General features: G+C 45.9%; 1 protein-coding gene across 3 annotated transcripts; it reads left to right on the plus strand.

Annotated features, from left to right (window-relative positions):
• The first annotated feature begins 5,549 nt into the window (after window positions 1-5,549).
• KIF3C (kinesin family member 3C) lies at window positions 5,550-39,766 on the plus strand. 3 transcript variants are annotated; one of them, XR_009497083.1, is made up of 9 exons: window positions 5,550-7,922; window positions 24,353-24,454; window positions 25,106-25,228; window positions 26,385-26,503; window positions 26,976-27,092; window positions 36,584-36,692; window positions 36,871-37,043; window positions 37,283-38,301; window positions 38,821-39,766. XR_009497083.1 is itself a non-coding variant. In XM_059893445.1 (9 exons), exons 2-9 carry the CDS (start codon window positions 6,390-6,392, stop codon window positions 37,374-37,376), a joined length of 2,370 nt encoding a protein of 789 aa, XP_059749428.1. In that variant the 5' UTR covers window positions 5,550-5,907; window positions 6,179-6,389; the 3' UTR covers window positions 37,377-39,766. The 3 variants fall into 3 exon arrangements, 2 of the variants coding, with proteins under 2 accessions (XP_059749428.1, XP_059749429.1); XM_059893445.1 differs by having other exon boundaries at window positions 5,550-5,907; window positions 6,179-7,922; window positions 37,283-39,766; XM_059893446.1 differs by having other exon boundaries at window positions 36,587-36,692; window positions 37,283-39,766.
• Window positions 39,767-67,185: the final 27,419 nt, after the last annotated feature.

The raw sequence follows: 67,185 nt of genomic DNA on the forward strand, positions 1-67,185 counted from the left end.
AGGCAAGAGATGAAGGTGGCATGGACTAGAATGGCCATTTTGGAGACAGAATCAATAGATTTTGCAGATAGAACCCAGATAGGATTTTTTTGATGGATGGCATATAGGGGAAGAGGAAGAGGAGTCAATAATAAGTATAATATTTTTCTTAAAAATAGGATGTGCAATTCTATATTTGATCAAAACTCTGCAAAACATGTTCTTAAATTACTTATGTGATGAGAAACTTAAATACAGGAGAGCCTAAGAAATGCAGTTGGGGAGACGGGATATTTTCATAGATGGATGGATAACACCATAAAAAAAGCAGAAGCTAATTGCCACAGGAGGTAAGGAAAGGAAGAGACCTCAGAGGCCTGGACGAGGCAGGAAAGTCTTTACTGAGGAGGCTGGAGTTGAAATGGGTGTTGAAAGAAGAAGGTGGAGTTAGTCCAGGTGAGGAGCAGATTGAGAGCTGAGCCTGGGGGCTCAGTACAGGGTGGTAGAAAGGGCAGGAGCTTTGGAGTTAGAGAAATTAGGCTCAAGTTCAAGTATTGCCACTTACCACTTGGGTTAGAGTGAAGGTTAGATAAAACAACTGTAACTCACCTATTAGGTGCTCAATACAGGGTAGCTTCTAAGGAAAGCTCTTTTTTAATATTCAGATTTAAAAATTTTTCAGATTTTTCTATTTTTTATTTTGGGGGTTGGGAGTGAGGAGTTAACTCCCCATTCACCAGAAATTACAGCAGAGACAGGAGAAAATAATCTACTGGGAAAAGAGGAGCTATTAGTAATCTAGACTTGGACATAGCTGGGAACCCTTGAGTGAGATAATCTCACACTGATTGAGAGCCCAGAAACTTCCTTTTCATCTAGGAATGGTGTCACATAGTCATGTCTCCCTCTGCTGGTAGAATTTGGTGTTGCAAGGTAAACCCAAATCTTGAATTACTTGCATCTGGAAATTTGCAAGCCCCTGGGAATATTGAAGCGCTAACTCTGCGTTCTTGGTGTGGTCTCACCCAGACTGTTACTGAGACCATACTGGAAGAAGATGCTGGTATGGGAATCCCCCGGGAAAAAAGAACTTTCATTGTCAAAGGAAATGAAGCAAAGGGAGCTTCTTCCTCCTACCAAGCCAACGATGGGTCTGGACTCTTAGGAAACTGTCGTTCAAACCAGGACTGAGCAGCAACTGTTCTGCCATCTTCACGGTAAGCTGTCCCCATGGCATAGGGGAAAGACCCCCAGGGTTTCAGTTTTGGAGTCTGAAGACTGACTATGCCACTTGGTGACTGGGTTTCCTTCCTTAGTCACTTAATTGGCCTAAAGCTTAGAGTCCTCACAATACGGGGATATTAATATTTTCCCCTTTCCTGGGGTTGATGTGAGGATAAAGTAATATAGATGATCCTACTCTATTAACTGTAAATCACTCTACAAATATAAGAGTTTATTACTGTCACTTCTTTGTCTTGCCTCTCCATTTTCTTGCCCTGAAGATCGTGGAGCATTCATTCATTTGCTTAGCAACTGATATTGATTACATAAAGTATACAGAGTTCTGTGCTAGATATGGGGAAAGGAGACACAAAGACAAAAATCACAGCTCCTGTCTTCAGGGGGGCACACATATGGTGAGGGAGACAGATTCAGTTAACCACATTACTAGTCAGACTATGAGTACTATAAGACTAAACAATGAGCTATAGAATCATGAGGAAAGGAAAGATTAATTAGAAAGTAGAATCAGGGGAGTCAAAGAAGGTTTCCCAGAAGAGGTGATATTCATATGAAGCACAAATTCATATTCATTCATTCATATTTATTTTGTTTATTTATAAAAATATTTATTGAGCATACCTATGTGCCAGGAATTAGGCTACAGATGGTCCCCAACTTACGATGGCTCAAATAATGACTTTTTGACTTTACAATGGGGAGAAAGCGATACGTATTCAATAGAAACAATGCTTCAAATTTTGAAGTTTGATCTTTTCCTGGGCTAGTGACATGCGGTATGATATTCTCTCCTGGCTGGGCAGTGGCAGTGGCAGTGAGCCACAGTTCCCAGTCAGCCATGCGATCATGATGGTAAACAACTGATACACTTATGACCATTCTGTACCCACACAACCTTTCTGTTTTGCACTTTCAGTACAGTATTCAATAAATTCCATGAGATATGCAACACCTTATTATAAAATAGTCTTTGTGTTAGATGATTTTGCCCAACTGTAGGCTAATGTAAGTGTGCCGAGCATGTTTAAGGTAGGCTAAGCCATGGTGTCCGGTAGGTTAGGTGTATTAACTGCATTTTTGACTTAAGATATTTTCAATTTACGGTGGGTTTATCGGGATGTAACCCCATCATAAGTCAAGGAAGATCTGTAGTAATTGTGGATACAAAAATGAATGAAACAGACATGTATTGTCTTCACAGAACAACAGAGGAGGTAGATGAATAATTATTTAATGACAATTATGCTAAGTTCTATAAAAGAAATACAGGGAACAATGAGAACATTGTTCTCAAAGGGCCATAACAGCTCTGTAAACAGCTGTTATGTAATACAAAGGGACATAACCTAGGTGGGGAAGTCAAGAAAGGTACCCTAAGGAAGTGACATTCAAGCTGAGAGCTGAAGGATGAAGATCAGGTATCTAGGCAAAGACGGTGAGGATAAATGTTCTATGTAGCAGAAACAGAATGTGTAAAGGCCCTGTGGTAGGAGCTGGAAAGGAGGTGAAGAAGGCCATTGGAACTAGAATACAGGCAGCAAGGAGGAAAGTGGCCTGAGATGAGACAGGAGATATTGGGTAGGTACCAGGTCATGTAGGGCCTTGGGGGCTGCATTACTGATTTGGACTTTAAGAGCAACGAGAAACATTGAAAGTTTTAAAGCAAAGGGTGACCTGATCAGACATGTGTTTGTTTTTAAAAGAATACTTTGTAGAGAATGGATGGGTGGAGGTAAGAGTAGACCTAGGGAGACCAGATTGGAGGCTATAGTGGGAGGCCAGGCTAGAGAAGATGATGGCTTGGATTATGATATTGGCTGTGGAAATGGAGAAGTTGATAGATCTGAGAAATATTTACAAAGTTGAATTGATAGGATTTGGCATTTGAATAGATATGTTGAGGGTGGCGGAAGAGCTGTTTACAGAGCTAGGGACCATTCTTGGAGCAGCAAGTTTGGAGGGGAGGACGATGAGTTTGGTGTTAACAAGTAGAATTTCAGGTACTTGGGAGCTATCCAAGTGGCTGTATCAATTAGAGAATTGAATATATAGAACCGGAGCACAGAGAAGTCTGGACTGGAAACACAAATTTAGGAATCATTTAGACACTTAGTGAAGCCATAAGCTATAGTGATCACTAGAGGGTGGCATTGGAAGAAAAAGAAGACTTAGGACCATTCAATGGTTAGAGTTGAAAGAGGTCAGTTGGTTAAGGATTGCTGAAAAGGGAGACACAGGATGTGAACAACCTTAAATGCAAAGGACAAAAGGAAGGAAAACTACTATTTCTTGAATGTCTTTTATGTTCTGGGAATTTTCACATTCATTATCTTATTTAATCCTCATGTAAACGCTGTGAGCCAGGTAAGCATTCCTATCCTTACTTTTTCCACTGAGGAAATAGCTGGTCAGAGAAGTTGAATAATTTACTTACTGTCACACATTGTAAGCAATGGGATTCCAATGGGATTCCCTCCCGTGCTGGAGGATCTGGGCAAGTGCCTTGCCAGGTAGTGACATTGGGTGGGGAGAACAGGGCCAGAATCCCTTTTACCCAGCGCTATAGTGCCAAGCAGGTAAGCCAAAGCAGAGGAAGGGTAGTCCAAAAAGCAAAGCCAAGTGCAACAGGAAAACAGTTCAAGAGCCAAATGGTCCATTCAGAAGTCAGGTTGCCAGAGCCAAGAGAGGTTAGTCTACAGAGCCAAAACCTCACCCAGTAATTGGTCCAAAAATCAAGTTAATCACAAGCAGTAGAACTTGATCAAAGAGAAGGCTAAGGAAGGCCAGGAAACTTCAGAACTGGGGAAGCCACCAGCTAAGCCTCAAGCTTCCAGTTGAGCTGGCATTTGGGTCCTGGGTATTCGAAGATGGGGAAGAGGTGAGGAGACAGGTTTTGTAGAGTTGAAGAACTAAACAAATAGGCCCTCGAGAGAATAACATGACTGGAAATGTTTTGTGGAAAGATTCTTCTGGTGCCTCTGTAAAGAAGGGCCTCAAGGTGGGAGAATATGGACAACTCGGATGCAATGCATAGATTCAACTCCCCTCTGCAGAGTGGAACATGGGTAGGACATTGGCTTGGTCCCTGGGCTTGAGGAATCATACTTGATTTGTATCCTAGAGGAAAAAATATGAAGACCCCAAAGTGGAACACCAAACACAGGCCTGGTCTGTCAAGGATTCTCAAGGAAGCAGGAGCTGTCAGGCAAGCCAAGCCAGGACACATGCATGTATTAAGGGCTTGCTTAAAAATGAGTCTTCTCATTGGTACAGAACTTCAGGAGGATCAACTTCAGAACTTCAGGAGGATCAGAACTTCAGGAGCCTCAAAACCACTTTAAAACTAATTGTTTTAAATAGATGAGGAAACTAAGGCTAGAGCAAGATAAGTGACTGCCCAAAGTCACACACTTGGATGGAGATTAGAACTGCAACTTGAGTCCAAGTTTTGTTTTATGCAAAGTCTGTGTCTCTCCCTGTTAAGGAAAAGAGATTGGTCAGGGAAGGCTTCACAGAGGAGGAGGTGCTTGAACTGCCCACGCAGCAGGGCACCAAGTACAGAAGAGTAACAGGGTGCTCCTGGCAAAGGCACAAAGATGCAACACAGCACAGCCAGAAGGAAACGAAAAATGGTTCCTAAAATTGTGAGCTCCTTGAGGACAGGAAGGTCCAGCTCCTAGAATGAGGCCTGAGGTTTAGCAGGCGCTGGGTGACTGTTTGAAGGAATGACTGTGTGGAACACAGAGTCTCTCTAGGAGAGTAGCTGGAAGTGAGGCTGGGAAGTGGCAGGAGTCAGAAGACGGAGAGGCTTTTATACAATATGGAAGGCTGGTGTTGGAGGAGGGGAGGGGACGAGGGTGCATGTGCAGAGAGGATGTGTGGAGAGAATCAGCTGGAAGCTGGTTCCAGGAGAGAGAAAAGGAAGGCCAGAAGTAAACCAGGGTAGGGAGAGGAAAGGACAGAGTCAAGAAACATTTAGGAGTTAGAATGCCTGGCAACACCCTTACGGGGAGGGGTGACATGTACGAGTCTGCCGGCAGAAAGGCAGGAGCAGAAGAGAGACAGAGGATGCTGGTTGTGGAGGAAACAGGTGTGGGTAGCGGTTACCCCGCATCCCACCCCCCACCCCCCACCCCCCACCCTCACCCCCACCCCCACCCCCACCCCCAGCTAGGCTGCAACCTCAACAGTCACTCCGGGGGCAGAACGCCAGAGAGGGAGGGGCCTTCCGGACTGGAGAAGTCATTAGCAACCTGCCAGAACCGGGTTAACAAAGACAGGACTACAACTCCCAGCATGCTCCGGCCCAGTGGGGTGACGGCGGGCGGTGGCTGCGCTGCACCCGTCTGGTGCGCACAGGACCTGGGTCTGCACCGGAGCCTGTCATTCCGGAGGGGTCTGTGGGGGTGCGAGCGGGCATGCACCCGGGTCCCCAGCGCACTGGCGGCGCAGGGCTCGCGATTCCCGCCCCACGGCCCCGCCCCTTGCCCCACCCCAGCCGGGCGGCTTAGCCGGGGCCGCAGCGCGGCGGCAACATCACTCTCGCTGCCGCTGCTCCGCCCCATCGCCTTCTGTTTTTCTCTCTCATTCTCCGGTGGCGACGGCGGGGAAGGAGGCGGCACAGGCAGCAGCAGCCGCGCTGGCTGCAATGAATGATCCCCCAGCTGGGGGAGAGGACTCCAGGTGAGCCTCTGCCCTCGGGAGGGCCGGGACCCCCGGTCGCCCAGGACCTGCAGCCCCCCGCCATGGATCCCTAGAGGAGGAGGAGGACAAGGAGAAGACAGCTCTGCCGCCCACCCCCATCCCATTTTCCTCTTCCTTTATCTCATTGTTGCCGTAGCTGTTTACGGCAGCGCTCCCGCTGCCCCAGCATGGGGCGGGCTCCGGGTACTGCCATTCGGTGGGCGCTGCTCCCGCGGCTGCCCGGCGATTCTGCCTAATTCTCCCTCCGCAGCCGGTGCAGCGAGGACTGGAGAGCGGTGGAGGCCCGGACTGCAGCAGCGACGGGGCCACCTCCCAGCATCCCCACCCTAGGAGGCTACAGGCGGATTGAAGAACGGCGCCTGGGGGCTGGGCCGGCCCCGCCGATCCGGACCTAGGGAGGACAGCAGGACCGCCTAGGCTGCGGAGAGGGGTGCGGGGGTCAGGAAGGACAGAGCAGCAAGATGGCCAGTAAAACCAAGGCCAGTGAGGCCCTGAAGGTGGTGGCCCGGTGCCGCCCCCTCAGCCGGAAGGAGGAGGCTTCTGGTCACGAGCAGATCCTGACCATGGACGTGAAACTGGGCCAGGTGACACTGCGGAACCCCCGCGCTGCCCTAGGGGAGCTGCCCAAGACCTTCACCTTTGATGCCGTGTATGATGCCAGCTCCAAGCAGGCAGACTTGTATGATGAAACCGTGAGGCCCCTGGTAGACTCGGTGCTTCAAGGTTTCAATGGCACCGTGTTTGCCTATGGACAGACCGGCACGGGCAAGACCTACACCATGCAGGGGACCTGGGTGGAGCCCGAGCAGCGCGGGGTCATCCCCAATGCCTTTGAGCATATCTTCACCCACATCTCGCGCTCCCAGAACCAGCAGTACTTGATCCGGGCCTCCTACCTGGAGATCTACCAGGAGGAGATTCGGGACCTGCTCTCCAAGGAGCCTGGCAAGAGGCTAGAGCTGAAGGAGAACCCTGAGACAGGCGTCTACATCAAGGACCTGTCCTCCTTCGTCACCAAGAATGTCAAGGAGATCGAGCACGTGATGAACCTGGGGAACCAGACCCGGGCGGTGGGTAGTACACACATGAATGAGGTCAGCTCCCGCTCCCATGCCATCTTTGTCATCACCGTGGAGTGCAGTGAGCGTGGCTTGGATGGCCAGGACCACATCCGTGTGGGCAAGCTCAACCTCGTGGACCTGGCTGGAAGTGAGAGGCAGAACAAGGCAGGCCCCAACGCAGCTGGAGGGACGGCCACGCAGCCCACGGGTGGTGGCGGTGGTGGAGGTGGTGGTGGTAGTGGAGAGAGGCCTAAGGAAGCTTCCAAAATCAACCTCTCGCTGTCAGCCCTGGGCAACGTGATCGCTGCTCTGGCGGGCAACAGGAGCACCCATATCCCCTACCGGGACTCCAAGCTGACCCGGCTGCTCCAGGACTCTCTGGGGGGGAATGCCAAGACCATCATGGTGGCCACCCTGGGGCCAGCCTCTCACAGCTACGATGAGAGCCTCTCCACCCTGCGCTTTGCCAACCGGGCCAAGAACATCAAGAACAAGCCCCGGGTGAACGAGGACCCCAAGGACACGCTGCTGCGGGAATTCCAGGAGGAGATCGCCCGCCTGAAGGCCCAGCTGGAGAAGAAGGGGATGCTGGGAAAGCGGCTCCGGAGGAAGAGCAGCCGCAGGAAGAAGGCCGTGTCAGCCCCGGCTGGGTACCCTGAGGGGCCCGTGATGGAGGCCTGGGTGGCCGAAGAGGAAGATGACAACAACAACTACCGCCTGCCCCAGGCCACCCTGGAGTCAGCCTTGGACAAGAACATGGAGAATTACCTGCAGCAGCAGAAGGAGCAGCTGGAGGAGGAGAAGGCGGCCATCCAGGATGACCGCAGCCTGGTGAGCGAGGAGAAGCAGAAGCTGCTGGAGGAGAAGGAGAAGATGCTGGAAGACCTGCGGCGGGAGCAGCAGGCCACAGAGCTGCTCGCAGTCAAGTACAAGGTAAGAGCCCCCGAGGGAGCAGGGGCTCTCCAGAGGTCCCCAGAGGGATCTGGGTTGGCAGACTTTTCTTTGAGGGTCTGTGACCTGGCTGGAAGCAAAGCGTCCTGCCCTCCTGCCAAGAGCTCCCCTGGAGAAGGCAGGCAGATTTCTGCGACTCTGGACTGCCAGGCAGAGCCTCCCTGGAGCACCTAGGAGGACGGACACACACACACACACACACACACACACACACACACACACAGAGCAAAGCAGCAGGCAGTCCCTCAAGCCAGTGAGCTTGGGCTGGTCTGGCCTGCTGCCTGTCCGTCTCTGCCGGTGGCCCCCAGTACGGTCAGGTCCAGGGACAGCCAGGCAGGCACTCAGCCTCGTTTGGGTGTGGGTTCTCGCTCTTGCCTGGCCGCCTCCCTTGGGACGTCCTCCCTTTGCAGCACCATCAAACCTCACACCATTTTACTATCTGACGTTTGAACACTTCACAGTTTACAAAATGCCCCACATACATGATCTCATTTGATTCTTATGGTAGCTATCCGGGGTCCTGGTTCTTAAACCCCCGTTTTACAGGTGAGGGACCAAGGCTCAGAAAAGTGACATGACTGAGGTTCCATCCTACAAAGTGGCAGAGCTGAACTGGAACCAGTGGCCCTTGGGCGCTTTCAGTTCTTGGATGGAGAGGCAGGATTATACACGGGCCCTGCTCCCTGTGAAAGTGGTCCAGTGGTCCCCTGGGCCCATTGCGTAGAATCTTAGGAAGGAAATCACGCAGAAGGTTGGAAAGAGCACGGAGTTCTACACTGGAGACCTGGCGTCTTGGCCTAGCTCTGCTACAGCTCATTGAGTGACCTTGTGTACGTTGCTTCTTCCCTTCCTCAAGCCTCAGTTTCCCTTTTCGTAAAATAGAAGGTTGGCCTGGGTGATCTCTGAGGTTCTTCTGATCTGAGAAACAAACCAACTGGCCCCCACACCCAGGCGTCATCCTAGTAAGATCCAATTCCCCATTGCCCTGAGAGATAGCAGGGCCTCAGCGTCCTTCCTGAGCTGCTCCCTTCCCTGGGGAAGCCTCCAGGCCCCGTTGGAACTAAGCTGCAGAGGCCCCCTGCCTGGTCAACCACAGACCTGTTAAGTTTCAATGCTGCAGATGCCATGACTCAATGTTCTAGGCATTTCCAGGTCCCTGGAATCCTTAACACTGAGGGTTGGAGGAAGAACGCAAGGAACCGTGAGCTGATGACTTGCTGGGGAGAGCAAAACATTACCAGTTCTTACTCCCTCTCAGGAGTGTGGGCTGGGGTGCAGGGAAGCCCTGCCTGGGAGGGAGAGTGGCAACGGCTGGAAGAGGGACAGATGAGCTACAGGCCATTGTCTGTGTTATGGGAATGTGCTGCTACACCAGCGGCTCTGGCCTTGCTTATTTAGTATTTAATTCACCTCCAGGAGCTCAGCAAGGGTTATGCTGAGCCGCTTCCTCAAAGGGATTGGTACATTTGGGGTCCTCCTGGGAGAAGCAGGATGTTAAAAGCAGGACAGTTAGACTCAGCTCTCCCAGGAGGAAGGGAGTCCAGGCAGTCCAGTGCTTCCCACCAGGAAATCTTACATGGGCAATCTGTCATCAGTTTCATTACCAAGAGCCCCACCACTACCCCTTACTCTCTTTCCCCACCCACCCTTAAAGCTGGGGGGCAACGGAGGCTAAGAGAGTGCACTTCAGCCCTGAGGAAATGGGTAGAAGGGATGAAGCGAAGGATCCAATGGGATTTCCCATTGTTGGCCACTCCCTGGCCCCCTCAGTAAGGTTCTTGGATCTAAGGCAATGTGGGGCACGGATAATGGGGCTGTCAAGAGATCAGGGCGGCCAGCGCCAGAATTCTTGTATCAGAGGCATAGCCCACAGAATCCCCCATCTTACAGCTGCCAGGGGCCTTCGAAAACCGAGGCTCAGACTTGCCCAGAGCCACACAGGTGAGTTAAGGAGAGCCAGACTCTTTATACTTGGTCCGGCTTCTTTCCATGACACCAGAGTCCTGATGTTGTTAACCTGTGCTACTTGATAATCAGAGTAATTCATTTTTACGTAACTCTTTTATGTTTTAATCTCATGGAATCCTCCCAGCAACCTCAAGAGATGAGTATTACTATCTCCATTTGACAGTGATGAAAACCAAGGCTGGCGACTGTCTCCGTGACCTGGGCTAATAGGCAGGTGGAGCCAGGACTGGAACCCAGGTCTTCTGATGGCCCCAGACCTGTGCTCTTTCCAGGTCTCCACGGATTCCTCCACATTTGCTCTCTGTGTGACTCGGGGCAGAGGCCTTTGCCCCTCTAGGCCTCAGGTTTCCATTGGCCTGATGAGGGGAAGTCTGACACAGCTCCCTGAGGACTGGCTGAAATGGTCATTATGTGCCAGGCTTTCAGATATAAGTGAAGGGGGAGGGGTGCCTGGGAAATTCCAGGAGGGGAATGAATGATTCCACATCCTGTGACTTCTTGTCACACCCAGCCCTGGACAAACAGCAGCCAGCAAGCCCTGAATGGAGCCTAGATAGAGGACCCCGACCTCCCTGTAGTCCTTAAGGCACTGGTGGTTCAGTGTCAGATGTTTCTAGGATAGAGGAAACAATTTGAGGGCTCTTGAGGGATCCACTGGGTAATGAGGGGAGGAGCATGTGAGAGATAATCCCAGGCCTGCCCATTTCACAGGGTTATGCTGAAGATTAAATGAGATCATTAGTGTGAGGGCATTTGAAATATGTTGAAAGCACTACATCAGTGGAGGGCGTTAGCAGCCACTGGGTGGCTTCTGTCCGCCAAGCAGGGGTCCAGTGATCTCTAGGACTGACATCTTCGTCGTTGGCTTAACGCTTTCCTTCCCCTGCCATCCCGGCTGCTTTGCCATAACCCTGCAGCCTTGGGAACAGCCAGGCGAGGAAGATCCGGGAGCCCTCTGAAGGCGGGAGCTCCGGTCCCTCCTGGAAATTAGCTGAGCTTCTGCTCCCCATCTGCAACACACTCCGGCTCCCACTTTCTGAGTTTCGACAACTCCCCTTGTCGGCCTCCCTCGTTCCCTTCGCCAAGTTCGCACCACCCCTGGGGGCAGCTGAGCGGTAGCTGATGCGACCCAGTGCCCTCATTCACTCTCTCTGACTCATCTTACAGTCTGTCTCGCCTGTTTTCCCTGCCCGCCACCTGTAGGCTCCCCGTTCCCTTTGTTCTCCCCTCACTGTGTACAAACACCATGCCTGTCTCCTTGGAGCCTCCTTTCATATTTACCTCGGGCCTCAGGGGATGGGAGGGTGTGCAAATGTCTGAGGGTTTGTGATTGTCATCAATGCCCTGTTTATCAGTAGTCATTAGCCATCCATACTTACCTCGTGTCTCCGGGAGGTGGGGCTTGATAGCATACTAGACCTGAGAGGTAGGGAGACTTGGTAAATTCACAGGCAGACCCACAGCTGAGGTTATGCCTCTGCACAATGGCAACTCCAGTGTTTGTGCACAATGCACGTATTGCAGTGAGGACTGGGGTGCCTGTAGCTTGATCGGGTGAAGGCCCACTTTAACTGTGCAAGGAACATTTTTAATGACTGTTTTAATTTTGAGCTTAATTTTTTGAGGGCTCGGGCTAGATGATTTCTAAAGCTTTGATTCTAGATCTTTAGAGGGAAAGAAGAGTATGTAGGGGAGGCAAGGGCTGCAGATGAGACAATATGCAGGCTGGAACTGACAGGAAGAGGTAGAAACAACAGCACTGCTTGTTGATCCCCAAGTAAGTAGGTCTGGAGGGAGGGGGCGGGCTGCTGCTTGGCTAGAGCCCAACTCTCTCTGTGGTGGGTATGGGAAAGAGACCCTGCAGAAGCCGCCCCCAAAGCCAGAGGGATGAGGTCACTACAGAGAGTACAGACTGCATTGAATTTTTACTGTCTATTTGTGGGTCCCTCTTCTTCCTCCCATTTCTCAGCATTGGCATTAACCATAAATAGTTATGCAAGAGGAGTTTCAAGCCCGAGAAACAACAATAATAGCAAGAATAATGCCATTTACTTAACACTTGCCACGAGCCAAGCCCTACACCATATATTGTATACAAATTATCTCATGTAATCCCTACAAGCACCTTCCATGAAAGGTGCTATTCCTGTTCCCATTTTATACATGAGAAAACTGAGGTTTTATGACTTGCCCAAGGCCTTATGGTTTGTATATGGCAAATCTAGTTGAGCCCAGGTTGATTTGACACAAACGTGGATCCTCTTTTATGCTTAAAGAATCAGGAATATTGGGCTGGGAACTGGTTGCTGGGGAGGTGGTGAAAAATGACAGGAGCTGGTGTAAACGTGTTGAATTTAAGGTGACAAGAGTCCCGTAGGCAGCAGGAGGTGGAGCAGGGGAGTTTAGAAGCAAGCACAGGACTGGAGGAGTTTGGGGGCTCATCTGTAGAAGAGGGCTCAAATGAGACACCTGGCCATCTGTTCTGGACCCTCTCGCCCTTTATGTAAGTGACTCCCAAATCAAGGTCTCCTGTCCAGGTCTTTGCTGACCTTTTTTTGTAGAGTGCTGTTTTCAGAGCATGGATATCAGAGTCAGGCAGGCCTGGGTTTAGTGATTTACTAGTTCTGAGACCTCAGTTTCCTCATCTATAAAATGGGATAGTAACAGTACCTATGTCATAGTTCTATTGAGACGATGATAATTGACATTAAAGCACTTTGCACAGTTCCTGGCATGTAAGTGTTTGTAAATAATAACTTTAATACTGTTATCTTCGACTGCTTAATGGATGTTTTCACTTGACTACCTTCCTGATATGTTAAACACATCACATTTTAGTCTGGCATTCAAGGCCTGCCAGAGTCTGGCTGTAATATATGTCATCAATCTCGCCTGCCTAAGCAAGAGATAGGAGAACCTAACAGCCAACTCGTCTACCCCATACTTTGAACTCAAGATGTACCTCACTGCCCTCTGCTGATTGCACTGTTTTTGTATCCTCGATTGTCCTGGTAACCAGGGAGTGGAAGTTATGGGAGCAGGTTAAGCTTAATGTAAAGAACTTCTTAATAGTTAGAATTGATCTACTTCTAGAGATAATGGGCTCCAATCCCTGGAAGTGTCCGAGGAGAAACTGAATGTCACAGTTGCTCTAAAGGGATTCATGTACCGGAAAAGCCATTGAACTAGGTGATCTTTAAAGTCCCCTCCTCTTCAAAGTCCTTAATTGTTAAAAGTAGTATTTTTAAAGCAAAATATAAAATGTTCGGTTCATCTTTTTGAAAATTAAGGTGACAGGATTTAAATGTTAATGTAGGAATTCAACCAATAATAGAGATATTTCCAGCTCTCTATCATGGCCAATTAGAGAAAGACAATGAGAAGAAGAAAATAGAAGAAAATGGGAGGAAAGACAGGAAAGAGTAGAGGGGGACAGTGAAGAGGGGAAAGAGAAATGGAGTCACAGAGTCGGGAAGAAAGAAGGAGAGAGAGTGCGTAAGGGGTGGACAGCAGGGTTTCTGGGGAGAAGAAACCCCAACTGGGAGAGAAAATGCTCTGGAGGAGAGAGTGAAATAGTATCGTTCCACTCTCCTGATCTTGAGGTTAGTCTCCAAATAGGGCTGTGTCCAGTCTCTAGAGACTCCCCGATAATCTGGGGAGCGTCTACGATCCCAAAACTGACCTGGTTCCTTCCACATGTCCTCAAGGACACCAGCCCCATGCCAGACACTCTGAGACGTACAGGGCCGGGTCGTCAGGGAACTGTGTGCACCCGCACCTCCATTCCAGCTGAGTCCTCCATGATCCTTAAGAAGCCTCACCGTAGCGAGTGACCAGAGCTCCAGGCTGCGTCTGGTATCTAGGTCAGAGTCCATGGCCTCTTGGCACCGTTGGGAGCAGTAACTTTCATTCCTTCGTCTCCCTGGTGCGTGTGGTCAGTTAACAGAATTTCCATGAGCTGGGGGCATTTGGTAATATAAAGATTGGACCTGCAGGAAGCGTTTTAAGACTAATAAATTTGCATCAGAGGTTCTGGGATTCAAGTTATGTTGGGGCTCAGCAGGCCTTTTGGTCCAGTGTTGGGTGTCTCTTGCTGTGTGTTGGCTGGCGGAGTGTATTATCATATTGCCCTTAGTCATCTCCAGCCCCCGGATAGCGCAAGACTGGATGAAGTGGCTGTGATAATGTTCTCATTGTGCTCTGAGGACTAGGAGGAAGGGCCTGGAATTCAGCGGGAGAAGGGTACCCCCTCCCGTCTGTGCCCTGCCAGCCTGCTGTCCCTGGCCAGTCTAGGGCACTTCTGGGGCCAGCTGGGCCTGAGAGCTGCTGAATCAGGTAGCCTGAGTAGATAAGAAAATGGTCTCGCTTCCCACCAATCCAGCCCTTCAGACATGGGAGCTGCACAAGGCAGACTCCTGTGCTCAGAGCTTATAGGGCACCTGTACTGGTGCTTTGGTGTACATCTAGAATTTTTAATACCCCGAGGAATTCCTGGGCATTAAATCCTGGTCAGACTAAAGACTTTCTAGTTGTCTCCTTTTCCTCTCAGATGTACTTAACTGAGGGGTGCCAGGCCCTGGGTTGAACTGTTTCTGCGGTGATAGGTAATGGACCTGCAGGCTTTCTCCTTTCTTCAAGTGAGCCAGCAGAATAATAATAACAACAACAATTGGAATAATAACGATAGCTACCATTTCTTTAGTGCATGTTTAATGCCAAGTACTCGCTGTATTCTCGCATTGTTTTATTCAGTCTTCACAATAGCACCATGAAGTAGTAGTGTTTTAATCTCCATGTGACAAATGAGGATACTAAGGCACAGTAACAACGAGAGGACAATCCAAGGTCACATGCCTGTGAAGTGTTAGCACCAGCATATGAGCCTATGTCTGCTTGACTCCAAAGCCCACCATCTTCCCCTCCACACTGTTTCACCAACTCAGAAAGGAAGGCTTCATGCCAGATCCCTGGCTGATAGGCCCCAGTGGGAGCTTTTGTCTGCTGAGATGCTTAACTCAGCTCTGTCCTTCCACATGATGCAAACCCCCCGCCTCTGACCTCAGCCTAGAGCCGTTCGTTCATATAATCGGCAAGTCTTTTTTAACACTATGACCAAGAATACAAATCAGTAGATAGGGTTAACTTTGTCTTTAAATTGTTTAAGTGTCTGGAATGAATCACAAGAACTCACTAATGGTTATCTCTAGGGATTTTAATAGGAAGGGGGCTTTTATTTTTCACTTTATAGGTTTTTTACAACAAGCATATATTACTTTGTTAATTAAACAAAAACATATCTAAAATTTTTAAAGGGGAAAAATATATAAAAGAAATGTGTTAATACATGGTTAGAAGATTGGCTTAAATGAATAATTGAGGGAAATCCAGAGTTGATAATAATTTTTAATGATACCCAATTATTGGTAATCCTGTGACTTTGGACAAGTCACTTCCCCTCCCAGGGACTGTAGGAAATGATCGGTAGATGATTCCTTGCTTTCTGCACCATTTGCCTATTCATCTTGGAAGCAGCGGGTCAGGAGCCCAGGGTGAGAGAGCAGGCTGGATGAGGGGCAGTGAGGGCTGGAGAGGAATGACCAAGCATTACCTGGAAGCTGGAGGCTGAATGACCCAGGATCTGTAAAATACTGAGTCTGCACTTTATGGACCCTTAGGTCTCATCCATTGCTGGCTTTGTTGCGTTCTGTTGTCTGGCTGGGTTTGCATCCCTGGTGCTGGAGAGAAACCCTTTAGCACAACACAAATAAGTGAGGGAAGTAGGGGAGAAAGACAAGGTAAGGATCAGATCTGAAGTGCTCATGGTTTTCTTACTCAAGTAGATGGGCTGATTTTTTTCTTCCTGCTTGTCTCCAAGGTGGACTGAAGCATTACTGGGCATCCGTACCCTGTCCAGTGCAAGGCTGGAAGTAGAGTCCAGCTTACCTCACTCCCCAGCCAGTATGTTTCCTGATCCCTAATTGTTCCTTCTTCTTGATGAGAGAATTACTAGCATTTGAAAGACCATTTATGTAGTTTTTTGAACCATCCAAGGAGATGCAAGGCAGGAAACTCAGACTCGGTTTCCTGATTTATGTTCCCCAAGGCAGAGAACCACTGAAAATAGCACTATTCTTCCCCTCACCATTGTCTCTTTCATTTCTTCTTTCCTTACTGCTGGTTCCTTGAGATCTATAACCAGTGGCCACAAAAGGAGAAACAGGTCTGTGATGGTAGGCATGGCCGTATTTCCTAAGAGGTGGGAGCCAGGATTGTTGCAGTAGTTGTTTTGTTTTGCTCTTTGTGATGAGTGGTGGGTAAATGTCAATGAGGTACTGAAACAGCAAGTAACCGCTGACATTTGATTGTACATTATCATTTACCAGGTAGTTCCACATCTGTTATCCAACTCACCATTCTTACCCAAAGCCTGCAAGGTTAGTGGGTATTTGCCCCATTTTACAGATGAGAAAACTGAAGTCCAGGAGCTGATGCCCTAGATTTCTTAGCAAATAGGATGGTAGGGTGTGTACCAGGATTCAAGTTCTCTGACTGACATGCCCAGTGCCCTTTATATCTTTCCACCACGGAACTTGTGAGGTAGCCCTTCCCATGAGCATTAGGGTTTCAACCTCTCTGGGGACCCTAGTGTTACTGACGACCTCCTCCCACACACACAGTTAAGAGCTCTATCCTGCTCATCTCAGAGGCCCCTATAAGAACTTCACACAGGCAGAAGCATCTTCAGCAGAACCCTGCCTGTTTCATCTGGAAGAGAAAGAAATGGTGCCCTGAGCTTTCCTGATGGTTCCTGAGGTGGCAAAGGTGCTAAGACCAAATGTTGCTTTTCTCCAAGGCACCTTTCTGCCTGAACCCAGGAGAAAGCTGTGGAACAAGAAAAAGGGCACTGGACTTGGAATTAGGAGGCTGGTGTTTAAATACTACTTCTGCCACTTACTGGCTCCATAACCTCAAGCAAGTCACTTCACCTGTCTGAGCCTTAGTTTCCTTTTATGTCAAATGGGGATCATACTCGTTATCTCATAAGGTTCTTGTGATGATGATATAGGATGATTAATGCAAAAAGAACGTAGCCCAGCCACAGGCACATGTCAAGTTGCATCTGAGACTGCAGTCTCCTGCAGAATGTCATAGATTAGCTGGTAGTGGCAGCGCAGAGCCTGTTTGGTTTCTCTGTAAAATCATCCTTGATGATATCTCCTCAGAAGGGTGGCTGTCTGGGCCTGGCTGTCTCCATTCTGGCTTTCCAGATCAGCACTTAATGAGTGCTGGGGTCTCCTTTCTCCTCCTGATTTTGCACTTCAATTGCTCCTGGAATGGGAAGAGGTGAGCCTCTGAATATCCCAAGCTGTATCTGCAAGCTGACATGGTCCCTGTGGTGATCTTGGCTGTTAATTGTCACAGCAGCTGACCTGCCTCTCATACCTGGAATCAAGGACCCTAATCGAATTGGGAAATTATTTGGAGAGTGCATAGTCAATATAGGAGCAGACACACATACCGATTCCTTAATTATGAGACTCCAGGCTTAGAATTCTCCATCTTCGGGCCTCAGTTTTGTCATCTGTAAAGCAAAGGGGGTTGGGGTGATTCCCTGAGGTCACCTTAGTTATCCGGTGATTCGTTTCCCTCTTGCAAGAGTCAGACCGTGTCCTTGGAGCTCCCAGCCCTGTCTTTTCCACCCCACAGCCTCTGCTGGCCTTTTAGTTACAACGGACATATTTAGAACCAGTAGAACCAAACCCAGTCCTGTCCACAGGCCCCACCCACCTGGACTCTTTTGCCCTGAGACATCACAAGGGCAGCATTAACTGGGGCAGCTGAGAGCTCTAGGGAACTTTTCCTGGAGACTAGAAACCCCATATTCTGCTTAGTACCCTCCCAGCCTGAAGTGGGCCCAGGGATTTGAGGCGTCCCTGTGCCTCCCTGCCCTCCTTAGGTGATTAAAGTTAAAGACAGAGATCTCTGAGGAAAAGGAGGAGACGGCCACTGGTATCCTCCGAGAAATGGGGGAAAGCAAAAGCAAAAAAAAAAAAAGCTGTTTCTAAGCAAAGAACTGCAGCCCTGCATGACATATTTCAGAGGGTGGGGGGGTGAAACAGGCAGCAATGAACTGAGACTGGGGAGAAGGGGGCACTGAGGCCCTGCACCTGGATTGGGGCCCACCCCCATATTTCGTGCCAGGACCAGCCCCGTCTTCTAGCACAAGGAAGGTTCTGTCAGGCAGGCTTGGCTGACAGTGTGGGCTGGGCCGGTGGGCAAGACTTGGCGAGAAACCGATAAGGCACATTCGGTTGTCATTGAAACCACATCTGTGTCGGGGGGGCAGGGTTAGGCAGAGAAGCATAGGGGCAGTGGACAAATGGAACGGGGTGATAGGGGCGGTCAGGCATTGTCCAGGAGCTCTCTTCATGGAGCCCAGGGCCCGGCCAGAAGGAGACATCCTGAAGCGAGATGTCCAGGTCCAAGGAGGAGGTTTAACACGAAGCCTGATGAGCAAGAATCAGCGCAGAAACCAGCCCTGGGAATCATGTCACGGGGGCGGCAGTGGGAGGAGGGTTGGAACTTGGAGGCCCTGGTAGTGTTGGCTGATGCATCAGATTCCAGGCCTGATTGGCAGCTCAGATTCTGCCTGACAATGTCCAAATGGGTTTCTTGAGCTAGGTGTGGGCAGCTGGAGAAGGTGTGGGCCGAACAAACAAAGAATTGTTTTGAATCAGGTCCATCTCCTCACTTTAAAATCACCAAAAAAAAGCATAAAGGAGCATTTGGTAAAAGGAGAGATCAGACCTTTGCAAGCCTACCGCAAAGGTATAGAGAATATGAAATAAATGGGAGGCTCAATTTTATATCTCTTATTAAGCAAAATTGAAAATCATGATAATACTTCATGACTATGACATTGTAATAAAAATGGTTCCATTATTTATTGCTGGCAGTGGTTTAGAAAGGTAACTTGACAGTATGTTCTAAGATATACGAAATGTTTATAACCCTTTGTCCACTCCAGAAATTTCCTTCTAAGAAAGTCATCTAAAAAAGCAAAAAATTGGGAATTCCCTGGCAGTCCAGTGGTTAGGACTCGGCGCTCTCACTGCCGAGGGCCTGGGTTCAATCCTTGGTCGGGGAACTAAGATCCCACAAGCCACGCTGCTCGGCCAAAAAAATTATATGCACAAGAGTGATTATTGTAAACATTTACCAAACAACCAAAATGTCTTATAATAGGGGTTAATTAAATATATTATAAATCATCCACTCTAAACATTATGCAGTCATTAAACATATAATCATAAACCTTATGGAAGTAACAGGAAATTCTTGAGATATTTGATGAAATGGAAATAGCAGGACATAAACTTATATTTATACCATGTCTACAGATGTGAAAAAATGACGTGTGCATGTGGAAAAATCTGGGGAAAAAAGCTAATTAATTAGCTATGAGGAGGAATACGTGAATTTTTTCCCATTTTGTTTTATTTCTGTGATTATTTGATGTTAGTGCAATATTTTTTTCTGAAAGCGGAGAAAGACAGTAAAAGGTTAAAAATGTGTCCCCAGAATCCTTTAATGAACTGTGAGGTATTTAATCCAGTACCCCTGAGATAATACACTCCATAAATTTATTACCTTCTGTAAACAGAACTTCTCTTTGTTCTAAAACTCAAGGTACAAGCTCTTACTCTCTGTACCAGGGATTGATTGGAAAAGCCTGGAGCTTTCCTTGTCACACCTGTTTTGATGGTATAATTTCCAGGTCCATCCTCTTAACCTTTCTTTGTCTTTGCCAACTAAAGAGTCCTATTTTTTTAAAGTCTCTTACAATAGCCCTTGCATGGTTTTAGCCGCCCTTCTCTGGATCTTCTCTCTCCTTCAAGTCCCCGGAGATGCAGCAAGGGACTACACACAGTACTCCAGATTCAGCTGCATCATAGGTTTATATTAGGGTAGAATGATTTTTGTTTTGTTTCCAAAAAGCCTTGGTGATGGTGCCTGGCCAGATGCTATTAGCTTTTTTAGCTGTGGCAGCATATTAAGCCAACGTCTTCTGGGAACAATAGAGAATTACTCCCCCTCTTTTCCCTCTGTTTTGGTTCATAACTGATCGCTCACAGCTATCATTTAATGAGTAGAGTGAAGATTACTTTTTCCCAAAATGTAAAACTCTCACTGAAGCTCATCTGCCATTTTTTGGTCAGCTCACATGGCCTAGAAATTCTCCTGCTTTTTACCACCTGCAAGAATCTGAGGGCATCTGTGAAGTTGGTATTTCACCTGTGCACCCTTTCTTGCATGATTTCTGATGGAAATCAGTACCCCCATTTAACATTTGGACATTTTTCCACCTAGAGAGGTGCCTGTTTATTTCTGTTTCCTTTCCCTCATCCCCCTCCCCTTTCTCTGTCTCCTCACCCTCTCCCCCATGTAACTTTGAGTAACCTCTGATGTAGGACCTTGCCAGGAGCATTTTAACCTCTAAAGTTCTGGCCACTGGCTTCCCCATGGTCTGAAATAATCTATTTTGTCCCGGAAAGAACTCTTGGAGATTAGTCAGACATGATTTCCTCTTGCTGGAAACATGTTGCTTTTCTTTTAGCAGGTTCTGCTTCCTAAAGCACACCACACATTGTCTGCAGTAGGAAGAGCATGGGCTTTGGAACCAGGCAGACCTGTGTCTGGATTCTTCATTTAAATTGAACAGCTGTGATGTGACCTTGGATGGATCACTTAACCTCTTTGAGCTTTCAGCAGAAAAATGATGGTGTTAATAGTATGCCACTTAAAACATATTGCACAAGTCACCTGGGGATCTCGGATGCTGATTCACTAAGTCTGCATAGGGCCTGAGATTCTGCATTTCTAACAAGTTCTCAGATAATGCTGATTCTGGGGACTGCTAAAAGCAGTCATTCCCAAATTTGCACACTGAAATCCCCTGGGAACCTTTAAAAACCACCGATGCCTGGACCTCACCACCTGCCCCATCCATTTCCAGTTTAACTGGCAGTGGGATGTAGCCTGGGCACTGAGCCTTTTAAAAGCTCCCAGGTGATTCTAATGTACATCAGAGTTTGAGACTCACTGCCTAAAGGTTATTAGCAGAAGTAAGTGTGAGACACCTGGCACATAGCAGGTGCAAAGAAAAGAATGGTTTTCTTTCTCTTGGTGCCTTGTCCTGTGCTTCTCTCTCCATCCTCATCCCCAGTCTTTACATCAGGTAGGAAAAAGCAGGGCATCAGCTGTCGCCCTGTGTCTTCCTTACTAGAGTCTTCTCTAGAGCATCTGGCTTGGGAGTTCTCACTGCCAGTTGTGAGGGGAAGGGACCAAGATAACCCTGCCATGTGGCCTGGCACTGGGAGTTTTAAAAGCTCCCCAGGCGATTCTAATATGCAACCAATTTTGAGAACTAGTGTCTTTCTATTCGGTGGCAAAGAGTGAAGAACACTAGGGCCACATAACATGCCAAGGGAAGTGTGAGGACTCAGGGCTGGAGTGGGCAAGTGTGTCCTAGAATGGGGGACCAGGCCAGACACCAGGTCCCCCCAAATGCCATTACAGTTAGAGGGATCAATTATCCATGGCCTGCAGCAGTTGGGGGCTTCCTCTGTGGACAAGCAGAGCTGCTGCCTTCCTCCTTCCTCCCTCTTCACACCCAGCCCATCCCTCCTGCCAGGCTTCCCAGATGCCCAGACCCTGCTGCTCTGCCCCATAGCCAGTGCATGTGGGTTGACCAATTGAAGGAGAAGCTGAGGTGAAGATCCAGTTCTGCTCTGGATGAGTGAGCCCAGAGAAAGGACCTGGAAGCCCCCCTCTGAGGCTACCCCAAGGAGTCCTTTCTGTTCATCAAACATATTGAGCATTTACTATGTGCCAGGCACTGTGCTAAGTCCCAAGGCTCAGATCCAAGTAAGACATGATTCCTGACCTGAAGGACCACACAGAGGAGACAGGATGTAAACAAATGATGGGACAATATGGGAAAATAGTAGGAAAGTGTCCTAGCTATTGAGGAGGCCCAAGGGAGGAAATGTGCAGAGTTAAGGGAATCAGAGAAAACTTCCCAAGATGCTCAAGCTGTGTCTTGCAGGAGAAGTAGCCGTTTTCCAGGTGGATGTGAAGCAGGGAGAGAAGCCTGGTCTTGTGAAAAGGCACAGCCCACTCAGGGGGCTGGGATTCTTTCAGCAAAGCTGGAGCACAGAGCACATGTGGGGAGTAGGTGAGACCAGCCCACGGGGCCAGTAACTGCTACAGACTTTGTGGTTCATCCTGCAAGGAATGGAGCCCCTTTCAATAGTTTGCAGCAGAGGAGAGGCACGTTCAGACTTGTGTGGTTGGCGGATCCCCTTGGGTGTCACGTGGAGAGGGCTGGAAGGGGAAACCGAGGTGGGGGGAGATCCTGGCAATGATCCAGGTGAGTCACGGGGACCACAGTGAAGTGAGCCGTTGTGATGAGGATGAAAAGGAGGGAAGGAGGTGAGCTGTACCAAGAAGACAGACTTGATGGGATTTAATGACTGGCCAGATGAAGGGGGTGAGTGAGCTGCAGGGCGGGGACTCAGGTGAGGTGGGTAAGGTGCCTAGGGCACACAGTTTAAGGAGTCACTCATGCAAAGGGTGGACAAGTGTGACCGTGAGAGAGAAGGAGTCTGTGCCGTGGAGGTGGGTGGATGGTGAGATGTTAGCCAGGAGCAGGGCCTGTGGGAGGTACTAGTGCAGCCCTGGCTACGCTGCCATGGGGCGGATTCCTTGCTTGGCAACAGCTCCCTCTGAGGCTGCGTGGGGCGGCTCTGACTGGCCCTGCTTCACTCAGTGTCCTCTGTCACCCTCACACAGCCCAACCTCTGACCCCACAAAAGCAACCTTCAACCCCTGTCCCGCTCTGTCCTCCGTGACGGATGGTACAGGGACCCCCTGCTCCCCTATTCTGCCAGCACTCCCTGCTTGGAGAGCCCTCAGGCAGGTCAGTGGCTCAAGGTGATTTCAACCTTCCAGGAGGCCTGGGATGAAATCAGAGGACAGCTGGCGTGCCCCGGGCAGCACCCTCTGACTAGCAATAATGAAAATGCATTTTCTAAAATTAATTAATTTATTTATTTTTGGCTGCTTTGGGTCTTCGTTGCTGCGCGCGGGCTTTCTCTAGTTGCGGTGAGCTGGGGCTACTCTTCGTTGCGGTGCGGGGCCTTCTCATTGCGGTGGCTTCTCTCGTTGCAGAGCACAGGCTCTAGGCACTTGGGCTTCAGTGGTTGCAGCACGTGGGCTCAGTAGTTGTGGCTCGCGGGCTCTGGAGCGCAGGCTCAGTAGTTGTGGCGCACGGGCTTAGTTGCTCCGCGGCATGTGGGATCTTCCCGGACCAGGGCTCAAACCCGTGTCCCCTGCGTTGGGAGGCGGATTCTTAACCACTGCGCCACCGGGGAAGTCCCTGAAAATGCATTTTAATGTAGTCACAACTTACACAGTTTCCCCTAGTCCTTTATGATTTAAGCTTCAGATTCAACCAGCACCTATGGAATGTCTGTGCCAAACGCTGGGTGTGGGTCGGGCTGGGTGTGCTGCACACAGCACAGGGGCTCAGTGGGGAGACTGGCGTGGAGCTCAGATCTCACCCTTGTTAACCAGCTGCATGACCTGAGGCTAGTTGCTCTCAGTTTCTTTACTTGTTGCCTGGGGTCTCTCTGGGGGTGAGGATGGAGACACCTGGCAGGTAGCGGTAGCACTCCGCAGATGTTTGCTGGCTTTCCTTCCCGGAGCAGAGGCGGCTCCAGGGTTATGGACGTGAGAGGTGACGGATAACTCGGCCAAGACCTTGCAGTTGGTGGGTAGAGCCCAAGCCTTTCTGGCCATCTCCAAAGCTCATGCTGCTTCTGGGGCCCCATGTGCCCCTTAGTGCTGCAGAGTCTTCTCCCTTTGGCTTTTCTTCTGTTTTCCAGCTGAAGATTAGAGCCTTTCCTGCTGCCTGTGTGAGAACCCCCTTCCTGAGTCAGGAGCCAGTTACCTAAAGGGCCGGGCTGCCCAGTGACTGTATCCGGTGTCTCCCCGCCTCCTAACGCCAACTGGGTGCTGTTGCCAGGATTAGATTGCCGCCCGCACTCCCTTCCCAAGCATGGTGAACCAGCCTTCCGTATATCCAAAGCAAAGCGTCCATAGCCAAAGCAAACAGATCAGGTGCCCTGTATTCTCTGAGGGATTCCCTCTCTTTGTCTCACCTAATGGTCCTGCTGAGAATGGGAGCCTTGTGCTGGGGCCCAGGAGGCTGGAGGGGAAAACTTCATTCTTGGTGAGGGTCATGAGGCGCCTTCTGGGACACATCTTCTGTCCCCTCCTGGAAGGACCACAAAACAGGGAAGCCAAACCTCTCAAGCTGGGGCTGCTGTGGCCCTTTGAAAAGCCCTGAAGCCCATCTCTTCACCCCTCTGTGTCCCCAGGCCATGGAGAGCAAGCTGCTCATCGGGGGCAGGAACATCATGGATCACACCAATGAACAGCAGAAGATGCTGGAACTGAAGAGGCAGGAGATTGCCGAGCAGGTAGGGCTGGGGGCTTCAGGTCCCTGGGTTGGGTGGGAGGGGGCGCATGGCGTTGAGGTCACACGGGGGTGCTCAGGGCAGTGAGCCGTCACGGACTCAGGATCCCTGGAATTACAGTGCTGAGCACCTAAGGCACGCTGCCCTGCATCCCATGGGTCCACTGCCCAGGTGGTGGCTCTCCATGATGACAGCCTCCGTAAGGCACCCGGTACTAATTCCTGGGCCTTCCACAAAGGTGTGAGTTCTTTGCCAACTGCAGGACTGTGTCCTAAATCATCAAGAACCACAGTTTGTTGGTCTTACCAATCAATTGTGATACTACATGGGAGAGGCTGAGGCAGCTGGAAAGCCAGTATCTGGGCATCGGTATACGTGGTTGACACCCCTGCAATGCCCCAGCTGTTAGGGCTGAGGTCTCCTTTCACGGGGGGCAGTGCCTTGGCAAAAGCGTGGCCATATGAGCTGAGAAGAAGGTCCAGAGAGGCTCCATTGAGGATGGGGTGGGAGCAATGGATGTGGGCCATGGGGTGCTCCCTGCTCCCTCCTGGCCCCTGTGGTCATGACGAAGCCAGGTTCCGTGCTAGGCAGAGCTCCCTGGGGCTTCCCCAGTACGTGCCGCTCCACTGAGTCCCGTGCCCTGCCCTGGCCTAGAAACGCCGCGAACGGGAAATGCAGCAGGAGATGATGCTCCGAGACGAGGAGACCATGGAGCTCCGGGGCACCTACACGTCCCTGCAGCAGGAGGTGGAGGTCAAAACCAAGAAACTCAAGAAGGTGAGATGCCACACCGAACTGGGTCAAGGTGTGTAAGGGCCTGGCAGCCTCTGCCCGAGACGTCACCTGCCCAAGGGGAGTGTGCTTTAGCGACCCCTCCCCACTTTGCTTGAACTGCCGACCCCCTGAGTTACACTGCGTGGGTGCTGGGGTGAGGAGCGGGAGGAGGCGGGGGTCTGGTTGGGGTGGAATAGAGCCTTTGCTCCTGGGCCAGGAGGGGCCTGATAGGCTGGGAACACTTTTACTTCCACTCTCCAGGGTTGCCATCCTCGTGGTCCTGGGTAACTTCCCCCTTTACTCTGGTGTCACCAGTGGGTCACAGTTTGGATAAGCAGGCACAGAGCAGGCCAGGGGAGTGGTGGGGAAACCTGAGGAGACTGGAGCCTGGGAGAGCTCAGAGAGGGAGCACAGGGCTCTCCAGGGATGAGAGTATTGGCCGCCAGGACCCTGCAGAGTCCATGGCCAGGGAAAGGCGTGTGCATGAGCTGAGGGCGTAGGGCAGGAAGCGGCAAATTCCAGTCTGGATTCTGCGAAGAACCCGGAGAGCCCTTAGATTGCTGAGGCGGCTGCCCCAGAGCAGGCCAGGCAGAGGCCCGGCTGCAGTGGCAGTTTCCAGGGACACACCTTTCAGTGGGTTAGGAGTGGGACAGGAAGGTTGGAGCTGCCCTCCGCACCCCTACTTTTAAGAGTCGCTGGAGAGGCAGGAGTAGGATGGGTCACCTTCCAAACTGGCTGAGGCTCCCTTCCTTCCCTGAACCCTGGACGGCAGTCCTGATACTCGCGTCCTGATTCTGGCTCTTCTGTTACCTCGTTGTATGACCTTGAGCAAGTCTGTGCCTGAGTTTCCTCACCTATAAAAGGGGGTGTTGGACCAGAAGGTCCCTCGGGTCCCTTCAAATTTGAACATTGCACGATGTGGACAGAAGCTGAGAGAGCACGTTAACAGGCCACAGTGTGGGAGGGACAGGGCAGCCGTTAGAATAACCCGTTCCGATGGATGGTGGGGCAGGAGGTAGCTTCAGAGGTGGGCCCTGGGCTCATCCTGGACTGAGCTGGTGGACCCTGAGCCTGCAGCCGTCGGGACCCAGGCTGGGTGAGCAGAGCCACATTGGTTGCCACGCTGCACAGCCTCTGAGCTGCACCTGTCCCCACCCAGCTCTACGCCAAGCTGCAGGCGGTGAAGGCGGAGATCCAGGACCAGCACGATGAGTACATCCGCGTGCGGCAGGACCTGGAAGAGGCACAGAATGAGCAGACCCGGGAGCTCAAGCTCAAGTAGGGCCCCTCCTCTTTCCATCTGGGGCTCTCACAGCCATCCCGCAGGCCCTGGGCCTCTCCCTGACAGGCTCCTCTCTTTCCTGAAGGCTTCCTTCCAACTGTCTCCTCACCCATGTCCACGTACCTTAGGAATAGAATGTATCTGAGGGATGGGGGAGGGCCCCATTGGAGTTTCCTCTACCTCCTGTTTCCTCCTTCCTCTCCTCGGCCTGCATTTGATGAACCCCACAAAGTGCATGCCGGGTGCTGCCCGGGAGTAACTCCTAAGGCCCTGAGTCTATAATCTTTGCATTAGAAACTGTGATTTTCAAGCTCTATTATTTCTCTAGGGATTCCCTCCCCCCGACTTTTTGGTTTTTCCACCGTCTCTGTTCCCTCTGCCCCTTTGCTTCTTTCTTCTCATCCTTCGACCTTCATAGACACTGTGTGGTCTCATGTGGTCCCCTCTCTACCTCATTCCTGCTCCCAGGTACCTAATCATTGAGAACTTCATCCCCCCTGAGGAAAAGAACAAGATCATGAACCGGCTTTTCCTAGACTGTGAGGAGGAGCAGTGGAAGTTCCAGCCCCTCATGCCCGGTGGAGCGTGAGTCTTTCACCCGTTGTCTGGGCCTGGGGACTCGCCAGCTCACCCCCGGCCCGGGGTGGCCAGGGGCCTGGGGGAGACGGAGGTTTGAGTGGATGGGGGAGGGCTGGGAAGGATGCAGATGGACGATGGGTTTCCCAGGACCTAATGCTGGGGTCTCCATGAAGGAAGGAGTGTCAAGTACAGTGTCTCATTGGTCTGGGATGCAGAAAATACTAGCTGGCTAACATTTGGCTGGTCTGGTGAGTATTCATTTGTCAGATGCCAGAAACAGCAACAACAGATAATATTGCCAAGCACTAACTACGTGTTGGACACTGTAGGAGACTCTGCAGATGGAAGGTAAATCAGACACAGTCAGAGCTCACAGTCCAGTGGGGAATACAGAAAAGTAATCAGATCAAGAAATGATAGAGATGTGAGGTCTCTGTAGCCTCTCTCAGCTGAGTGATTCAGCATTTCCACCTGCTTCCACATCCTAGCTCTTAGGTAACAGCGCTAAGCGCATTTAGCTCTAGGTGTGCATTTCCCTCTGCTGGTGGCCATGAAGAACAAGACTGGATATTCAAACCCAGCAGAGTGGCTACCTCACCCAGCTGGACCACTGTCCCTTCATTGAAAATCTGTGTACAGAGGTGCTCAGGAGGCCTGACACCAATGCACTTCCCTAGAGATTCTTTGCTGTATCTATCGTAGGAATATTAATGCCAAGATAGGGCAGGAGTCTCCCCAAAGCTGGGGTGGAAAGCTAGCTGTAGAGGTCTACAGCTTCTCACTGGAGCAACAGATGCCTACTTAATTTGTCTACTTTCTGAAGGGCTGATCCTACGCAAGGCAACACTACACAAGTTTGTAAGTGGCAAGTTCATGAGTAAAGGACTTTTCAATGGCATCAGTTTGGATTTAAATCCACCTTTCCAATCGAAGTGGAGGCCTGCAGTAGTACACCATCTAATGCAGAAGTTCTCCACCTGGCTGCAACTAGAATCACCTGTGAGCTGGGCTCCAGGGAGTCTGATTTAAAGGGTCTTGCATGGATCCCAGGACTTAAAAAAATTTTTTTTCAAGGCTTCCAGCTGATTCTACAGGAAGCTAGGTTCAAAAACTACTACTCCAGCACCATCTGCTGGAGGAAGATGCTGGTGAGGCTTCTGCTTTGTAGAGTTATTTTGTGCTTACAGAGTTCTTGAGTTTAAAGTTTGTAGGTGGAGGAATTTCTTTACATTGGATAGAGATGGGATGAGAGAAGCTGTGCGTTTTTAAAAATTTTTTAATTATTTTGAAAAGCAAGAATAGTACAAAGAATTCCCGTTTACCCTTCACCCAAACTCCCTGGTTGTTAGCATCTTGCCACATCTTGCTTTATTAATCCCCTCCCCTCAACCATTTGAGATTAAGTTGCAGACAGTCAACCCTTTACCCATATTTCCTAAGAGTGAGGACATTCTCTTACATAACCACAGTGCAGTGATCAAATTCAGGAAATTCTGTTACCTCAGTAATGTCCTTTACAGCAATTCCCCCACCGGCTCACCTGCGATGGTACATTGCACTTAATTGTCATGCCTGTTCCATCTCCTTTAATCTGGAACTGAGAATGGATCTTGATTTGAGTTTTGAAAATTTCATGCTTCAGAGGAGTTTATTCATTTCTCAAAACATTGTCCCTGCAATTTTTTCTTGACCACCTAAGCACACAATCCAGACTTCAAAGCATGATGGGTGCTTTGCCTGAAGCTAAGATAAGCTTTCTGCTTAATGTTTATGAATTTCCATTCTTTTTTTATTTTTTTTTAATTTTCATGCTGATGCTGATGCCACACCATCAGGAATTCTTTTTTTTAATTTTTATTATTAATTTATTTATTTTTGGCTGTGTTGGGTCTTCGTTTCTGTGCGAGGGCTTTCTCTAGTTGCGGCGAGCGGGGGCCACTCTTCATCGCGGTGCGCGGGCCTCTCACTATCGTGGCCTCTCTTGCGGAGCACATGCTCCAGATGCGCAGGCTCAGTAATTGTGGCTCATGGGCCTAGTTGCTCCACCGCATGTGGGATCTTCCCAGACCAGGGCTCGAACCCGTGTTCCCTGCATTGGCAGGCAGATTCTCAACCACTGCACCCCCAGGGAAGCCCCCCGAATTTCCATTCTTTGTTCTGTTTTTTTTTTAAGTTTACTTTCTTCCTTTTACTCGAATAACTTTTAAATTAAAAAACCTTTTAAATAACTTCTCTTTCTCTTTTTTTTTTGCAAAAATAAAATGGTTTGCATACACTGAAAAAGCATTCACAGATTTTTAAAAATAAAACAGCTATCTTAAAATAGCACGTTAAATAATTTTTAGAGTAGATACCAGTAACAACTTTTAAAAAGAAAGAAGTCCTCCAAAATATAGATTGGTATCTTTGCTTACTGTTGAGCTATTGCCTTTCCTAGCCTCTTATCCCTCTCTTTGCTTTAAAGGTGAATTTGTGCTCTCTACATGCTCTTTTCTGGGCCTCAGAACCAGAACCTTTCTGGGCGGAGGGAGCTGCCTGTGATGTTCTTTTCCCACCTTTCCTTTCTCTTCTGATTCCCCCCACCATCCTTCTTGCTCTTGGAAAGTAATGCAAAGAGAGAAAGATTCAGTGTTTTCTTTGCCATTAGGAAGCCTAAGAGTTCGGCTCTTTCCTCAGAAGCTGCTTGTGGGGAATTCCCTGGCGGTCCAGTGGTTGGGACTCCACACTTCCACTGCAGGGAGCACGGGGTTCATTCCTAGTCAGGGAATTAAGATCCCACGTGCCACGAGGAGGCCAAAACAACAAAGAAACAAACAAAAACCAAAAAAACAACAAAAAAGGGCTCAAAGCAGGCAGTGGGCTTTAGCTTACGCTATAGTGTTTTCTTTCCCATAACTCTTCGGGAAGAACTGGTCCAGACATACATACCCCTTTGACTTAAATCTGCACACAGTTGCTCCCCAGCCTGCATTTGTACATCTCTATTAGCAGCGCTTCTAACTGGATCCCAAATGGACTGTGTTCCCTTAAAATTTTATATTAAAATTGTAAAGATATAAATACATTTACAAGCTTTTTCAAAATTATGGTTAAGTATATTCACAACTTAAACATGCTGTTTTATACAGAATATATATGTACCTCCTCAGAATACAGAGAATATATATTTTGTGTAGAAAATATCAAAATATATCTGGGTAAGGGTAAAAGGTATTAAGGCAATTGTGACATCCCAGTGTTCTCCACTGTACTTAAATACGGTTGATATAAACAGGTATTATAGATTTCTTTAAGAAAAATTCCAATAAATAAATTACTTCAAAAAGACATTAATAAATACCAGGTAGTCAACTACATGCTATTCTGAATTACTACTACAAATTATTTTCTTTTTTCTAATGTCACTTGTCCATTGTCTGATAACTGCAGTAAATAATATTTATCTCAGAACTTAAAAAAATATCACAAAAATACAAAAGAAAAGTAATAATAGGGCTTCCCTGGTGGCGCAGTGGTTAAGAATCTGCCTGCCAATGCAGAGGACACAGGTTTGAGCCCTGGTCTGGGAAGATCCCACATGCCGCGGAACAACTAAGCCCGTGCGCCACGACTACTGAGCCTGTGCTCTAGAGCCCGCGAGCCACAACTACTGAGTCCTTGTGCCACAACTACTGAAGCCCACTCGCCTAGACCCCGTGCTCCGCAACAAGAGGAGCCACCGCAATGAGAAGCCCACGTACTACAAAGAAGAGTAGCCCCCGCTCGCCGCAACTAGAGAAAGCCCACACGCAGCAAAGAAGACTCAACACAGCCAAAAATAGATAAATAAATAAATAAATTACAAAAAAAAAAAGAGAAAAATAATAATAGATCTAGGAAGTTTTTATACAGAACAAAATTTTAAAATTACTTTCTAATGGGACTTCCCTGGCGGTCCAGTGGTTAAGACTCTGGGCTTCCACTGCAGGGGGCACGGCTTTGATCCCTGGTGTGGGAACTAAGATCCCACACGCCGCACGGTGCAGCCAAAAATCCTCAAGCTCTGACAGCTCAATAAATTCATTTTAAAATAAATTCAATCCCAATAAATTCATTTTTTTAAAAATTACTTTTGTATAGCAGCAGTTGGTGGTTAAAATAAAGTAAAAACAATTCCCTCCTAATTGGAATTCCCAAGTACGATAGTGACTCAGCACAGAGAGCCCCAGGGTAGCATCACGGTGTAAGAGTCACTGGCCTGGATCTCTGAGATCTTTTGCCCCAAGCCCCTCCTTTCACAGCGGAAGGCTGAGGGTGGCCAGGTCCTTGGACGGACGCAGCTTCCCGCATTTCGGGGCGCCCTGTGGACTGAGACTGTAGAACAAGCTGCCTCTCTGGGAGGATTGGGTCCCACTGTTTGCAACATAACTTAATCAGGGCTGAAAAACCTCTTTCTTCCCAAAGCATATTTAACTAATCAAGGCATTGTCCCATTTGCTCAATTCAAGTGTGGAATATTTTGCTTCAGTTTGGCCTGTGGTGTTCTGGGAATTAGAACACTGAAGGCTGCTCAAAAGGAGAGGAAAAAAGCATTGTTGGAAAGAAATTACCTAAAGTCATACCGTCCCTTTAGAAAGCTTTTGCTGGAAAAACGTTTCCCCTCTTCCACTAGCTGCAAGCATTTACCCCACACACTCTTCCCCGCGCCTCTCTTTAAAACAAGGAGTTATTGTCGGGGAGCTCTTGAAACACACTCTCTATCAACTTATTTTGGAAGTCTGTCCCTTTTTCTTTTTCCTCCACTATCTCTGGGCCACTGCTAGTTGATACACAATAACTTCAGGTGAGGTCCCTTCCACAATCACAAACAATTTTGTGTTAAAGTTACTTCACAAAACACATTTCTGCAGCCAGCTCTAACCATAACTATTTTACAAATACGACCTTTTATTTTTGGTTACTCATCATGGACCTCATTTTTAATTGTGTTTATACAAAACTGTCTTCTAAGGGTTGTATATTTGGCAATGTCTGTAGCCCATGGTTTACAGTTCACAAAATTCTATTTGTAACTTTAGCCATTTACCTTTTGCAATCCCTGCTATCCTAGATTCTTTTCAAAGTATCATGGTGCAGTGGAAAGAGACTGGATTTTGGATTTAGAACGTTCTGAATTCTAGTCCCTGCTCTGCCTTGAGAAGGTTTTTTTAACCTCTCTGAATCCAAGTTTTGTCACCTGCAAAGTCGGGATAATAAAATTAAAAAAAAAAAAATCCCTGCAGGATTATCAAGATTGCAGTGAGATAATGTGTGTGGCGCGTGTTGGAGGTGGGGTGGAGGGCGTGCCAGGCCAGTACCTGGCACAGAGGAGGTGATCCATAAATGGCTGCAGTAGTACCAGTAAGCCAGTACGATAACTGTGGGCACTCCAGAGAAACCAGTTTGCCGTCATGCCTTACAAGTGCCACAGAAGGACAGTTTGGTTTGTTGCTTTTGTTCTAGATTTTGATCTTTAAATCAGGCTGCCTCCAAATTTAGAGAGAGAGAGCATTCCTTGCTCTAAATAGAATCAGGATAGAAAGTTAAACTGGTTTCCTTTCAGAGGCAAAGTTTACCTCAGTCAGAACATGCTCAGCTCTGAGTTGAGTCCCTAGATTCATTCACAGGCCCGTGACAGCTGAAAAAGAATCTGAAACAGGGAGAAGTTTTTGCCTGCCCAGGCAGGCCGTGTGCCATGTGAAGGGGAACTGAGAAGAGGAGTGGGAGTTCAGACATGCAGGGGGATGTTACAAGGTGGACAGCTAACGTGCAGGGAAGGAGGGATCCAGACATGGAGAACAGTCAGATTTGCTGTGTCAGGTACTCGTAAAGGACCTAGAAGGAAAACACACCCTATGATGTTGGCTGCCGGTTTTCAGAACAGGAGGGGAGAAAGGTGGTGAGCAAACAGAGCTGGTAATGAGATTGGGGTCAGCCTCTGAGATGGGACTGAGAGAGAACTTTTTAGTATTAAGAGGAAAATATATATAATCTCGTGATAGAAGCTATGTGGAGGGAGGGTCGTAAGAGAACTCTGAGGCTCTACGACGCACAGGATAGCTGTTGTGCGTTTCTTTCAAGAGGGGTGGATACTTGCAGAGCCAGGCGTCCACTCTGGGCTGTCAGCCACAACCTGCTTACTACAGAGGGATCAATCGTGGAATGTAGGCCTGAGGCAGAGGAGAGAGTAGATGGGAAGCTTGGTGTCCCAATTACAGACTCCCCTCCCCCACCCCCTTCTTCCCACCTGCCACCCAGAATAGCCCTGGCATCTTTATTGGGTCAGGCTGCCAGTTCACACTGATCCACTGCTCTGCTCACCCAGCCCTGTCCCCCTGTCCTGTTCCCAGAGCCTGCAGCCTTCAAGGCACACTCAGGCCCAGGCTGTTCTGTGTGCGCTCCTGAAAGACAGCGTGGCATCCTAAAAGGAGTATCTGGGAAGACTCAATTCCGAGTCTCTTCCTAATTGTATGATCTTGGACACAAAACCGCTTTCGCTTTTCTGAGCCTCAGTCTCCTTGTCTGCCCTGTCTGCACCTCAGGAGGTTGTAAAGTTCAAATGGGATGCACAGATGCACCTTATAAATGATAAGTTGTTATTTTACTGATTTTCCCACTCCCCTCCCGCGGTGCTGCCACTCTCCGCATGCACAGCCCGCCCACCTTCCAGAGGGTCCATAGCAAAACCAGCTGGGGCTTCTACAGCCTCATCTTCCTTGTTTTCATCTCTGAAGAGGGGTCGGCGGGGACCCTAAGTGGGATCCAGCACTCTTTTATATGCACTTGGTAAAAAAACTCCTGGGAATGTGGTTCTCGTTACTCTCTGTGGCAGAAGGCGGGCATTGTTCCGTCGGCGCCTGCACGGCTTGTTCTCCTTTTCAAGGACAGAATGTCCTATCTCTGAATTACTCAGCCTGTCTCGTCTCTTCTGTCTTCTGTCTGCCTTTTGGCTTTTTTCGTTGCTCATCTGTATCCCTGTTTGAAATTAGCAAGTGGAATTGAGAATTAATAATCATCACAACTGCCATGTGTTGAGCCCTTGTGGTGTACTGTGCTAAGTGCTTATCTTGTTTAATCTCAGCAATTCTGTAGGATAGCGGTGAGATATCTGAGGCTCAGAGATAATAAGCCACTTCCCAAGGTAACAAAGTTGTAAGGGGTAGAGCCAACATTCAAACTCAGATCTACCTCACTCCAAACCCTGTATTATGTTTTTTAGTGGAAATAACTTGTTTTCTTTCCTATCTTTGTTTGTTTTGAATAATAAAATACCTCACACTCATTAAGTTACTGAGAGTAGAAAGTCTTAACATACCATGAGTTGGCCAGGATATAGAGCAATGGGAACTTTCTCGTAGGTATATAGCCACTTTGAAAAGCAATTTGGCAATTTGGTAAAGCTGAAAATGCACATTGGAACCATTCCATTCCTGGGTATATACCCCAGGGAAACTTGAATATGTACTTCAAGATACCTATACAGAACTCTTCACAACAGCACTGTGTTAAATAGAAAGGGAGAGAGAAAAAGGAATTGAACTAGATGTCTATCAACAAGAGAATGTATAAAAAACATATATATATAAAACATATAAAATGCTATATTGAAACCTTAAGATAGTCAATATAGTTAAACTTTAATCATCTAATCTAGAGCAGCATAGATAAATATAAAAGACATGTTTGTTGGACACAAAACAATATAGTATGTATACCATACAGTACAAAATTTAGAAATAGGCATACAGATACCATATATATTGTTTATGAATATCCACATATATAAATAAGTATAAAAATATGCCTGACATTGATAAGCACAAAACTCAAGAGAGTGATTAATTCTGGAGAAGGAAAGAGATGGAGTCTTAAAAACTGTGTCTACATTTTATTTCTTAAAGATTTGGTGTTAAGTATAATAAAATGTTAAGATTTGACAAAGCTGGATGATAAGCGAACAGATATATCTTATTTTCTATGCTTTTCTGAGTATTTGAAATAATTTATTAGATATAAAATTAACAATACATTGTAAAAAATTTAGATATTGCAGAAAGGCATAAAGATAATAAAAATCACCCATAATCACTCCATCCAAAGACAATCATTGTTAACATTTTGTTGAATATCCAGACTTTTTTCTAAGCATCCACGCACGTACACACACTTCTTTAAAAACAAAACAAAAAAACTTCATCTTTTTATTTGCTTTTTTATTTAATATGTTGTGGAAATCTTTTCATGTCTACATAGAGCCATAAGACAATTTAAATGACTACATAATATTCCTTCACTTGGCTGAATAATAAACTGGTCCCTATTGGTGCACATTTGGGTTGTTTCTAATTGTTTGCATTTGTAAATAATATTGCAGCAAACATCTCTGCTTATAAATTGTCCCTATCTCTGATTATTTCCTTAGGGAAATTCCTAGGAGTGGGAATTTGGGTCAAAGAATATGCACTTTTTAAAAGCCAAGCCTGGGAGTTCCCTGGTGGTCTAGTGGTTAGGGTTCGGTGCCTTCAGCACTCAGTCCCTGGTCGGGGAACTGAGATCCCGCAGACCGTGATACACAGCCAAAAAAACAAACAAAAAAAGCCAAGCCTGAGTTTTGTTTTGTATGTTTTATAAATGATACCTTTATTGAGATGTAATTCACATATCATAAAATTCACCATTTTAAAGGGTATAATTCAGTGGATTTTAGTATATTCAGAGTTGTATAACATTACCACTATCTAATTCCAGAACATTTTCATCACTCCAGAAAGAAACCCCAAACCCATTAGCTGTCACTCCCCATTCTCCCCGGTGTCCCCATCCCTAGGAAACCACCAATCTACTTTCTGTCACCATGGACTTGCCTATTCCAGATACTTGATATAAATGGAATCATATCACATGTGGTCTTTTGTGTCTGCCTTCTTTCACTTGGCAAAACGTTTTCAAGTTTCATCCACCTTGTAGCATGCATCAGTCCTTCATTCCTTTTTGTTGCCAAATAATATTCCATTCTATGATATTCCACATTTTGTTTGTTTATTCATAAGTCGATGGTCATTGGGGTTATTTCTACTTTTTGGCTATTATGAATAATGCTTCTATGAACGTTTATATACAAGTTTTTGTGTGGGTATGATTTCAGTTCTCTTGATTATATGTATCTAGTAGTGGAAGTACTAGGTCATATGGCAACTCTATGTATAACTTTTTGAAAAACTGCCAAACTGTTTCCAAAGTGACTGCATCATTTTATATTCCCACCAACGATGCATGAAGCAACAAGAGTGAAGACATATGTGTCTCCTTGTGTTATACTATTTCGAGTTGTCAGGTTGTATTAGAGCAAAGAGAAGAAAATTCCAGAACCTGCAGTCTGCAGGGCCTACTGACTACCTGAATGATGCTTAACCCATCATGATATCATTTTCCCTTTGTGTTCGGAGGAAACAGAGTTAAATATAGCCTCTTCCCTACAGCAGTAGCAGCCAAATGAAGAAGCGGCCAACATCTGCAGTGGGCTACAAGAGGCCTATCAGCCAGTATGCTCGGGTTGCCATGGCAATGGGGTCACACCCCAGGTATAGGGTAAGAAGCTGGGAAGTAGAAGCGGGGGAGGGGAGAGAGCGCCCAAGGGAGGTGATGCTCACAACCTCTGCTTCCTCTACCTGCCTCATCACCCTGCTACTCCCATTACTTCCCAAGTGCCTGGAAGATACAGGCGTCAGGGCCAGTGCTCAGGTCTGGCTTGATATTCCCACCACAGGCTGAGAACATCATGTTTCTGGAGTTGGATGTGTCCCCTCCAGCGGTCTTTGAGATGGAATTCTCTCATGATCAAGAACAAGACCCCCGTGCATTACACATGGAGAGGCTCATGCGGTTGGACAGCTTTCTGGAAAGACCTTCCACATCTAAAGTCCGAAAGTCCAGATCCTGGTCAGTACCATCACGGTCAGAGTGGGCAATGGACTTAGAAGGGATGGAAACCCCATGGGCTGGTTGAGGCTGAGGAGGGTTTGGGTTGTACCCCAAGGGCATGAAGGGAGAGTGGAAACTGGGGCTGTGGGGGCCAAGTTCCTACAGCGACAGGATGAGGGAAAGGAAAGTCCTCACTTTTCTGTTTCCTGCACTTCCCCACCCTCCCCTCTCGCCCACATCATCCCCATCCCCCGCAGGTGCCAGAGTCCTCAGCGGCCTCCACCTCCCACTGCACACGGCTCGCTGGCCGCCGCTGCTCTGCTCCCCTCGACAGCGCTAGACCACGAGTGACAACCTTCAGTCGGGTTGCCCATCCCCCAGACCCCCCGGACGGGGCAACCAACCCTGGATCATCTCGCCTGCCGCTCGGTTGCGTGCGTGCGTGCGTGCGTGTGTGTGTGCGCATGTGCATATGTGTGCGGGGTGAGGATCTGGCAGACCGTGCCTCTGCTGGCTCTTAGCCTCCTTTATTTAATTAATGTTATTTATTCGCGGAGCTCAGTTCTTGCGGGAGAGGTGCCCTCGCCTGAGCTTGCCATGGTCGCCGCACAGCCTCCTTTCTTCTGACTTTAGACCCCCCCGCCCCGCCCCGCCCCAATCAGACCTCATGCTCCTCCCTGTCAGTTGCCCCCAGAAGGGAGGGCGGCGGTGCCTGAGAAGAGAGTGCTTTTTCTACCCAGCGCGCTCCGTAATCTCCCTTCTCCTCCTGCACTGCCGGTGAGCAGCTCCTGAGCACTTTCCGGGACTAGAAAAACGCTAGGTGTCCACCGAGGACAAGAGACGCCCATCCTGATGGTGTTGAGCCTGTGCTTCCGGCGGAGAGAGCCCGCTCTCCACGTTCTGGGTCGCAAACAACCTCTTTCGGTTTCTTGGGCTCCTTTTCAAGGACTCCAGTGATCTCAGCGACACAGCGCATGCTCTTCAGCTTTGGCAAGAACTCGTGGCTTCCCAAACTCTGCTTCTGGCCCGCCTTCCCAACCCGTGGACACGAATTGTGAACCCACCAGTTGCTGCTTCCTTGGGACCTTCAGGAAATGGAACAGTAATAGAGACAATGTGGACAGTCATCGAGGGACGGCCCTTTGTTTCTGTCCCCTCGGAGAACTAACCTTGGCCGACAAGCCATCAGGCCAACTCCCCGTCTTTGAGAGGCTGCTCCTTCCTGCTTTCATCGTTTTCCTTGCGGCTGCCTGGATCCCCGTTCACAGTGGAAGGGGTCAGTATCCTTCTCCCTCTGGCTAAACAAAGGTATCACAGAATCTGTTGCTTTTCCCCCTCACTGAGCACAGGAGATGGAGGCCCAGGCGCAACCTGCCAACTCTGCCCGTTACCCCTGTTTCTGAATCACGTTTGTTGGGCACTGTTTTGTTGACAAGACTGACCCTTTCTTCAGCATTGTGCAAATTGGTCCCTAGGGAAGTACTCCTCACTTTCCTTTGTGACAACCCAGTATGTCTCCAGGTATCTCGAGTAAATTTCTACCAAAAAAAAGAGAGGTTAATTTTCATTGACCTACCTTTTAATTGTATATTTTAGTGGAAGGGTGAAGAGGTAATCATGAATGAAAACACGTGGTTTGGAATTTCAAAACGACCTAATAATGGAGTCTCCAGTTCCTAGAACATGAGGAGTTTTGTCACTGGGGGAAAGGCACAAAACTGACAGGTCTGCCTGAAATTGGGGGTGTGGGAGGTGGCGGTAGGGGCCGACTAGCTGGTTTTTCTCTTTCCGTCAGGAAATGAACGCTTCTTGCACAGTTCAAGTTCTGCTCTAAGGACCGAGCTATGGTTTGGTTTAATTCAATGATGCTGTCATCGCTGCTGTAACTACGGGACCAGGTGGTTGGGCCACTCAGTTGCCACTTGCTTCTGTCCTTCAAGGAAATAACATTTTTCATCAGAGCCCAGGAGATTATTTGAGACTCAGGATTCAGATCAGAGCTTCGGCTGTGGCTGGGACAGGACCAGTGTGTAGAAATTTCCCAGGTGGCCTGGGCACAGAGGGACCTCCAGTCCCGCGCTGAGCAGCCTCTCCCACTGACCTCTTTCTCATTTGTGGATGAAGCCGCACGTGTTACCCCCGTTCATCACCTGGACACATCGACTCTGCATTGTCTGGTCACTTGACCCTCACAGTCTTATAGCACAATATACCCAACTTCTTCACACCCAGTCTGAGGGCTGGGCCCAAGGTGTGGTCAGAGGAGGAGCTCCTGCCTGCAGTTTTGTGTACGTGTGTATGTGTGTGCGTGTTTGTGTGTGTGTTTACCTCCACAGGGGACACTCTACACTCAGTGTAAGATATGCTGGGAACAGGGCCACCGCGGTGGCTGGATCTCAGTCTCGCTGTCTCTCTCTCTTTCTCTTCTTTTCCTTTTGATGTATCAAACACTTGGTTGACAAAGTAAGGGCCTTGATTAGGACCAAATTTCCATGTCTGTTGCTATGGTCTTTATTTAGGACAACAGTTAACAATGCTGTGGCCCATTCTTGTCACTCTATACATATGACGATACAGGACATATGTAATATATAAATATATATATAAAACATTACCCTCTGTCTCCTTGGCTTACGATGAGATCTCTCTGTTGAGCTGAAATGCACCTGCAGCTCAGTGCTGCCAGCAACCTGCAGGCCCCAGCCCTGTTCAAATTAATGCAGTCGATAATAAAGGAATGAGTATCGTTACAGAGTTGGTTGCCTGCCTTCTCTTCCCTCTGACTCCTTCTACTTCTCTTTTTATGTTCTCCCTTCTCTCTCTTCCTTGTTTTTTCCAAGAGGGGTTCAAGAGTATTTGGAGCCCAGCTGCAGTGATCAGCACCTGGGAAAAGAACCGGCTGCTTAATAAAAGGGGCTCCGTCTGAGCATCAAGGCGGAGGGGGCAGGGCTCAGGCTCTAGTCTGAAGTCTGTGCCCGAGCTATGGCAGCAGCTGATCGTGTTCTAAGCTAGTGGTCCCCTCCCAGTTAATTCTGAGCTGTTAGCAGATTTCAGAACTGCCTGTCCAGATTAGCTGTCAATATCATTTAACAGCTCTGCCCCTTCTGCTCCTCCGTTTATCAGCCAAGAGAGATTAAAACAGGCAATAACGTGTGTAAAGCACATCGATATGACTGGCACATGGTAGGTGCTGAATTAAAATAATTCAACACTAGCTTCCCCTTATCCTGTCTTCCCAGGGCCTCTTTCCCTCCCTCTGGGTTCTAGTTGTCGGCTCCCTGTAGCGTGGAAGTCTTACAGGAAATAAGCAGTAGTTGCTGCTAAAAAACACAAAGCCCAAGGAATTCCCTGGCAGTCCAGTTGCTAGGACTCGGCGCTTCCACTGCCAGGGGTCCGGGTTCGATCCCTGGCCAGGGAACTAAGATCCCACAAGCTGCATGCTGCGGCCAAAAACAAACAAACACGAGGCCCTGACTCCTGGGAGAGCACTGAGGTTAGCCTGGTGCACAGGGCATGGCCGCGTGCCCACTGTGGCACTGACGCTTTTCCTGGAGGGGCCTCCTGCCTCTGTGCCAGCTCCAGCCCTGAGATCCAAAGGGGTTCCAGGGCTCTGCTGCTTGAGGGATTTGCCTGGTGTTGTTAGGTACTTTATACACCCGTAGTCGTTTAATCCTCCCAGGTGGGAATGATTGTCACTGGATTACTGATGAAATTTAGGGAAATTAACTAACTTGGCTAAAGACGTAGGGTTAGTGATGAAGCCGGACTTCCAGACTCTAAAGCCTGTATTTTTTGATTCTGTGCCTCTAGTGCATCTGCACCTCAGGACTAATAGGCACCCTACATGTTCTAAAAGTAGTGCAAGCCAGGGATAGAAGGGCAGAGTGGTGGGAATAAAACCAAATCTCCAAACCCTTAACCTTGAGGTCCTATTTTAATACCACTCATTCCTCCCGTTAGCCGTGGGCTCACTTGTGTGGCTGAGATAGGCGGTTCTAGAGTTCCACGGACCAGCCAGGGGGCTGGAACTCACCCTTGGCTGGGGTCCCCTTGCTTGTCAATATGGCAACTGCCATATTTCTCTTCTTCCTCCGAGGCTGGGCACCTGACCTCCAGAGTCACTTCTTTCTGTTTTCAGATGCCTAGGTCTGGGTGTGTGTTAGTTAGAACTCTTGGCCACTACTAAAGATTCGCTTAAGCTGGCCTGAACAAAATAAGGACACAGAAGCATGCTGTGGACCCCACGGGCAAGGACGGAACCAGTTCTCAGGAACGACCTAGTACCAGGGACTCAGACCCCGCAAAGACCCTCTCTGTCTGTACTTTCTGTGTGGGGTTCATGCTGTTTCCTCAGCTGCTCCAGTCTGTGACTTAGAAAATACACCTGCCAGCAGCTCTCTGTTTACATGACTCTGTCATTCGGAGAGACTTAGAAGTCCCAGTGCCAACTTCATGGGAATGTGATTCCAATTCAGTGGTTTGGGTCAGATGGGTGGGAACATGATATATGAACAAGACCTCCAAGAATCCTACTGCAGTACCCATGTGTACATGGGGTGGTGATGGTGGAAATAAAGATATTCCTCAAAAAAGTTGATGGGGGTGGCAGTTGGGGTGGAGTGTGCCCTGGGAAGTCAACAAAACAGATGTTCACAACCAGTGTACTCATCACCCAGGATGGCTTAAGAAAAATTTGCTCTGGGCTCATCCTTTTTTTCTGGCCATTTTTCTTATAACAGATCACCTGCACCAAAAATACCACCCTCAGAGGTTCTGCTTGATTAGATCCAGGATAGATCCATGAGGTGGACACCGCAAGTTGCCTTTCCAATATCCATTTTTCCCTTCTTCCTTACTTACAAAACAATTTTGTTCAAGGAGGGCAGTACACCCAACTAAAAATATTCATATTCCCAGACTCCCTTGCACCAATGGGTGGCCATGGGGCATGGTTTTGGCTGAGGAGATGCAAGTGGAAGTTGGCTAGGGATTTCTGGAAATGTTTTTGCTTTTCCTATTATAGATAACACCCATTTCTCCTCTTCCCATATCCTCTTCCTGCCTAGAATTCAAATGCACCTCCTGAAGTACATTCTTTCATTGAACAAATATTGATTGAGCACCTGTTACCCGTATATTCCAAGTACTGTTCTAAGTGCTGGGAATACAGCAGTGACTAGAACAGACAGGAGCCCCTGTCTTCACAGTGCTGAATTTTAGGGTGGGGAGAAAAACATTAAACAAGAAAAACCTATTGCAGGGTCAGATGACAATGTGAATGGCCAAGAAGAATAAAGCAGAGAAGGGAGACGGGGAGTTCTAGGTACTGATGGTGGTGGTGATGGAAAGGGATTGGGGGGTTGTAGTCACCCCCTTAGTAGTCACTTACTAAGAAGATGACATTGGAGCAAAGTCCTGAAGGAGGTAAGGAAGTGGACTCCGGGAGAGGGAAAGCAAATGCAAACTTCATGGGTGAGAGTATGTCAGGCTTGTTCAAAGAGCAGCAGCCATATTGCAACCCTGAGGCAACAAGCATAACAAGTAAAGGCTGATGGAGTGAAGAGACCGTGAGTCCCAAGTCCCTGGCAGGGTTTGTGCAGCTGCATCAGCTTGGGTCTGTCCACTTCTAGACTTCTAATGGTGCCAGACAAACTCCCAGGGGTTTAAGTCAGTGTTAGGGGGGATTTGCCAGGAATCTGCATGTGAAACGGGATTTGCCAGGAATCTGCAGGTGATTCCAATGAACACTCACTCAAGTGTGAGAATCTTAGTTGCAGCCATTTGTGATTCTGTGTCATACTCCTTTGGGCCTGCCCTTCAGGCACTGGCACTGGGGCCACCTGCCTGTGTAGACACCAGGACTGCCCTCGAGGGTGGTAGAGGCAGAGGGCACAGAGCCACTGGAGTGCACCTCGGAGCCCCTGTGTTCAACCACATGTCCTTTCTTTACAACTGGCCCGGGAGAGGCTGCTACTTTGTTTGGTCTAGAAAACCCAAGTGATTACTTGTTAACATCCAAAGTTCCCATTCTGCAATAAGGAAAAGCAGACCCAGAAAAAGAAAGTGATTTCCGGAAAGTCACACAAATGGTGAGCAAGCTGGGCCTGGAGAGCATAAGGACTTATTCGCTAGACACACTGGTTATGTTTTTTGTTGTGTGTTTATTTTATTTGGTTTTTAAAAAATAATTTAAAACTCACAGAAAAGTTGCAGGAATCACACTAAGAATTACCATGTACTCTTAGCCCAGAGACCTCATTTAAGTTTTGCCAACTGTCCCTAGAATGACCTTTATAGCAAAAGGATTCAATCCAGGATCATGTGTTGTATTTAGTTATCATGTCTCTTTAGTCTCCTATCTAGAAGACTTCCTCAGTCCATTCTTGACCTTTATGCCGCCTTTAACATTCTTTAATATTACAGGCCAGTTAATTTGTAGACTGTCCCTCGATTCAGGTTTGTCTGATGTCTCCCATGATCAGATTCAGGTGATGCACGGAAGTGATGCTGTGGTCCTTTTACTGCATCCCATTAGGTGGAACATGATGACATGGCTTTGTCCTATTACTGGTGATGTTAAGTTTGATCATTTATTTATTTATTTATTTTTAGAAGTGCCTTTTTTTTTTAAATACATTTATTTATTTACTTTTGGCTGCGTTGGGTCTTTGTTGCTGCGCGTGGGCTTTCTCTAGCTACGGTGAGCGGGGCTACTCTGTTGCGGTGGTGTGCGGGCTTCTCGTTGCAGTGGCTTCTCTTGTTACGGAGCATGGCCTCTAGGCGCATGGGCTTCAGTAGTTGTGGCACGTGGGCTCAGTAGTTGTGGCTCATGGGCTCTAGAGCGCAGGCTCAGTAGTTGTGGCGCTCAGGCTTAGTTGCTCCGCAGCATGTGGGATCTTCCCTGACCAGGGCTTGAACCTGTGTCCCCTGCATTGACAGGCAGATTCTTAACCACTGTGCCACCAGGGAAGTCCCAGTTTGATCGTTTATTAAGGTGGTGTCTGCCAGGCTTCTCTATTGTAAAGTAGTCACTCTTTATCCATTTGTAATTTTCTTTTTAACATCTTTATTGGAGTATAATTGCTTTACAGTGTTGTGTTAGTTTCTGCTGTATATCCATTTGTAATTAATAAGCATCTTGTGAGGAGATATTGTGAAATTATGTAATATTCCACTCCTTCTCTAAATTTCACCCATGGTTTTAATGTCCATTGATAATTTCCTCCTTGAATTAATTATTACTATATGGTTGCCAAACAGTGGCTTTTTACTTCCATTATTTTTCTTACATTTATTAGTTGGCATTAACTTGTTAGAAGCTGCTTTCTCTTCTCCTTATCTGTTTGTTTATTTATATCAATATGGACTCATGGATTCTTATTACATTCAGTGGGTTGTAATCCATTATTACTATGATTTGTCTTGACACTCAGATTATCCCAGATTTGATCAGTGGCAGTGCCTTCAAGCTGGCTTCTGTGTTCTTGTGAAATGTTCCCATTATTATTTTTTTTTTTTTTAAATGTGCTTTAATGCATACTTCAAACTAAGAAAGTCACAGTTGGTTTTTTTTGTTTTTTGTTTTTTAATTAATTAATTAATTAATTTATGGTTGTGTTGGGTCTTCGTTTCTGTGCGAAGGCTTTCTCTAGTTGTGGCAAGGGGGGGCCACTCTTCATCGCGATGCGCGGGCCTCTCACTGTCGCGGCCTCTCTTGTTGCGGAGCACAGGCTCCAGAAGCGCAGGCTCAGTAATTGTGGCTCACGGGCCCAGTTGCTCCACGGCATGTGGGATCTTCCCAGACCAGGGCTCGAACCCGTGTCCCCTGCATTGGCAGGCAGATTCTCAACCACTGCGCCGCCAGGGAAGCCCCCCATTATTTTTTGAATACATTCTTACCTTCTGGCACAGAAAGATGTTCCAGACTTATCACAAGAGTCCTGATTCCTTTTAATGGAGAATGATACACTTATTTCTAATGGCAGTCTCTACTCCCAGGAGTTCTCAATGGACAGAGCTTGAATTAAAAAAAAAAAAGTATATAATATATATATATATATATATATATATATAGTATATACAAAGTTACACATACACACACACTTGACAATTGAATTGAGTTTGCATCTATCTGAGTTCACACTGATTCCCCCAATTCCAACCAACATCTAGAGTTCCTGTTTTTCATATTTATAACTCTTTTCTCTGACAGTTGAGGAACCTGGCTCCCACTAACCTCAATATACTATATTTACTTATTTGCCCAATTCCCTTGTTTGTGGCCAATTTCTTGACCCCCACAGCGCTGCCACCCTGCTCAGTTGTCTACCTCACATGAGTGCCAACATCTCCGCCAGGCCGTGGTCTGCGCAGCCATGCCTAATGATGGAATTACTAAGGAGGGAGGAAGCAAAGGAGGGAACTGGGAGGTGAGGGGTGGGGAGGGAGACTTTATATTTGAAGCAAAAACACTCCCGTTATTTTATATCCCTCTCTGTGTGCTGCAGCAAATATAGAAAAGGACAAGATGATGAGAACAGAAAGGATGTGAACTGTCCCTACTCTAGGGGTTTGCAAATTGAATAGTCAGGGAGAAATTCTTTCTGAATGCTAAGAGCGGAAACACCCAGTGTGCTCACCACCCAGGCTCACTGTGCGCACATCTGGCTTCCACCCGGGGCTGGTCCTCGCCGGTGAATTGGCTGTAGCCTGCCCGTCTCCCGTGTGCCCCTAAGCAAGTCATCCAACTCCCTGGTTCATCTAAGTGATGACCTTTCCCCACCCCACCCCCTCACCAGCACCTACTCATGATAAGAGACACTCCAGAATTTTCAAAGAATAGAGAGCCCCATAAATGTAATGGGTTATTATTATAGTTGTATCAGGATATCAGATCACCTGCCTAAATGGAGATCCCAAATAACTGGGGCTTAAACAAAACAGAAGTTTCATTACTCTCTCGTATAGTAACATGGCTATAAGTGGACCACAGCTGGCTTGCCGACTGATAGGGCTGTTCCATGGGATTAGAGACCTACACTCCTTCTACCTGGTTGATCCAGCATCTTTAGAGTGCTGTCCTTGTCCACAGGGCCAAGATACTCATCACTACGTCTTCGCTCAAGTACCCAGGAAGGGAGAAAAGGAGGAGTAGAGGGCATGCCCTGCTCCTTAATGTGAACCTGGAAGTTGCATAATCCCATTGGCCAGAACTTTGTCACGCCTACCTTCAAGGTCGAATCTTTATCTTTATTCTGAGTGGCTAATAATCAGGGGTTTTATTAGGGCACAGCTGTATGAATTGGCCCTGTTTCTGGTCACAAGGTAATCCCTGTATTTTCTGGGCTCCTCATATAATGGCCTCTGCAAAGTCCAGATGTGTCTCTGCCACAGACAGCAGAGCCAAGATTTGCAGGACTTGGACCTTATACAATTTTGGAGAGAGGAAGGAGAACTCTTACCAAGAAAAAGAAAGAAAATAATGAAACAAAATTAGGTATGGGTGTGAATACGTAGAATGAGAAAATAAATCACAAATCACAATTTAAAAGCTGACAAGTACCACAACATCACAAAATTCAGAAAAATAGTATAATATGTTTATTATTTAAATACCTGACAGACCTCTCTAAAACTTTTTCCCTGCATTTGCCGACTGTGCACTTTTTGGCTGTGTCTGAATACGACAATAATTTTGTGCTATTTTCTAGCCAAAAAAACCAGAAACATAATTCAGTCTTTCTTTTAAAATGGTTGACTAAAATTTTTTATATTATTGAGAGTTTAGGAAAGTTTCTTTCTGCTTCAATTCATTATTGGTAATGTCATATAAATTTTTAGAATTATGATTAACTTTGGGAAAACCTCTATCAAATTTATTTCATATATGCACTGAGAGGATCTCAGGGCATTTCAAGTTATTCGTGTGTGTGTGCAATAACTAATCTTAGATACTGTTTGAAATAATAATGCTCATTAACCAGTTTGTTGACAATGTCCTAATTGTAATGGCTTATTATTAATTTTTTATATCTTCATAAGTCAACATTTGGGGGGATGCAGAAAACATACAACATACACACGGATGTACTAGCTCTCTTAGTACTGCTACAAGATTGTGCCCGTAAATGCAAGAATTCTTATAAATTCTCTTTTGCACAAGTTCCATCAAAAAGAGGAAAAAAATGGATGGTGTGTTTGTGATTATATGCACTATGTCATGTACATTCCTGACAGGAGGGACCTTCCATGTTGATCAGGGATTGATGAGAACCAAACAGTCCATGTATACTGTTTTGCATGTCTGACAACTGGAAGAATTTTCTACAGGCCAGCTTTTGGCTATGTAAATTTCAGGCCTTGTCTCTCCTTCACCACCCACCAATGTCTGGTGCCAGGCACTGGGGGACCCTTTGTTATCAGTTTATGGTCTCTGGCTCTGAACCTTCATGTTTTGCCACCATAGTGGGTGAGTTGACAGAGTGAGTGATGAGAGTATTCCTGGCAGCCCTTCCTACACTAGGTTAGCTAGCAATATATATATATTTTTAATATATATTTACTATTTTTTAATTTTTATTTATTTATTTTGGCTGTGTTGGGTCTTCGTTTCTGTACGAGGGCTCTCTCTAGTTGTGGCAAGCGGGGGCCACTCTTCATCGCGGTGCGCGGGCCTCTCACTGTCGCGGCGTCTCTTGTTGCGGAGCACAGGCTCCAGACGCGCAGGCTTAGTAGTTGTGGTTCACGGGCCCAGTTGCTCCGCGGCATGTGGGATCTTCCCAGACCAGGGCTTGAACCCGTGTCCCCTGCATTGGCAGGCAGATTCTCAACCACTGCGCCACCAGGGAAGCCCGCTAGCAATATTTATCTATACATTTATCTATACACCTAGACTGTGAACCACCTAAATATATCCCATCAAACCAAACTAAATATGTCCCCAACTCAACTTCCTTCCTTTTACCTAGATCTAAAAATGCATGCAGCCATGTCTTGAGGGTGTAAGGGAACTAGGAATGGAGACAGTGGTTTTAAGTGACTACAGTAAAAATATCTTACTTTTAGAAATTTTTTTTCAATTTTATCTATTTATTTATTTTTTGGCTGCGGGGCTTGCAGGATCTTAGTTCCCTGACCAGGGATTGAACCTGCAACCTCTGCAATGAAAGCTCAGAGTCCTAACCACTGGACTACCAGGGGACTCCCCCAATTTTATTGAGATATAATTGACATACAGCACTGTATAAGTTTAAGGTGTACAGCATAATGACTTGACTTACATACATCATGAAATCATTTCCACAATAAGTTTAGTGAACATCAGCATCTTATATAGATACAAAATTGAAGAAATAGAAAAAAAAATTTTTTTCCTTGTGATGAGAATTCTTTTTACTCTCTTCACAACTTTCATATATAACATACAGCAGCGTTAATTGTATTTATCATGTTGTAACATTACATCCCTAGTACTTAGTTATCTTCTAACTGGAAGTTTGTACCTTTGACTACATTCATCCGACCAGGTTCCCCGCCACCTCCCCACCTCCCTGCAACCCGTAACCACAAATCTGATCTCTCTTTCTATGAGTTTGTTTGTTTCTTCGTTTTGCAGTATAACTGACCTACCACACTATGTTACTTCCTGGTACACAACATAGTGATTCAATGTTTCTATACATTTCAAAATGATCACCACAAAAACTCTAGTTACCATTTACTTTTAGAATTTTTAAAGAAACATACACCTATATGATTACATTGTCAGGGCCTCTCACTGGACCCTGCAAGCAGGGTGTCTTGGGGTTTAAGCTTCAGTATCTTCATAGTAAATCCACCTCAGCCCCCTTAGGTGTAGGCAGAGATTTTATGGCAGTGATTCAAGATAGGAAGCAGCTTTGCATTCCCCTTGGTACCCTAGCCCTGCTTTTCCTGCTCTCCCCTCCATACCACTTCCCCTCCAACATGCATTCTGAAGACTTCTCTCCTTCTGATAAAGAGAATAGGCAGCAACAGTATCACCGTGGATAAATTCCTTAATGTGAACCTTTTTTAATTATAAGATTAAAACCTGCCAAGTCAATAAACCTGAAATAAATAAATGAACATATACACATATGTGCACACGCACATGAAATTAAACAATACCTGGGTAAATAATTTTAATATTTTGATCTATGTATTGAGCCACTGTTAAGAATGGGCAGCTAAGAGCTATCCAACCCACCTTGGGACTATGCCCAGCTCCTGTTCAAAAGCAGCATTCATGGAAGGCTGAGCTTCTCCAGAACGTTGCTGCTTAGCCTGGGGGGTGTATGTGTGTATGTGTGTGTGTACACTCATATGGGCACACACAGGTATACACACCCATGCTACACATCAGGTACTGTGTAGAATGTGTGCTCTATTTGGCTGGCAATCTTCCCTTTCAAAGATGCTTTTTGGGACTTCCATGGAGGCGCAGTGGTTAAGAATCCACCTGCCAATGCAGGGGACCCCGGTTCGAGCCCTGGTCCAGGAACATCTCACATGCCGCAGAGCAGCTAAGGCCATGCACCACAACTACTGAGCCTGCACTCTAGAGCCCACGAGCCACAACTACTGAGCCTGCACTCTAGAGCCCACGAGCCACAACTACTGAGCCCGCGCACCACAACTACTGAAGCCTGTGTGCCTAGAGCCTATGCTCCACAACAAGAGAAGGCACTGCAATGAGAAGCCCGCGCACCGCAAGGAAGAGTAGCTCCCTCTCGCCGCAACTAGAGAAAGCCCATGCACAGCAAAGAAGACCCAACAGCAGACAAAGATAAATAAATTTAAAAACTTACCAAAAAAAAAAAGATGCTTTTTGAACACGTGCTTCCTCACACAGCCCTGTGTTTGGTCTCTCTCCGAAGAGGATGAAGAGTTTCTAGATCCCACATATTCACACAGACATTCATTTATGATGCCAAGCCTGTGTGACCTCCCTTTCTCAAGCCAGTGCCAACCCTGGAATATAGCTGATTAAAAAAACACCTTTATTTAAAACAGGCATAAAGTCTGATGACACAATTAGGCTGCCCTCACAGGAGGGAATTTAAATGCATGGGGCTGGCCTTCCTTCCTTCCTTCCTTCCTCTCTACAGTTCTCTCTGTCTCTGTCTCTCTCTCTCCGTCACTGGAGCCAGTGGCCCACAGGGGGGAAATCAGTACTTTAAAAAGAAAACAGGTTGGGGCGGGGGATAAATTAGGATTTTGGAATTAACATATACACACTACTGTATACAAAATAGATAAACAACAAGGACCTACTGTATAGCACAGGGAACTCTATTCAATATCTGGTAATAACCTATAATGGAAAAGAATCTGAAAAAGAATAGATTTGTATATATGTATAACTGAATCACTTTGCTGTACACCTGAAACTAACACAACATTGTAAACCAACTATACTTCAATAAAATAAAAGAAAAAAATCTCAAAAACAAAAAAAAAAGAAAACAGAATTTTTTTATCTTTTGAGAAAGAAATGACAATATATTTTACCTGTCTACATTTTTTTAATTGCTCTTTATTAGACGTTCGTGCTAAATATACGTTAGTTCTAGCTATTGACTAAGCCAAATAAAGTCTCTTTATTCTTTTTTTTTTTTTTTAATTTATTTATTCATTTATTTATTTATGGCTGTGTTGGGTCTTCGTCTCTGTGCGAGGGCTTTCTCCAGCCGCGGCAAGTGGGGGCCACTCTTCATCGCGGTGCGCGGGCCTCTCACCATCGCGGCCTCTCCTGTTGCGGAGCACAGGCTCCAGACGCGCAGGCTCAGTAGTTGTGGCTCACGGGCCCAGTTGCCCCGCGGCATGTGGGATCTTCCCAGACCAGGGCTTGAACCCGTGTCCCGCGCATTGGCAGGCAGATTCTCAACTACTGCGCCACCAGGGAAGCCCCCCTGTCTACATTTTTAATGAAGAATGAAGAACTAATAGTTTATAAGTTTACATGTAAAACATATAGTTTTTTATGTAAAACTAATAGCAAACATATAAAAAAGTTCTGCAATTTGGCTGGTTTTGTACTTGGCTGGTTAAGATACTCTTAGAGAGAGAGAGGAAATGGGTTTGCAGGAAAGAGATAAAGAAAGATGTGAGAGAGTTATCCAAGGCCATCATCTAGAAAACACCGTACCAGGAAAGGACCACGAACAAGAGCGATGAAGTGGTAGGAGATGAGCAGGAACCAGCCGAAAGAGCTTTGCGCTCAGGCACCAGACACAACCCTCCAGGATCCTTGGAGCTAAAGCAAGTGGAAGCTGACCTTTGAATCCTTTTGACTCCTGCAAGTACTTCAATGCCACCTCTGCAAAGAAAAACAGGTTTTCTGCTTTTATTATTATATATTTAACTTTTGAAACTTCATGCTGAGAAAAATGGTTTATTTCCCCAGGGAATTCTAAAAGTTTTGCTAACACTGGAAGGCATGACTTGTGTTTCAGAAATCCTCTTCCCTACCGAACAAGGCTGTCAGAGGAGCAGTACGACAGCTCCCTTTGATCTGCAGAAGCTGCTTGACTCATCTTTGTTTTTGCAGAGATCAGGGCTGTTGTATGCCACAGCGGTTGCTCGTGGCCCTTTCCCCTTGTCAAACTCAACCCACATTCTGATTGCATTTCATTCTAGTTGCAAGAGATGCAGTGGAAACGATAATAAAAATCAGTTCAGTGAAAACGACCCAAAGGAATAAAGTGATTTTTGCCCTCAGTTCAGCAGGGAAGAGGCGCTTGTCACTCCCAGCCTCTTCTCAGCAACCAGAGCCCCGACCAACTCCTTACAGCTCCCAGGGGAACTGCAGAGCTCCCAGGCCGCCCCCAGTCAATTTGCTTTACAAAGAGAAAATAATTCTTCGGGAGCTGTAGAAAGCCTGCATTCCATCTGAAAAGTGGGGGGAGGGAGGGTAGCAGTGAAATATTTTAAAAGAGAGCTAGAGAATGGAGGGGGATATGATATCCAAAAATACTCAAACTAATACGCACTCACATACACCCACACACACTTCTTCAAACCCCTGTTCCCAACTAGAAAATGGAATCCAGTTTAGGAATGGGAATTTACAATATTCTTCAATTCATTAGTGAAATGAAGGATTAGAATCATGGCATTTCAGAAAGGAAGAGAGATTCATTCATTCATTCATTCATTCATTCAGTGACTACTTGCTGAACACCTACAAGGAGTAAGGCGTTATGCTAAGCATCACTCCCATCAATAATTCCTCACCACCGCCTAGCTACCATTTCTCCCCATTTCCACTACTGCTTCCCCTCCCCCATCAAATCCTGCTCAGGATGCTGCAAGTCTCCTAACTGGTCTGTCAGCTTCTATCTTTGCTTCCACCTTCCCTCCTGCCCCCCATGGTACATTCTCCACACAATAGCCAAAAAGATATTTCATAGCAAAGAGTTTATATTTAAAATGTAAAATGAAATCATACGACTCCCTTGCTTAAAACTCTCCAATGGCTTTATGTTACCCTTTAAAAACTAGGCTTTTAAAACAAAACAAAACAACAACAAAAAAAAAACTAGGCTTTTTACAACCACCTATAAGGTCCTACACAATCTGACTCCTGTCTATACTTTTTTACAATCTTGTATCACTCTTCCCCTCTTCAAAATACTCTGCAGCTACACTGGCACTTCTAATGTTTTATTTTGTCCCTCAGATATGCTATGCTTGTTCCCTGCTCAGGGCCTTTGCACTTGCTATGTCCTTGTCTTGGGATGCCCTTCCCCGAGACTTGTAGATGGCTGGCTCCTTATCACCATTCAGGTCTCACATCAAATGTCACCTCTGAAGTTTTCCCTGGCCACCCAGTCTAAACTGACTGCCCTTTCTATGCCATTACCCTTTTAAATTTATTTGCTAAAAGCATAGCACTTACCATTATCTGAAAGTATTTTATTTATTTGACTGTTGAGATAATAGTTCTCAGTGTGGTCCCAGGACCAGCAGTTTTAGCATCACTTGGGAAATTATTAGAAGTGCATAGTCTCAGGCCTTACTCTAGACCTACTGAACTGGACATTCTGAGGGTGGAGACCAGAGATCTGTAGTTTTACAAACGCTCCTGGTGATTCTGATGAAAATTAAAGTTTGAGAACCACTGGCTTATAATGATTATTGCTTCTCTCCCTCCTTCCCCGCCGCAACCCCCATTCCCCCCCACCCCACCCCCCAAATGGAAATCCATCTGTCTTGTTCAGCACAGAGCTACTAGCACCAAACACATAGCTGACACTCAATAAATCGTTGAATGGTGACAGACTGAATGAATGATTGAACTGGTGCCCTGAGTTCTGCGTCTCAGGGGCCACATGGGACAGACTTAGCAAACAGCCCAGTGGAACCAGGCCCCAGGGATCTGCTCACCATCTTCCGCAAGAGCTTTTATTTGTATAACACATTGATCTTGCAGGCTAGATAAGCCTGAACAAGGAGTTCTGAGGTTAAAGAAATGCTTGAAAACTATGGTTCAAAATGTTATTAATTAGTTTGGAAACTAGGAGCATGTTCCATGTTCAGAGAACCAGATGGTTTGTAAGTTGTATCCAGTTAGAGGGCAAGGATAATATCCCTTTCTTTTCAATTCTGTACAGTTCTTACCACATTAATCCCGGAGCAGGCTGCTGATTGACAAAGTGGCTTTGTCTCCCCTCAGTCTTTCTGCTTTATATCAATCCTGGAATTAAAAAAATAAAAGCTCTAAACCAATTAATCCTGCCTCCAGCAGTTTCTAAAAGCTTTCAGATTGAAACACCAGGTCAACCCACAGCCCAGATCAGGGAGGAAAAACACCATCTTTGCAAAGGACATTGAACTTTAGAAAAGGTTAGATCAACAAGGAGAACAATGGAAGGCCTTGGGAACCTCTTCTTAGAAATAATACTCTGGCTTGAAGCAAATATTATGGGCCAGGCACCCTGCTGGGTACTGGAGTTACAAAGACCAAGAGAGTAGTGTTCATGTCTTCAAGGAGCTTGCAATCTGGGGGAGGGACAGGCACGTACACAAATAGAGCAGAGTTGGTGCTGAGGTGATGGCTGACTGCGTAGTTTTGCAAGGGAAAGATTCCTGGAGACGTGGTATCTGAACAGATCTGGAAAGCTGTGTCTCGTTGGGTAGGCAAGAAAAGGCAATCCAGGCAGAGGAGACAACAAACGTGAAAGCACAGAGATGAAAAAGGGCAGGGAAGGATTCAAAAATGGTTAAGAGAAATGACTGAATTGGTTACAAGATATATATAGACATTTGGAGAAATTTAAATACTGACTGCCTATTTGATATTAAAGTTTACTGTTAATTTTTAAAGGTATGTTAATGATTTGTGGTTATGTTGTAAAAGAGTTCTTATCTTTTGGAGATACATATTGAAATATTATTTCTGGATAAAAGGATATGGTATCTGGAATTTGCTTCAAAATAATATGGGGAAGGGCAAGAGAGGGTAGGAATAAAGGTGAAAAAAGGTTGGCCCTAAATGCTTGTTGAAACTGGGGATGGATAAATGGGAGGTCATTAAACTATTTTTCATATTTCTGTATATTTGGAATTTTTTATAATCAAAGAGTTGGGGGAGCGGGGAGAGAGAGACTGCCTAGTACTGGAACTACCATTGTAATAAGCATTCAACAAATATTTACTACTTTTCTTGCTCTCTTTGATGTGTCATTAGATGTGATCACCGTACTATTACTTATAGGCACAAGCTGGAGGAAAAAGCTAAACTAGTCTTTTTCCTAACCCCAGTCCTGCTTCCCAAAGATACTGTGTTACCCATTGTTTGAAGCAATGGCCACAAGAGTTGCCCTTCCTTACTGTTATGCATGGGAGGGGTGGTCGATCTCCAAAGTGAATGCAGGTTTACTTCCAGGGAATCCTGTTGAAGGCCAGCCTGAGAGATGAGGCACACTTGATTAGGGCTCTGCTGGAGCTCCAGCTCCTGGGCTCACAAAGGGGCAGACAGGTCAGCCTCCTCAGGGCGTGCCTTTCTCTCTTACAAGGACTGAGCTCAGGCAGGCAAGCAGCGTCCCTGGGGAATCTTCTGCACATGCGCGTAGCTAGGACACAGCCCCTAAGTGAGGAAAGGGCTTTTGGGGAACTTCAGTGGAGCATAGACGGAGAGGAAGCTCCTTATCCTGGACTCTTGGGACTACAACGTACCATCATACCATTTAGGCAAAACTGAAAAAAAGAAAACGATTGTGGGAGGAGGTGGATAGAATATACCCATTGCTTTTTTCCAAAAGAAGTCTCAATGGAAAATTGGAATACCCAAGCAGGGGTGAACTGCTTTACAGGTAGAATAGATGACCGACCCACTCTTGGCTGATTTGAGGGGCCTCAGAATTGACTTTCTGAAAACAAGTTCCTTAAACACCACAGAGACTGGAAATATTACCATTAGAGAGTATTTCTTTGGTATTAAAATTCATAGGAGGGGAAATACATTGTGCACTCATTAGTTACAATTATTATCCATAATTTTCTGCTAATAATGTCTTAAATTCATGTGGTATCTTGAAGTTTATTTTTATTTACCTTATCTCATCCAGTTCTCATGGGGGACCTCTACATTAGCAGGTAGTATTCTTTTCATTCTCTCCCAGATCTTACAGCTACTGGGGCTTGAATTAAACTTTTTAACTTCCAGAATAAAGCTCTTCTCTAAATGTTTCAGTTAACTATTGCTGGATAACAAACTACCACCAAACTTTATTAATTCTCAAACTTTTGTGGGTTGCCTGGGCACTTCTAATTTTGCCTGGAGTCACTCTTACAACTGCATTTAACTGGTGGCTGGGCTGTGGCTGCAAGCTGGGGTTCCTTGCTTCTCCCTGGCCTCTCCCCATGGCTAGCTTGGGCTTCCTCACAGCATGGTGGTGTTAGATTAGTTGGGCTTCTTACCTAGCAGCAAGCTTCCAAGAATGAGAGTGGAGGTTCTAAGGCCTCTTAAGACCTGGACTCAGAGACTTGGAGCACCACTTTTACCACATCCCATTGATCAAACCAAGATACAAGGCCAACCCGGATTCAAAGAGAAAGGAAACACTCTCTTTTGATGGGAGGCGTGGCAAGAAGTATTATAAAGGGGTATGGACACAGGGAGGCATGATTCATTAGGAATCATTTTTCTTTCTTTCTTTTAAAAAAATAAACCTTATTTTTTAGAAGAGTTTTATTTATTTAGGCCATGCAGCTAAATAAATAAAGCTGCCACGGAGCTTGTGGCATCTTAGTTCCCCGACCAGGGATCGAACCAGGGCCCTCGGCAGTGAAAAGCGCCGAGTCGTAAACACTGGACCAACGGGGAATTCCGTAGAAGAGTTTGAGATTACAGAATAATTGTGAAGATAGTTCAGATAGTTCCCATATACTCTATACCTACTGTTAACATCTTACATTAATATGATACATTTGTTACACTTTATGAATCAATATCAATACATTATTATTAGCTAAAGTCCATACTTTATTGAGATTTCCTTAGATTTTGCCTAATGTTCTCTGTTCCAGGATCCCATCCAGAATATTACATCACATTTAGTCAGCATGTCTCCTTTGACTCCTTTTGGCTGTCACAGTTTCTCAGACTTTCCTTGTTTTTGATGACCTTGACAAGATTACGGGTCGGGTATTTTGTAGAATGGTCCCTCTACTGGGCTTTATTTGATGGTTCCCTTGTGATTAGATTGTGGGTTTGGGGGCAGCTGGGGCTATAGGTTTTTGGGAAGAACACCACAGAGGCAAAGTGTCATTGTCATCACATCATATTAAGGGTACATACTATTAACATGACTTTTCACTGTTGATTTGACCTTGATAACCTGGCTGATGTAGTGCTTATCCACTGTGAAGTTGCTCTTTTTTACCTTCTTTCCACTGTGTTCTTCGGAAGGAAGTCACTATGTACATCCTACATTTAAGTGGGGGAGAGTTATGTTCCCTATCTTTGAGGGTAGAGTATCATCTACATAAATTATTTGAAATTCTTCTGCATGGGAAATCTGTCTCTTCTCCCCCATTTATTTACTTTTTAATCATTTATTTATGTCAGTGTAGACTCACAAAATTTATTTTATACTTTGGATTATTTTGTTGTTCAAATTATTGGAAGCCATTTTTTTTTTCTTTTTCTATGAGTTTTTTTTTCTTTTTCTATGAGTTTTTTTTTTTCACGCACGCACACTGTATTTTATTTTTACAAGAGATAAATAAACTGACACCAAGCATTGTAAACGGATAACCACAACAAAAGCAACAATGATTGCAATTACCAAACACGAAACACACTCATACTATGTCATAATATTGATATTCAGTCCAGTAATCCTCCACTGTAACAGCTCCTTTACTTTGCAGTGAAAATTGATTTGTATATTTTTTGCCTCTGAGTCCTTATGGGATTTTTTTTTTTTTTTTATTCAAACAGAAAGTCACAAAAATTATAATCATCCTCATCAGTTCACTCAGTCCCATGTAATTAATTTTTTTTTTCATCTTGATCTTTTGTTAGCACTTTTATGAGTTCATCAGTTTTCCATTAGAGTTCTGAAAATGCTTATTCATTCAGTTCAGCAGTATAGTCAGTTACCAGAAACCTGTATTTGTCAGTCTTTTCCATGAATTCCTTGAAGATGAAACCCTTTTATAGGAACATTTTTGCAAAAACATCAGAGTACACCCAGAACTGTCTGTAAATGACAAAAGACTTAAAAATGACCACGGTTAAAGATTTGATGAAAGTTCATAATAATGCAATTGACAAGGAAATTTAGTTATTTCTGAGATATACATTTTAAAGTAATAACTAGAATTATGACTTGTAACATTATACCAGAACATATAAAATTTTTAGAAATTTCATGTAATGTCTGAAACATTTATATTAACATATTTCCATACAAATAACCCAAAGAAAGTTTAGTATTAGTTGTTTTTTTGTTTGTTTGTTTTTTTATACTGCAGGTTCTTATTAGTCATCAATTTTATACACATCAGTGTACACATGTCAATCTCAATCGCCCAATTCAGCACACCACCATCCCCACCCCACCGCGGTTTTCCCCCCTTGGTGTCCATACGTTTGTTCTCTACATCTGTGTCTCAACTTCTGCCCTGCAAACTGGTTCATCTGTACCATTTTCCTAGGTTCCACATACATGCGTTAATATACGATATTTGTTTTTCTCTTTGTGACTTAACTTCACTCTGTATGACAGTCTTTAGATCCATCCACGTCTCAACAAATGACTCAATTTCGTTCCTTTTTATGGCTGGGTAATATTCCATTGTATATATGTACCACATCGTCTTTATCCATTCGTCTGTCGATGGGCATTTAGGTTGCTTCCATGACCTGGCTATTGTAAATAATGCTGCAATGAACATTGGGGTGCATGTGTCTTTTTGAATTATGGTTTTCTCTGGGTATATGCCCAGTAGTGGGATTGCTGGATCATATGGTAATTCTATTTTTAGTTTTTTAAGGAACCTCCATACTGTTCTCCTTAGTGACTGTATCAATTTACATTCCCACCAACAGTAAAAGAGGGTTCCCTTTTCTCCACACCCTCTCCAGCATTTGTTGTTTGTAGATTTTCTGATGATGCCCATTCTAACTGGTGTGAGGTGATACCTCATTGTAGTTTTGATTTGCATTTCTCTAATAATTAGTGATGTTGAGCAGCTTTTCATGTGCTTCTTGGCCATCTGTATGTCTTCTTTGGAGAAATGTCTATTTAGGTCTTCTGCCCATTTTTGGATTGGGTTGTTTGTTTCTTTAATATTGAGCTGCATGAGCTGTTTATATATTTTGGAGATTAATCCTTTGTCCATTGATTCGTTTGCAAATATTTTCTCCCATTCTGAGGGTTGTCTTTTCGTCTTGTTTATGGTTTCCTTTGCTGTGCAAAAGCTTTGAAGTTTCATTAGGTCCCATTTGTTTATTTTTGTTTTTATTTCCATTACTCTAGGAGGTGGATCAAAAAAGATCTTGCTGTGATTTGTGTCAAAGAGTGTTCTTCCAATGTTTTCCTCTGGAAGCCATTTTTAATCATCTATGTCACTACACTACAGGAATAGAATAAGGATTTCTAAAAACTTAAAAAAATATGACATACAGAGAGAAAATTATACAAACCTCAAGCATACTTGCCTGATGAATTTTCAGATACATTCATGTAATCATCTAGATAAAGGAACAATGATTCTAGCTGTCCAGAAGCCCCCCCTCATCCTGCCTGCCAGTCTTTAGCCCTCCAAGGGTAAACACTATTCTGCCTTCTGATGGCATCCATCCCGTGGTCTGCTGTTGCACTCTATATAGATGGAATTATACAGTACGTACTCAGTTGATGGCTGGTTTCTGTCACTCAGCATTATGTTTGTGAGATTCACCCATGTTGTTACACTTTGTTGTGGGGCAGGCATTCTCACTGGGCATTTTTCAACTCTAGGCCTCCCCACCCCATGATTCTGAAATGGGCCATGTTTCCCAGACTTATTTCATTGTAGTCTTAGGTTGGGATTCTCAAAAACAGGCTCTGAAACCAGAAAGTAAATGCAAATAATTTATCGGGAGTTGATCTCAGGAAGCGCTGGTCACGGAGTGAGGAAGGAAATACAGAAGAGAGGAAGCCAGGCAGACAAGTTAACCAGCAACCCGAGCTCAGCCCCACAGGGTTCTCCACCGGGTCCTCCCCGGGAGTCCTCCATGGGGGTCCTCCATGGGGGGTTCTCCTCGGGGTCCTCCCTGGGGGCTCCTCCAGGGGTCCTCCACTGGGGGTCCTCTATGGGATCCTCCACGGGATCCTCCAGGAGATTGTGCAGCACTTGTTACCGAGCTGTCCCCCAGAGAAGCAAAGAAACTGGGGTATTTATACACCAACTCCTTTCAGTTATTGCTTGAGAGCTGAGTACATTAACAGCCTGGCAATTGCAGCCTGCCCCCAGTGTGGGTTAAATACGCGCCTATGGCCAGAGAAAGCCTAGAGGCACAGGGTTGCAGGTGCCGCAGGAAACAGCCATCACAGTGAGGGAGGTCTATGTCAAGGGAATGGGCGCAGCACAACTGTCACACCTCGTTCCACCCTGACCTACTCATATCCCCCATTAAGTCCATTTTGTCATGGACACTTTAAAGTGGTAGCCAGCAGCGATATCTAAAATAAAAATTAATTGACAGGGAGGGTGGGAGGGAGGCTCAAGAGGGAGGGGATATAGGTATACATATAGCTGATTCACTCTGTTGTACAGTAGAAACTAACACAACATTGTAAAGAAATTATAATCCAATAAAGATGTAAAAAAATAAATAAAATGTGGATAGTATAAATGAAAAAATATTAATTGACAGATATGTGGCACCTATCAAAGTGATAACATTTTTTAAAAAGTGGCAACCACAAAGAGTGATTTAGGGATGTGGAATGAGTATTTTCATACTTTGACGGTAGAACTCTGTTTATTTTTTGCAGAATGAAATCTGGCAATATCTGTTAAAAACAGGTATTCCAGAGATGATGGATGTTCATTAAACCTATTGTGGTAATCGTTTCATGATGCATGTAGGTCAGATCATTATGTTGTACACCTTAAACATATGCGGTGCTGTGTGTCAGTTATATCTCAATAAAACTGGGGAAAAAAGAGGTATGCCATTGCAACTAGTGGATAAATAAGTTCTGGAAATTTAATGCACAACATAGTGATTATAGTCAATGATACTGTATTATAAACTTCAAAATTACTAAGACTAAATCTTAATTGTTCTCAATACAAAAAGAAGTGATAATTATGGGACCTGATGAAGGTGTTAGCCAACACTACTGCAGTAATCATAGTGCAATATACAAATATGTCATACCAACACATTGTACACCTCAAACTTACACAATATTATATGTCAATTATAGCTCAATAAGAAAAACTTTTAATGAAAAAAAAAATTGAGGCTAGTTCATAGAACCAGCCTCAGTTCCTATACTGCACTTGTCCTGTGGCTGTACTGTTATTTTATTTATCATCTCCTTCTCCCACTCATTCTGGATCCCCCCTCATCGTCAGTCAACATTTTGCTGGTCTCAGTTACTTGCCTTCCATCCTTGAGGACTATCCAAAGTCCGTCCTTGAGGAGTCTGAGTCTTTGGTTACCAAGCCTTTGCCTGAGAAACAAGTGCTCCAATGCAGTAGATCCTCAAATAGGGGGCCATGCTGGTGTTTTGAGTCTCCTGATATCAGTGTGAACTCAGAGCTTTTGAAAGATCTGGATATTCCCTTTTCCCCATTGTTCAGTTATTCTAGTAAATGACCATAAGTCCTTTTGTGGAAAGATTAAGGGAATCACTAGTGTATTGTTGCAGCATTTTAGGGTTCTTCCTCAAGGGGACTTGGCATCTCCTTCAATTGGTGGGCTCTAGGTGTGAGAACAGGCTCAGGTCTGGAAACTGTGTAAGGGATTGTGATTTTCCATCGTAGTGGCTGACCTCAGGTTTCTACTCACTTGTATTAGTTTCATATTCCTGCCTAACAAACTACCACAAACTCAGAAGCTTAAAACAAACCCCATGCTATTATCTTACAGTTTCCCTGGGTCAGAAGTCTAGGCATGGCTTAGCTGGATCCTCCACTCAAGGTCTCACAAGGTTGTAATCAAGGTGTCAGATGGGCTACGTTCCTTTCTGGAACTCTTTTCTGGATGGAGCTCCTTCCTGGAGCTTAGAGTACTCTTCCAAGTCGACATGGTCGTTGGTTGAACTCCGTTCTTTGCAGTTGTAGGACAAAGAGGGCTGCTTCTGGCACAGGCCCTCTCTCTTATAGGCAGTTCACCTTTTAGCAGCTTGCTTCTTCAAGGCCAGCAGGAGGATCTCTCAGTCCAGTTGGCTAAGTCTTTTATAATGTAACCTAATTAAAGAAGTGACAATCCCATTACCTTTGCCATACTCTATTGGCTAGAAGCAGGCCATAGGTTTTCAAGGACAGGAGATTATATCCAGTGTGTGTCTGTGTGTCCGCCACATTCAATCTTGGTCTTTTTTTTTTTTTTTTTTCTCTGCAGTTGCATTTTTAATTAATTAATTTATTTATTTATTTTTGGCTGTGTTGGGTCTTCGTTTCTGTGCGAGGGCTTTCTCTAGTTGCGGCAAGCGGGGGCCACTCTTCATTGCGGTGCGCGGGCCTCTCACTATCGCGACCTCTCTTGTTGCGGAGCACAGGCTCCAGACGCGCAGGCTCAGTAGTTGTGGCTCACGGGCCTAGCTGCTCCGCGGCATGTGGGATCTTCCCAGACCAGGGCTCGAACCCGCGTCCCCTGCATTGGCAGGCAGATTCTCAACCACTGCGCCACCAGGGAAGCCCTTTTTTTTTTTTTTAATGTAAGTTAGGCAATATCCTTATTGTCTCCCCATCTATCTTATTCCCAGGAATACCATGGTCTATTAGCGATTGTCCCTTGAATCTGGGATGATCTTGTGACTTGCTTTGACCAATAAAAGTGGCAAAAGTGATATTGTGCCAGCTTCAGAGCCTAGGCTTTGAGACGCCTTGCAACTTTTGCCTTTGCCCTCTTGATATGCAGAGATCGCCACTGGACGAGTAAGGTGGTCTAGCCCAGGAAAGGAAAAAAAGCCATGTGGAGGAATACCAAAGTGTCCCAAGCCAACAGCCAATGCCAACTGTAAGACATGTAAGTGATAGCAGCTCGGACCTCTCAGCCCAGCTAACTCTGCAGCTGAATGCAGCTACATGAGCTCGCTCGAGCCCAGGCAGAACTACAAGAGGAACCACCCAGCCCACCCCCAGAATCATGAGAAATAACAAATCACTGTCGTCTTAAACGACTGGTTTTGGAGTGGCTTATTACACAGCAATAGGTAACTGAAATACGTATTTCTATACCAACTCCGGTCAATCATTGTTTGGCGGTTGCTCTGAGGCATTAAGACCCTGGCTTTTCTGGTCTGCCTTGCTCCTGAGTCAAGCATACTCCAGTGATCAGGGAAAGCTCTCAGGCAGAGTCCCAGATGTTTGCAGGAAGAAACTGTCAGCAGATATAAGAACACTGAGTGTTGGGTGGATATGATGGAGACCAGCCGCATTTGTTACAACCTCAGAATCTTTTTCTCCAACTTGTAAACATTACGTGGAATGGGGGTGGGGAGTGGAGAGGAAGAGGTTTCTTTGAGGAACCAAGAACATTGGAGTAGATGATGCTTCTGGGAGACACCACCAGCTAGAGGAAGAATTCGCATAACGTATGGCTGGGGCTATCAAAGACTGAGATTGGGGGCGTACCTTGTTCTTTTCAACTTCTCTGATTCTGTCTGAGAGCTCGAGTTCTCACAGCCTGCTGTCAGACTGCATGCCTAGAATCCCACCTTTTATTTGCTATCCAATTCCTCTCTGTCGCTCTCTGCCTTCTAGTAGGCAAGCTCACTTATTATCCCTTGCCGGACTCCTCACCAGCCTCCTACCAACCCAGCTGTCATTCTCACCACTCAACACCTAACTGTCTCCCAGCTGCTGCCTCTGAGGTCCCCACCAGCTCCAGATCCTGTCCTGTTCAAATCTAGTTCATTTGGCATTTCTACCATATCAGTATCAGTGCTTTTCCTGTATTAGAACTTCTAAACCTTAAGGAGTTTTAAAAAAGGATTGTCAAAAAGGATCTCATTGGTGAGATGAAATTACAGGAAATTTCAGGTGTGATTTCCTTCATTTCTGCATTGCAAGGGAGATTATATTCAAAGTTGCAATAGAGGTGATATCCTAGGCTGCAGAGTTGTTCCCAGGTACCAAATGTGGGTGAATTAACATTTCAAAACATCTTTGGAAGGTTACCAAAAGAAATCTTTTTTTTTTTTTTTTTGGTCTGAGCACCCAAAAAGATGGAAGCAAATTGTGTATATATTAAGATAAGCTGTGTTCCTGTATTTGGAGTATAAGGAAGTGGTTCTACAAGGGACTGACCAAAGAGATTTACTTCCAGTTTACTAAGGCCACAAGAGCAAAAATTACAGTGTTTTGTATTAGGTATGCAAAAACACTCAGGGTTAAAATATTCAAATGCAAAAAAACTCATTTTAGAAGAAAACCTTAGTCTTACAACGAAGAGTAGCCCCTGCTCGCTGCAACTAGAGAAAGCCTGCGCTCAGCAACAAAGATCCAATGCAGCCAAAGATAAATAAAAATAAAAATAAATAAATTTATTTAAAAAAAAGAAAACCTTAGTCTTAAACCAAAGATCAGAATACACAGTGTATTATTTACTGCAGCTATGAATTGCAAATTGTTGCAAAAATAAATGAGCTTGTTTCATTTTCCTCATCTTTTTTTTTTCTGCCTCTTATGACAGCTAGTCAACATTTTTGAGCATCTACCATGTATCCAAAACTGCCATTCATCTGATCTAATCCTCAGAACAACATCCACTATGCCAGTTAGTTCTAGTTTAAATTCATGACCACACATCCCAAAAGGAGTCTTCAATGCTGCCAAGCAACCCTACTCCACTTCCCCAGCATGTTCTCTCACCCATTCTCCAAAACAACTATTTCACACATTCTCTGCTCTCCTCAAATCTCCCACATCCTCTTCCGCCTCCTCAGTCTCGCCTACCTCTCCCACTTCTCAGATTCCTCTCCATCTCACTCCATTCTAGATCTTCTCTGTATTCCACTGATATACCAAACTCTTTCCTCTGCCTTAGGGCCTTTGAAATTCCCCTTCCCGTACACTGGAATGCTCCACACCCTCATCTTCACAGGGCTAGTTCCTTCTTGTCTTTCTTGTCTTTTGTTTCAGCTCAAATGTCAAATTCTCAGAGAGGCTTTCCTTGTAATCTAAAAATGCTCCTGATGTCTTGCACATCAACTTGTTTTATTGTCTTCCAGACATTTATCAACATCTGATGTTGTCTTGTCTATTTATTTCTCCCCTATCTCCACTTGAATAAAGCTCCATGATAGCCTTACCAGGTAAGGCCTTACCTACCTGGTTTACTTCTGTATTCCCAACATTCAGATCTGAGCCTGTCACATAATAGGCTCAAAATGAATTTTCATTGAGTAAACTATCCCAATTTTTGGTAGATGGGGAAACTGATGATTAGACAATCTAAACAAATTGCTTAAGTTCACTCAGGTAGTAAATGACAAAGTTGGGACTTGAACCTAAATCTTTTTAGGTCCAGGCTGTATCCCCATCTATGTAAAAAATCTCTCTTGCTAAGATGAACATTTAAAAATGTATTTGAGGACTTCTCTGGTGGTGGAGTGGTTAAGAATCTGCCTGCCAATGCAGGGGACATGGGTTCGAGCCCTGGTCCGGGAAGATCCCACAGGCCGCGGAGCAGCTAAGCCCGTGCGCCACAAATACGAGGCTGCGTTCTAGAGCCTGTGTGCCACAACTACTGAGCCCGCGTGCCACAACTACTGAAGCCCGTGTGCCTAGAGCCCGTACTCTGCAACAAGAGAAGCCACTGCAGTGAGAAGCCCGCGCACTGCAATGAAGAGTAGACCCCGCTCGCTACAACTAGAGAAAGCCCGCGTGCAGCAACGAAGACCCAACGCAGCCAAAAATAAATAAATAAAGTAAATAAATTTATTTTTTTTTTAAATGTATTTGACCTCTGAGGAGTACTTATGAATGTGGACAGCATTTAAGACAACATCAGAATGAATAGTCAAATTCCTCAGGCAGAAAACCAAGGAGATGCTGAGGACATCTGGCTGGACAAAGCCCGTGGTAACTAAGGAGCAGCACAGCCTGGCTATTCCCAGCTTGCTCCTGGCTGGCCTCCAATTCCTCCGCCTTCCTTCCTGCTTTCTGCATCTCTGAGTCTCTGACCACCTGCAGTTCAGTACAGGGTCTGGTTTCCCCTTCATGCCCACAAAGTGAGCTACTTCATGCCTGTCAATAGCATCCAGATTTATGCTTTAGAGAAACTGGAATAGGATATTTTCCATGGGGGTCTATCAACTAAATCTGTGTTTATACATCAGTCTTAATTTTCAGGAAGTTGCCTTTTTTTCTTTTTTTTTTTGCAGGAAATGAAAACCTTGTATTGACTCTTCACTGGTCCTTAAATTGACTTATAAACAAAAGGGGAAGAGGAGGAAATGAGGACTCTTTTGGCTGTTGCCTTAATCACCATTCAGGGAAATCTTCATATATAGGCTAGAGTCTCTAGGAATGCTAGATTTAAGGGATTATTCACTGGATTTTCTTCAGAAACTGAGATCTAGACAGGTTATTATATTATCAGTTATTGAATGTTTATATACCTGGCATTATTCTGAGCTCTTTATGTGTATTTTATCTTTACAACAAACTTATGAAACAGATACTATCAATATTACACCCATTTTCCACATGAGAAAACTGAGACCAAGAAAGATTTTTTTTTTTTAATTTGCCTAAAGTCACACACTTATGTGATGAAATTAGGGTTTCATACACTTAATCCGACTCTGGAGTAGAGGTTCTTAACCACCACCTGTTTTTGTGTTTGCTTGTTTGTTTACTGTGGATTCCTTTGGCAGTTTGTTGAAGCCTATGGACCCCTTCTCAGAATCTCTTTTAACGTGTAAATAAAATACATACGATTACAAAAAAAAAAAAAAATTTACAAATCGAAATACAGTGATCAGCTTATTAGAAAAATGAATTTGTGATATGGTGGTATAGGTGCTTCACTGTTAATGCCTCACATAACAAGATATAGTGGCAGGTCTAGTAATACTGAAATTGTGAAGTTATGATAAATATAAAAATATTTCTGTAATATAATATGAAAATATCTGAGATTTCTGTTCGTGACAAAGTCATAGGTGACAAATCAGTTTAAATTTAGTGAAAATAAAGATGTAATTTTGTCTAAGCTAATGGACCCCTCCCTTGGACCCCAGGTTAAGAAACCTGATCTAGAAACTGAGGACATAATGTCCCCTGGAAGACCAGTTACAAAGCCCTCCTAACTGGTTTCCCTGCTTCTAATCTCATTTACTCTCCCTGCCCCATCCACTCTCTTCACAGGTTGTCATTCTAAAGGGCTCCTCTTTGGGTCCTTGCTGGACACCCTCCCCAGACCTAAGCCCCATAGAGTTTATTACCTTTTCACCTATGT

The sequence above is a fragment of the Balaenoptera ricei genome, chromosome 13 (assembly GCF_028023285.1).
Source record: "Balaenoptera ricei isolate mBalRic1 chromosome 13, mBalRic1.hap2, whole genome shotgun sequence".
Classification (NCBI taxonomy): Eukaryota; Metazoa; Chordata; class Mammalia; order Artiodactyla; family Balaenopteridae; genus Balaenoptera; species Balaenoptera ricei.

Excerpts from the sequence above, each read along its gene's own strand:
- KIF3C (XM_059893445.1), top strand. The coding sequence starts at position 6,390 with ATGGCCAGTAAAACCAAGGCCAGTGAGGCCCTGAAGGTGGTGGCCCGG. Across the intron at positions 27,093-36,583 it reads CCCCTCATGCCCGGTGGAGC|CAGTAGCAGCCAAATGAAGA; the intron begins GTGAGTCTTTCA and ends TCTTCCCTACAG. Across the intron at positions 36,693-36,870 it reads GGTCACACCCCAGGTATAGG|GCTGAGAACATCATGTTTCT; the intron begins GTAAGAAGCTGG and ends TTCCCACCACAG.